We start from the raw sequence: 71,460 nt of genomic DNA, 5'->3' as shown, positions 1-71,460 counted from the left end.
TTTAACCATGAATTCGTCCTCATACATTCCTTTCTCTTTGAGTTGCCCCTGAAATCAGTGCACGAGCGTTACCAATTCTTTAGAAGTTTGATTGATCGACTGCGATATTTCGACGAGGAAGTAGTGGCTTCGCAGCTGTCGTGTGACTTGCTCTCTAGAATGGTTCTGCTGGATCCTGCTGCACAAGAATTCGTGACTCCACATATACTCCGTACAAAAATTACGGATAAAGCACTGGCGTCGTTATTTTCTCCGCAAATCTACGTCAAATATTTAATGCCACACATACTCAAGATGTTCCGCTTGCGTGATGCGCAGATTCGGTTAATACTTCTTGACTATTTTATGGACTATATTCGTCTCTTGAGCGATGAGCAATTAGAGAGCGAGATTCTTCCTCATTTACAGCTTGGTATGACGGATACTAACGAGATCTTGGTAGCCAAAACACTTAGATGCATGGCTGATTTAGTTTCCATATTAGGAGCCGACAAAGTCTTAGGAGGGGATCGATCAAGATGTTTTTCTGATGGCCGTCCGCACGCTGCCGTTTCCACAGACATCGCAAATTCTTTTCCAGAACCGCGGTCCATTAGTCCCTTGATGAATACTAGATCTTTCGATGTGGAAAACCTTATGGTTTCTGGGAGCCCATTGCCACAAGAACGCAACGCCTCCCCCTTATCTATTCGCCTTAGCCCAGACGGCGGAGAAGACGAGAAATTGCGGTTAAATTTAAATGAAAATGCTATAAGTATAAATCATAATAGCGATGCCGAAAAGGACTCAAGAAGAACCCTTACAGAGCATGAAAACAGAGCCAACGATGATGAGGAGGGGATTTGGTTTGATTGGGACAATTCAGACCAGCTTCAGCAGGACTACCGAGAGGATCAGGTTCGAACGGAGTCGGAAACCAAAAGTAATGCATTGACTACAGATATCCAAATAAGCAAATCGTTATTGCCCCCATATCGCACTGCAACATTTAACTTATCCGTTGGAATAAACGAGACAATATCTATGGCAGAACAAAAAGTTAACGATGATCTCAGTGAGCTGGACATAAAGGTGCAACCGGTGATACAAAGTTCTGAGTTAAGCGAATTTGATTTCTTTAAAGATATGGAACCGGTCATCGAAATAAAAACTAGTACCTGTGAGACACCGCAGCAAATAAGCAGCCGTTTTGCTGCTTCTGCGTCAGCCATGAACTGTAATGATCTGTGTGCCGATCAGGGTTGGGGACATGATGAACAAGATAAGGACGATATCCAGTGGGGCGTGAGGAATGCAACGGCGAATTAATATAAAGTCGATATTTTTACTGTTAACTTCACAATAAAGCCTCTAAATTTAATCAAACTGGATTTTAAGTATCTGTGGATACTATTTTTTATTTTTGTCATCCTTGCCTTGGGGAAAACTTGAAAATTTAACTACACATTTAATCGGAAAGCACTGCCAGTCAACTGCCAGCTTTAAATTTTGAAACACAGTGGATTACAAAAAAAATGGGAAACAAAATTAAAAACCCCTGATCATATGTATGACTTGGTTGTTTGATAGTTAGAAAATAGAAACATTACTTTGGATAAGGTTTATAAAGGTCTCACTAGACTTGTTTGTGTAGAAACGGAAAGACGAAAATTGAATGGTAATGGCTTAATTGAATGGTAATGGTATAATACAGGCAGTATATAGTCCAATGTATATAATATCTCTGCGTTGTTACTTCTGACTAAAATTAAAAAAAACCCTTTGTCAGGATATAAAGAATTATACCCTTGATACCACATTAAAATAATTTTAAGAGTTTCAACTATTTAATCGTCTTTATTCTGTGTTCATATATTTAAACGATACTTGCCCTCCGACTTTTAAAAGCTTTGAAAGTTGAACGCAACTAAATGGAACCAAAAATTCAAAATATAGTATGATTAGGTTATACCTCGTTCTTTTAGTTCCAAGTTGAAAGCTTTCTCACAGCAAACTTTTCATAAAAAATGCATCTTTTAATTTCCAAAATAAGTTCACGGGATAATATGAATGCTGAAGCTCCTAGGTTCATATACGCTCAGACATGACCAGGACCAACAACTTGTTATGGCTTTGACCAAGGACCCAAAGAATATAGGTAATATGTGATTGCTTGCTCTTCGCCGACATGTATCTGCTGATGTACGTACTCAGCAATGACGGAAGTAGAACTAATCTATTTGTGACGTAAACAAAAATCACAGTGGTCCTTACAAAATAAACATTTCAAATTATTATTTTCGATGCCAGTTTTTGATACATGTAATTTTGAAGGCCAAGATAATGAAACTAATTGAATTACATATTACTTGAATAAAAAAAACGTAGCGAAATGTGTATAAAACTTAGCATCCTTGCTAATTCTGGGAGAATGTAAAACTAAAGAAAGGAGTAAAGCTAAAACATGCATTCCTACTAAATATCATACTTCATTTTTCTTTTAACTTATGATTACGGTTCTTTTGCTTTTTCCTTTAAATTTCCTTTAGTTGATCTTTCTCGCGCTTTACGATTTTGATTTGTATTATGTTTGTGTGATTTTTTATGAAAGTTGGATTGATTTATTTTATAATTTTAATGGATTGATTTTCTTTTAGACAGACGAAGCAACACACATCGCAACATTTTTAATTCAGCTCCTTGTCCTCTAAGTACTTGTATTCAAAGGTGAATCCCTCCTTCTTTCGCTGACTCCACTTTTCATAATCAAAATAGATGTACGTACCCTGTAAATAGTGTGAACATTTTTTTAACTTGCTCTTTCCCGCAAGGTTTTGTTTCTTACCTGTTCGTAATCATCGTTGATAATCTTGGGCTCCTCGTGCCTTTGAAACCACATCATATACTTTGTGTGGAATCGCCAGCTTTGCTTTTTTAAGGCCTTAGCCGCTAGATATTGGGCCTTAGAGCCCTCCATATAGTAAAACACAAAGAAAAGGGTCTCCGTTGAGAGTCGTTGATAAAACTCAACTGTATCATATATTGGCATCTGTGCCTTAAAATACATTTAAGATAAGGTAATCCGTGCATTAAATTTGTATACTAATATAGCTCACCTGGGGGTAGTGCGCTGGCGTGAGCACTGGGGCGCGATGAAAGTACGTTTGTAGCTTTTCCGTGTCCATAGGCTGTGGCAGGTGATAGTAGGCAGCCTCCATCATTTGAAACTGCATTTGGTGCTCCTTCTGAAGTGGTGTTGGCCCAAGTGGTGTCACACCAAGCAGTGTGGGAATGTGCGCTTCCGTTGTGGCCATCTGCTGTGGCTGGCACGTATGCGTTTTGGCATTGCCGCTAATGGGCTGACCAGTAGCATTTGCTACATTCATGAGACCACTGCCAGTAGAAGGTCCGTTGTTAGATACAGCGACCGCAGAAAGGGAGTTATTTTGAAGCTGTTGCTGCGATGTCAATTGCTGTTGATTCGTATTGGTTTCAGAGTTGAAATGTTGGAGAAGTGATTTCTGCGACTGCTGCTGTCTCAGGTCAATGCTGCTTGTATGCTGCTGAGTGAGTGAATTAGTATCGATCGCGGATCGATTAATAGCATCCTGTGCCATTGTTTTTAGAGAAATCGTATCGACGACATTGCAGCTGGTGTCATTATTGCTGTCCGAGACAGGAAGACCTGAAAAATATTTTTTCAATTAGTAAATGGTTTATAATAAGAAAAAAAAAAAAAAAAGTGCAAGCGCATTTATGCAAAGCTTCACACGGTACTATTTTAACAAATTAAAAAATAAATATTTATACAAACGTAGCATAGATAAGCAAGTGATATTTATTGGATATCCAAATACTACTTCCGGAACGCCTTATACATGTTTATCCAACCTTCTTCGTTGTATATGTATATATGTATGTAGATGACTTTTACATATTGGTGTTTCAATGACGAAATACTGCAAAACGATTGCCATAAATAAACTTGCAAAAATAAAAATGAATCCTCTTAGTGATTTCTTTTTAAGCCAACCAAATGTTTGATATGGTTCATATTCTTCGTTATTAAATAAAGACTAGTATAACGTTATCGACTATTTAAAAAGTCGTTCCGAGAAAAATTCGAGTTGGTTGAGTTACGCGGTCATATCACTGGAGGCATTTGGTATCCCTTTTCATAATTATGCAACATTTAATTAATCTTTTGTAAGTAAAACTAACTAACTAGTTATACAATACAAACAAGAGAGAACTCTGTAGTCGAGTTATTCGACTGCCTGATACCCGTTACTCAGCTAGAGGAAGTGCGAAGAGAAATTGTTTTGTGGGATTGTGGGCGTGGCTAAAAGATTTTTGGCAAATCGAGTAAAAATTTACAAGATTAACAAAAATGTGAAAAAATATCAAAACATTTGTCTGATGTGTGACCGTTGCAGTTTTGGGCGGTTTGTGGGCGTTAGAGAGGACATGCTTAAACTTAACTTTCTAGCCTTTTTAGTTCCTGAGATCTCGACGTTCATACCGAACAGACGGACATGGCCAGATCGACTCGGCTATTGATCCTGATCAAGAATATATACACTTCATATGGCCGGAAACGCTTCCTTTTGCCTGTTACATACTTTTCAACGAATCTAGTATAGACTTTTACTCTACGAGTAAACTAAATCTAAACTATGTGACCCAATCAATAGAGTCCTCAACAAGTAACTGACACCGAGTTAATCTATTTAAAACAAGAATAAAAGAATAGGAAAGCCGATCGATCTGTTGGGCAATAAATCAGCATAAATGAAAATATCATAAGCTATAAAAGGTCTCATTGATTTTACCTGTTTACATTTTACGAAAAGAGGTACATAGGATATAATTAAGATCAAAACTAAATTAAAATGTCCTTATAAAGGTGATAATTTAACTACGCACAAAAATAATTTCTGTATCAAATGTCGTTTGCTTGCCAATTTCTACCGCTATGCAAAAAAACTGTTGAAATTTATTCCTAGATGGGCAATTGGTACCTGATAGTCGCAAAAATTAACTCTAGTGTTCACTCTTGCATTTTGAAGAACTGTAAGACCATTAAATTTTATATGTATTACTTCCGCAAAAATTAACTTTTGAATGTTACCAAGGGAAAGGATAACATTAAAACGAGTTTATTTCCCATAAAAATATCTGATAACATCTTGGAAAATGGTTAACTTAGCAACGGTCGCACTTACAACATACAAAAGTTTAAATTTTGAGACAAAAAATTATTTTAATTTGACTCAATGCACTATTTATATTTTACTCGTTTAGAAATGTGTTTTTTTGATGTCATAGTTAACCGAAAACGTAACCATTTATCATGCAGATATTGACACTGGCAATTCTTGTTTTGGTACGGTTTCTCATACTTCGAATACCTTCTGTCGTATAAAATGTATGCCCTATAACACAAGAAAAAGAAACCTATAACTGCCGAATTATACCTCTAGCCTTACCATTTTGTATGTGAGGGGAATTTGTTTGAAGATTGGATAATGGTGGGACATGTTTCTGCTGTGCCTGTGTTCCAGATCCTACGTTAGCTGCCACAGTAGGTGTTACTGCTAGTTGCTGCTGCAAAACAGGACCATTTTCCAGGAGTGCTAAAAAAAGACAATTATTTAAATAATGGCAGTAAACATGATTAACCGACCCCTTACATGTATTGTGTTTTGCTACTGCAGCGAATGCAATTGTTGGTGTTGGTTGAATCACAGATGGGCCTTGAACATTGGCGCTGCTCACGATCGTCGCCGAAACGGCATTAGATGAAGCTGTTGCAGCGGCAGTGGCTGTGGCGCTTTGGCCAGGCGTTGGAGCGTTTGGCTGAACCGCAGGATTGTTACCACTAGACGTTAATTGCGATGCTCCCGTTCCAACAGTGGAGTTGCAACTTCCGCTCCCACTGCTACTGCTTTGTGACTGCATTACGGAGGCTGCAACGATAGAAGCTGCTGTGGGCAGAGGCTGCTGATTTTTACTAGGAGTTGAACTGACAATCTTATTGACTTGGGCTACATAGGAATCAAAAGTTAGTAAAACTAAAACTCGAAACTTGCTGAAACTTACTATCACTGCTTTGAGGCAGTTTGGCCGTAGCTCGTACAGGGGTTGGTTTTATAAGTTGATGAGGTTGTGGCTGTTAATAACAGTAAACCGTATATTGTTAAATGCATACAACCATTTATTCTTAATACATACTTTTAATTTGAGGGTATTGCTTTCGCTGTTCTTGTTCCGTTTATCGCCTAGCCCTCCAACATAATTTATAGCAACTGTACCGCCTGCAGGATCTGTAGAAGTTGTGGCCGACGAAGAAGCTGCGCTTGTGTCGCTTGCGTAGCCTACATTGCTGCCATTTGATTGTGCCGCTGTCAGCTGTTGCTGAAACAAAGCTGCACTAGCTGCGCTGCTACCACTACTAGCTGCCCCCTGCGACGAAGCGTTTAAAATTTGTTGAACAGTGACAGGGGACTGTGATGGGCTGCCTCCGGAAGTGACGCTGCTCGGAGAACCGCTTGTCTCGTTGCTGTTGTTGCTGTCCGTGGTAGCGGTTCCACTAAGCTCCACTTCATCAAGACCGATTATATCGTCGTATATGAACTCATTTTCCTCAAAGTCTGGCTCTTGCGATGAATCAATGTAATATTCGACATCGTCTTTGATCTTGTTTACCTGCTCTGCTTCGACGCCGTCATTGTCAAGCAGCCTGAGCAAAGTTTCCAGCTTTGTGATGTGAAACTTATGGCGGTCCAACTTTCCTCGTAGGTCATCCATTCGCTCCTGTTTGTCTCGATCTAAACGTTTCTTTTTTCCTGCCAGCAACGATTCGATCTCGCTCTCATACTGGTCAATTTGTATTTGAAGTGAACTTATTGAGCTGGTTAACCAATTGCGTGCGTCATCTTTAATACGCTGGGCAGGATCCATCTTTTGTGCAGCTCCCAAGCCTTCCTTTGAGTAGGCTTTTGTTTTTGTTTCGCGCTCAACCACCTTAAAGCGTTCCATTTGCTGAAAAACATATAATTCTGTGCGCGTAGTCACAACAAATAATATTAAATAAACCCACTGTTTCAATGAGCCGTCGATTCTCAAGAAGGGAGCTCTTATCCTTAATTTCAGCGGATGCGATCCATGATTTAATTTGGTCGCGTAATCGTTGCAATTTTTTGATTTCCTTTTTGAGGTCTGCCTCATACTTCTCCTGCAGATGTTTTTGCTGATAAAGAGGTGTCAGTATAATGTTTATACGTATAGGATTATTTATGTATTTAAAATGTTTTAAGCTCACCTTCTGGTTGGTGTTTGTCGCATTGTGTACTTTTTTCCAGATATCCTCAAACGTTTCAACGCCTTCTGCTACCTTTTTTAAACATCGATCAATTTCGCCTGGGCACGATATTTAGTTTCGTTTGAGATATAAGAAAAAAAATTAGAATCCAGACTTTTTTGCTTACCTTGCAATTTTCTCGTCGCAGCCATAGCTATGTGTTCTCTGGTAAATTTTGGGGACGCAAAAAGTTAGACATAGTCCTCTGTTAGACGCCGGTTGTTTTGGGCTATAACCTGGATTCAAGCCACAAAGTTCGTTAGAATTAAGTGTTCTGAAATCCAGTGGCGTGGCGTTTAAAAATCGGTTTGTGTTTGCAGGTCGCGAGAAAGTCCCAGAGCACTAGGGGTCGTAGAAGTTCCGTGAATGCAAAAGTTCTTCTTCGAGACTGATTTCCTGAAGTGTACTACAACACACCCGCCAGATCCTTTTGGTAGTATTTCTCTTCTTTTCGGCTGGGTGGTGTTACTTTGCCGTCCGTGATTGCAATATTTCGATTCTATGGCAAAGTTTTAAATCTGTGCGTCGAGGTAAGGGCACACAACGTGACGATCAGATATATTGGATATTCATTACATTGCCATTTACTGTGTACAGAGCCTTAGTAAATACATAGATCTACGCATATATACATCAATAAATACACTCATGGATTTTTCGCTTGCTTTTTGTTCTCTTCTTCCTCACACTTTCCGCCATCTTGAAATACATACCAGGAATACCATATATTAATATATCGAATAAGTTGATTACCGTTGTGGCAGCCCTGAATTCAAAATTTTTCAAGTCCTCGCCACACAATCCTAATGGTATCGAGAAAAACAATAATATAATGTATCGTAAAATTATGGGTTTGGGTTGAATATTAGAAAATATTTTTATAAAATTCTATTTAAATTTACAATTTATTTAATTTATAACTTTTATTTAACACTGTTTAAGTTGTAACATTTATATAGAGAACAAAAACTATGTAAATATTAACAAAACAATCATAAACGTTTTCAAAAAAAATTATTTCCACAAAATATGTACTATTCTAAGCATTTGGCTTTAGATTACAAATAAACACATGAAATAACCATTCACTGTGTAAACAGACACTAACGCCTAAAATACATAATACGAGTTATTGTGTTAAATAATTTTTTGTATCTTATGAGTTTTGACTGCATTTATACCAACTGCAGAGACTTTTGGTTCCCCCCTCCTAATACAGGAAAAAATCTAAGAAAATCATATATGATACGTCCCAAGACCTGCGATGCATCTTGATTTGGAAGATATTTAACGGTGAATAATGATTGCTTTATTGTTTCATTAATCTAATGTTTGTAAACATATGTTCGTTAGATAAATGTGTTAAACTGATATGTTATATTTTGTCTGGTCCTTCCTGAGAATCATATATTTCATTAGATACACATAAGTGATATTCCATAATCTTGTAAATATCTCTGTGAAAAATATTGCATAAAATAATTGGAAGTTTAAATTGCGTGTGCATGCGGTTCTAAAGTGTGCAGTTAAAAGTGAAACCTTTGTGGATGATGTGCGAAGTGAGCTTAAGTGTAAATCTGGAATAACAAATGAATTTCACTTAATAGTTTGCCATATAAAATTGTCTCATGAACTATAAAGGTGTTCCAAATCACGTTAAAAAATAAGGCGCTCGATCTCCTCGACGAACTCTGCGAAATGCAGGATAAGCATTGTAAATATTTTAATGCTCTCGGAAAATATTATCACTCCAACTAATACCTGAGCTCCATACAAAACTGCCGGAAACCATATATACAGTAGCTCACAGCTTATTTCGACCAGCGTCTATGTAAAACTTCAAGGGTCTGTAAAAGCTGGACTAAAAATTTAAACGCAAGAAATGTATGTTTCACGATATTATTTATTAACTTATTTTAGTTTTAATTATTTTGGTAGTATTTTTTAAAGAATTAATAATGAAAATGCAACTTAAAACAATGCAACAGCTTATTTCAACCAGTTTGTTAGGTTAGGTTTTACCGGCCGTCGGTTATCCGACGCACTTAGACCATTAGATACCGTTGTGATACCGTGTATGTTTTCCCCTTTTGCCCGTCGAGGCTCGTGTGAAGTTTCCAGTTTTCCCAGCCAGAGGCGCTGGTGAATTTTTGTATCCGATGTGGATTGGTGTCAGACCGGTCGGACGTGTCTATCAGAAATCTGCTTCCTAATAGAGCAAGTCTTTTTGCTTTCAGTGCTGGACAGTGGCATAGTAGATGCTCTACCGTTTCTTCCATTTCTTCGTCCCTACAGCTACGGCAGAAATTATTATACGGGGCATTTAGTCTTCTGGCATTGGTGCCTATCAACCAATGCTCTGTGATGACTCTCATAGCAGTGCTGAGGTTTGCTCTGGTCAATCCTAAAAGTTTTGACGTTCTCTTTCAGCTTATTTTTGGCCATATTTGGCGTGTTAGGCGACAGTGTGTGGTGTTTTCCCATATTGTCTGTTGGTTACGGTTTAGGTTTTCCCTAAGTTGTAGTTTACAAGTGGCTAAAGGCATACTCATGCCCTCCATCTCTTGTATGAGTGGCGCGGTAGTGCCTTCTCGAGCTAGTTCATCTGCGATGCAGTTGCCTTCTATGTCCCTGTGTCCCTTGTACCCATATAAGGCTGATTACGAATTGTTGTGCCATCTCGTGTAAAGATGATCGGCAATACGATACTGTTTTCGAGTGACTTGAGATTGAGCCAATCGATTTGATAGCTGCTTGGCTGTCACTGAAAATGTTTACATGTGAGTTTTCCGGTTTTAGTGATTTAAAGTGTTTTAAGGCCTCTCTTATTGCTACTACTTCAGCTTGGAAAACGCTGCAATGATCGGGGAGTCTGAACGAGATGCGTAGGTCTAGCTGTTCGGAGTAAACTCCTCCTCCTACTCTGTTCTGTAGTTTTGACCCGTCCGTATAGAAGCATATAGCAGTCTGGGGGCCAGGTGTTCGTGAGTTCCAATCGTCCCTCTCTGGGATGATTGTGTTGAAAGGTGTTTGTATGTACTCCGTTGGAGTGCAGTAGTCTGTCCTGGAGAGGACTATTTGAATGTTTTTTAGGATGCATGAGTGACCCGCTTCTTGTGGGTTCCACTGTTTGGTATCTCTAAGCCTGATGGCCGCTACTGTAGCCTGTTCCATGCCAGCTAGTTCTGGACTTGGGAGGTTGAGTATGGCAATTAGGGCTTCGTTTTGGGGTTGTACGTAAAGCACTGCTGATGCAGAGTGCCGCAGCTCTTTGCATTTTTGCTAGCATTTGTGATGGATTTCTTTTTCAGAGGCGGCCACCATACCACGATCCCGTACAGTAGTATTGGTCTGACGATGGCCGTATATATCCAGTATACTGTCATGCCCCATTTGAGCCCTATTGCTTTCTTGCACGTGAAGAGTGCTATTGAAGCTGTTTTATATCTGTCTGTGAGATTCAAGTTCCAGTTTAGTTTCTTGTCAAGTATTACGCACAGGTACCTTGCGCTGCTACTGCTTTGGGGATGAAGACAATACGGGACTCTAGCCACGATCGTGGTAAGTGTCCAAGAAGTAGAGACCTTTTAAAAATGTCAAGAAGCCAGTTTATGGCTATATTTCCCGCATGTTGGATTTGTGCGGGTATGATTTTGTCTGTACCTGCAGATTTGTATGCTTTAAAGCTGTGTATGGCCCAATGGAGGACCTTTGGGTCTATGCACAGTTCGATACTTGCCAGTGTGGCGTTTGTTTGTTGGGGGTGAGATCGTTTTGGCTGTTTCCTGGGAAGTGAGTGTCTAGAAGTATCTCTAGAGATTCCTCACTCGTGCTGGTCCAGGAGCCATCTGCTCTTTTAAGGTAGCCTAGGGTTTTGGCCGATTTGGATACGATTTTTCTAAGTCTGGCTGCTTCAGTTGTATTTTCAATTTCTGAGCAGAAGGAATGCCACGAGGATCGCTTTGCTTTCCTGATGGCTTTTTTGTAGTTTGCAAGGGCTCTCTTGTAAGCTCTCCCGGGTAAGGCTTCTTAGAACAGGGGGTCGCCAGGTACCCAGAGCTCTCCGTTTGAGACTGAGCTATTTTGTGACCCGAGCCCTCAGTCAGGCTGACTTTCGGCACGGGTCGAGTGACGCCTTAGTCCGGGCCGGGACTCCCGACTACCATTTGCCAGCATCCTCTGGCAGGGACATAACCTTGTCAGGGCACCTGTTTCCAGCCGCCCTCGCGTGGAGAGTATAGTCGCATTTCTGGGTGTATGGACAATTACGGCGCGTTTTTCTAGCAAGCTTGAAACTACACGTTATTCTCCTTGTCCATCACCCGACTGACGGCCCTATTGTTTCGGTTAGTATTTTTCTTTTTATACCCGTTTCCGACCATATGAAGTATATATATTCTTGATCAGGATCAATAGCCGAGTCGATCTGGCCATGTCCGTCTGTCCGTCCGTCTGTCCGTCTGTCTGTCCGTATGAACGCCGAGATCTCAGGAACTACAAAAGCTAGAAAGTTGAGATTAAGCATAGAGACTCCAGAGATATAGACGCAGCGCAAGTTTGTCGATCCACGCTGCCACGCCCACTTTAACGCCCACAAACCGCCTAAAACTGCCACGCCCACACTTTTGTAAAATGTTTAGATATTTTTTCATTTTTGTGTTGGTCCTGTACATTTTTATCGATTTGCCAAATACCTTTTTGCCACGCCCATTCTAACGCCCACAAACCGCCCACACTTTTGAAAAATGTTTTGATATTTTTTCATTTTTGTATTAGTCTTGTAAATTTCTATGGATTTGCCGAAAACCTTTTTGCCACGCCCACTCTAACGCCCACAAACCGTCAAAAACTGTCAATGTCGAAGACTCTCCTTCGCACTTCCACAAGCTGAGTAACGGGTATCAGATAGTCTCTCTTGTTTGGTCCTACAATCAAATTTAACATAGATTTGTAAGATAGAAAACGAACATTTTTATATTTCCATTTTTAATTTCGTTCCCACTTTATATTTAATAATAAAAAAGTTCTAAAAGCAGTCAAAATTTCTATAACCCAAAGCTTCGCCATAATTGTCTTCGTTAATTTTTCATCCTGTGTCCTACGTCAGCATTATTATTTTCGTAACTCTGCATTTGCATTTAAAACTACACTCCACACACAATAAGACAATTGCAAATCAACAAAGAAATAAAACATAATTATTTTTAAAACATTCCAGGGCCGGTAGCTCTATACACAAACATAACACTTTCCAATTCGGGGTCGAATGGGGATTTGAACGCCTGGGCTCTGGAAATCTTTGCTAAGCTGGAGTAAGCCATTCTCAACGAGGGCATACATACGTTCAACAGGGCGGGTGCATGGTCAATTGTAAGCAACCCACTGGCACGCCACTCAAGTTGGAGCAGCAAGGCGTTGTACAAGGGTAGCGACGACGATGCGATCCAGGTCGAAATTTGCACCATAGTACTCGTTAGCAGGACGCACCAAGCTAAGGCCTTCCAACAGGACACTCTATAACCTGACCGTCGTCGGCCTGTGCGAACGTAGCAGTGAAAGAAATGGCAGAGAGGGTGGAGGAGGAAGCCAGGTGATTGTCGCAATGCGCGGCACCTGCCTACGTGCTAGGAGCCTTCTCCAGAGAGCTCTACGTCTGGGCGTATAAAACGTGAAATACAAGGAAATAAAAAGGGCACTTAAAAGGCGATAAGGACCGCATTCCTGACCTGGAATGCGATCATTGGGGCGGAGCTTGAAGGATGTGTTCAGTTTGCTGATTGTCCCAATGTGCGGAAGAGCGGCGATCAGCTGATCGCCCGTTTCTGGGCAGGGAAGATGGAGAACGCCGCAGCTGCAGGTCGTGGAACTTTGCGACACTTTCTTCTGTTTCGGCGGCTTTACTTACCGATTTTTTGTCATTACATGAAAATTTGGGGGTTAAGTTTGGTTTCTTACACTTATCAGCATGAAATCTGATTCGGAGGCTCCGACTTTAGGGCAATTAGTTAAATCGACGTTGCAGACTTTTATGAAGAATTCGCAATTGAGAAAAAAGAAAATTTATTTAATGAAGCATCTGGAGCAGGTTAAATTTCTACGGAATGCGTTTCAGGAGACGGATTTCTTGATCGTCAATCTAGAAGGGTTTGCGGGATCGAATTATGTCGCCATCGCGCCATCGCAAAAAGCCTCAGAAATCTTCCACGGTGCTAAGGACGGTCACTGTTTTCCGCGTTTAAGCCTTGGACGGGGAATCACAGGACTGGTTGGCGCATTACGGTCCTAGATTGGGACGACAAGGCTTTTAATGCTCTTGCGGAACGTGACAGTTCGGGAGAGCTTACTTAGGATCGACGATATAAGTATAAAGCGGTGGATTCATTATTCTCCTTGATATATAGATTCAGCTTATCTTCACGCGAGGCTTCCACATTCATGCAGCTACGACTTATCTAAGGCTCGAGCATGATGGCGGAATGTATACACATCGATGTTGGCTGCAAAATCAAAGGTTACTCCTATGAAACTATTAAGCATACCTAGAACATACCAACCTGAGTTGTGCAGTTCTGGCCATCAAGTAAAATCGCTTACTACGGCTTAGTGGCTAAAGAAACTTCCCATCAGACTGGACGGATGCTTAAATTCATCTGCATTGGCTGCATGGGGACGTCAATAGATGGAAGACGTCGCTAACAGGGTCGCCTTCATTTTGGATCACTCTTAACCATCTTCAATTTCTGCCAGGTGGTACTAGTCATAGCATATATAATTCGGTTCGAAACCAATGCTTTCGTCGTTGGCTGCACCCGCTCACGCTCTCACTGGGTCATCGAAAATAAAAGCGCAAGAACCAAATGGTAATGCTGCACTACAAGCAAAACAAAACGATAACAAACAAAAGAGAACGCTATAGTCGAGTTCCCCGACTATCTGATACCCGTTACTCAGCTAGTGAAAGTGCGAAGGAGGTCTTCAACACTGACAGTTTTTGGCTGTTTGTGGGCGTTAGAGTGGGCGTGGCAAAAAGTTGTTTGGCAAATCGATAGATATTTACAACACCAATAAAAAAATGAAAAAATATTAAAACATTTTTCAAAAGTGTGGGCGTGGCAAGAAGTTTTTTGGCAAATCGATAGAAATTTACAACAGTAATACAAAAATGAAAAAAACATTAAAACATTTTTCAAAAGTGTGGGCGTGGCTGTTTTGGGCGGTTTGTGGGCGTTAGAGTGAGCGTGGCAGCATGATTCGACAAACTTGCGCTGCGTCTATCTCCCTGGAGTCTGTATGCTTAATCTCTTCTAGCTTTTGTAGTTCCTAAGATCTCGACGTTCATACGGACAGACGGACGGACAGACGGACATGGCCAAATCAACTCGGCTATTGATCCTGATCAAGAATATATATACGCTTCCTTCTGCCTGTTTTTTTTTTTTTTTTTTTTTAATTAACATCTTTATTTAATATTATTCAGGAACAGGTCAATTAAAGCCTTTAACCTAAATGTTGTCTTAAGTAAATAATCTCTTAATTATAAAATATAATTTGTTTTCATCTTAATATATAGGAATAGGTCAAATTTCGAGTAGTGAGGTTTCAGGTAAATAATATATTCATACTATCATCTTAGAAGCAGCCCAAAATGTCTTCTTTTGAGCCTGCGAATTGGGATAGCCCCCTGTAATCTCCGGGCGAGACGATTACGGTGGGCAGTTAGTCGATCGTTGTATCTGCTTGAGAAGAACGAGATTTGGTCTTCAACAAGGCTCAGGTTTAAATCATTGTGAAGCGTTTGGCCGCTAACGAACCAGTCACAGCCAGTGATTTGTCTTAATGTTTTGTTCTGGACGGTTTGGAATCGTTTTCGGTGGGACGCAGCCGCCACTCCCCAAATTTGGATGCCGTATCTCCAAGTAGGTGCGATAATTTGCTGATAAATCTGACGCTTGCATCTTAAAGGTAGTTTGCTTTTCTTATTTAGCATCCAGAATAGTTGGTTACGCTTTAGGTTGCACATTTTGACAACTCTGGCAATATGATCTCGGAAGGTTAGGCGTTTGTCCAGTGTGAGAAAACTTAGCCATAAAAATTCCGATGCAGGAAACAAGACGAAAAATATGCGCAACAATACCATCTTGGTTAATAATGAAGCGCCCGCAAATACCAACAGATCCGCAACCACTCTTTTAGATTGAGCTTGAGCCCCTCCTGCACCGCAAGATTACAGTAGAAGAGCCGCATAAACGTAAAGCTCCTGCTAAGAATATTGCCACACGAGATCGTATTGCACACTTCGCACCGTGTGCGTAGTCTGTGGAGATCTTCACGATTCCAAACACTGCCAAGGTAACAAACAAAATGCAAGCGAGAAAAAGTGCGGTAACTGTGAGAGTAATCACTGCAGCGCTTGCTTGGGAAAATAAAGATACTTTTTAGCGCCATCTGTGGGTCAGATGAAGTTCGAGAAACTGTTTTGCCGCTAAAGCAAGATAGGGTAAGGAAAAGGCATAGACGAATAGATGCGAGAGAGCAACAGTGGCTAACGTCAACTGTGTCCATTTCACCCACTTTCTCATTGGGGCTTACCGCCACTTTTCCGGCGTCATGGTCTTCCATTTGTTTTTGGCAGCGTTGAGAAAGGTTGGTTGTTGATGAGCCAAACCAACTATTTTATTTAAATCGGAAGTTCTCGCGATTAGTGCTTTGAAGCCGTGCCGAGCTGTGATCTGAAGATGAGCGGATAAGGAGCGAACGCTCAGCTAGATGGGTATATTTGTTGGATCTTATAGGCAGCAACTTTTATCGTTCGGAGGCCCTATAGGAGAGGGGTACAACGCAGCCGATCTTCGAGGAGCAGCCAAAAAAAAATTCCATAATTTAAATATTTAAACAATATCTTATTCTCGATTTTAACAACATTTTTTATTGTAAAATATTTATATTTATATTATGTGCCCATTGCTTAGTATAAGATATTTATTTCCTTTTAGATTTTAATAAAATCGTATAATGCTTTAAAGAAGTTTGAAAGTGGCCGGAGCTAGCCTTGCCTTGTAATGTAGGGTAGCACTTGCAAAAGGGGTCGCTCTGGCTATTAAGCGCTGAGGGTAGGAGCGGGCATTGGTAGGGTGGGCAAGAGACAAGCCTCCATGACATCAGAGGAGGCGACAGAGAGGTTCCGCCAAAGATAAGAATATTTTTCCTGCAATTTTTATTTTATGTGAGTGTGTTTCTCTATCCCGGTTAAAGCTTGTTGTTACAATCAATTATCTTTAGTTAAATTTATGCATAGGCACTCCGAGATCTGAGCAAGACCATCACGTAGTCGACGAGCCGAAGCCGGACCACTATCTTGCGTGCGCTCAGATTTCGAGTCAACATCTTGTCTGTTATATTTTTTGTCATTCTAGCGGTTTGTTACATCACACAGCAAATTACAGAGGTTGTCCAATCTACAAAGAGCTGAAAAGCCGTCTTCACTAAAGAATGAACACGGCGCGGCCACATGAAGGACTAGCTTCGCTTAAACCATCCAAATCAAATCCTGAAGTTCTCTTTTCGAAAGCAACTATTTACGCTCTCTGGCCTATACCAAGTACTAACAAGATAACATTTGCAAACGTTTTAAAATCATGTTTGAACTCAAAATTCTCAACCACCACATGAAGTGCACACAAAACTATAGGCCATCTGAGCAGCAAGAAACAAAAACTGAAGATACGATGCAAGCCAAGCCTTGCAACAGAGCAGGATGGAGTTTATAACATTTATGCGAACCACCATTCCAGAAATAATGCGTAATCAAAAACTTTTAATACAAATGCTACCTTACGCATATCTACGTGGAACGCCAATGGCGACTCACAGCGCAAACTTGAGCTAGCTAAGTTTCTACATGAGAAGCACATCGGAAACTCATCTTACAAGCTAATACAATTTTCAAATGACAGACTACCACTTATATGGAAAAAATCATCCCGATGGTAAAGCACACGGTGTGTGCCAGTCCCTTCCTTACTTATAAGGAACTGTATGAAACACCACTTCTACAAAGAGTTTGCTGAAAATCATCTTTAGGCCACATCTATCAACATACAGCGTGTCATCTGATCACTCGTATGTATTATTTAACCTCTGTCTGTACGTAGAAAACGTAAAACCACCTGACAAAATGACTTCATACAAAACAAACTGGCTCAGGTATAAACAAGAGAGAACGCTATAGTCGAGTTCCCCGACTATCTGATACCCGTTACTCAGCTAGTGGAAGGGAGAATGAGAGTCTTAAACACAGTTTTTGGCGTTTTGTAGGCGTAATAGCGGGCGTGGCAGAAAGTTTTTTGGCAAATCGATAGAAATTTACAAGACCAACACAAAAATGAAAAAATATCAAAACATTTTCCAACAGTGTGGGCGTAGCAGCTTTGGGCGGTTTGTGGGCGTTAGAGTGGGCGTGGCAAAAAGTTTTTTGGTAAATCGATAGAAAATAACAAGACTAATACAAAAATGAAAAAATATGAAAATATTTTTCAAAAGTGTGGGCGTGGCAGTTTTGGGCGGTTTGTGGGCGTTAGAGTGGGCGTGGCAACATGAATCGACAAACTTGCGCTGCGTCTATGTCTCTGGAGTCTGCATGCTTAATCTCAACTTTCTAGCTTTTGTAGTTCCTGAGACCACAGCGTTCATACGGACGGACAGACAGACGGACGGACGGACAGACGGACATGGCCAGATCGACTCGGCTACTGATCCTGATCAAGAATATATATACTTTATATGGTCGGAAGCGCTTCCTTCTGCCTGTTACATACTTTTCAACGAATCTAGTATACCCTTTTACTCTACGAGTAACGGGTATAAAAACATGTCGAAAATTACCCATGAAAAAACGAAAGCCCCGAAAGCTTCCGTGCCCACTCAACACTTGAGCATGGTAGAAGTCTACCTGGCCATGTTTCCAGTTTACCCATGGCTCCACTTTTGGGATTAGCCTGTGGGTGGAGCGTCTCTTGGTGGAGTTATACCAGCTGGTCTGTCAGTTGGCTATGCTTCGTCTTCTGGCGTTTATGTAAGAAGCTTTAGGCTACACTGCAGCAGTAGGGTCAAAACGTGCGAGTACCGTATTACTAGCTGCGTAAAGTGACTTAGAGGGAATTTTGGATGACGACGATCGTGTGACAGCATCCTTACTCGCATAATGCCTTCTACTAAGATGATAAGCTCAAGAGCTTGCTTGTCGGATGTGGAAGACGATGCGCACTATAGCGAATAGAGCATAGTCCAGTTCATGAATGCTTAGAGGACCGGTGCGCTTCTCTCCTTTCACGATAGCATTTTTATACCCGTTACTCGTAGAGTAAAAGGGTATACTATATTCGTTGAAAAGTATGTAACGCCTACTCTAACGCCCACAAACCGCCCAAAACTGCCACGCCTACACTTTTGAAAAATGTTTTAATATTTTTTCATTTTTGTATTGGTCTTGTAAATTTCTATCGATTTGTCAAAAAACTTTTTGCCACGCCCACTCTAACGCCCACAAACCGCCCAAAGCTGCCACGCCCACACTTCGTCACTCCACTTCGTCACCTCGAAGATGCGAACAAGATTGTACTCCAAAAGGTTTTCCCAGATTTCAGAGATAATCCATAGATCAAAAAAGCTCGGGTTGTAAAACAGTGGGTTAAGAATCAAAACACCAAATGGATAAATTGCCTTACTCCCCTGACGATGCCATTATCGAAAACATTTGGTGACTTTTGTTGAGAAGAGTATACGAAGGAGGAAGACAATTACGTGACCCTGAAAGCCTTAAAAATATCACCATATGATATTACAAACAAAAGAGAACGCTATAGTCGAGTTCCCCGACGGAGAGTCTTCAACACTGACAGTTTTTGGCGGTTTGTGGGCGTTGGAGTGGGCGTGGCAAAAAGTTTATTGGCAAATCGATAGAAATTTACAAGACTAATACAAAAATGTAAAAATATCAAAACATTTTTCAAAAGTGTGGGCGTGTCAGCTTGGGGCGGTTTATGGAAAAACGTGTTCCGAAATAATTCCACTTTCAAATGTGTATACGTTATATGTATGTATTCAGGAAAGGATATATATATTTACATATGTAAAGTGTTGCAGGCAACGACAATTGTCAAACATTCATTTGCCAAAATTAGTGTCGTCGCACTGCGATTTTCTAAATTGTGGTTTCCGCTGGCTTCGATGGTTTCCGGACTTCAAAAACAACTGAAAAAATTACAATTTATATTTAATGAGCTTTCTATCTGACAGGAAGGACTTAAAAATTATTATTCAAGGTTGTTTATTTGCATTAGAAATGGTAGGCAATAACTGGGTATGCATGCTTGTTCACATGGTTTCGTCACAACATATTAAGCCATCAGCAATCCAAAACGATTAATGCAAATGTGTCATCTGGAGGAATCCTTTTGTTTATATGTCCGCGCAGCCTTTAAATGTGTATTGAAGCTTGTATAAATTGTTATGTAATAGGACATTGGCTTTAATAACGCTTGCTGGGACTCCTTAATTTTTAGAGTAAAGGTGACATTTGTATCTTAAAGAGAGAATCAGTAGGAAATGTAATTTCCCCGGAATTATCCTGTCGAATCATTTCCGATATTGGTAGTGGCACAGTACTGTCGGACCAAGATTATATATGTATACAATCCAAACAGAACAAAAACATTAATATATAATAAAAGGAAAAAGAGGAGTCAGTATCGGCACAAAGCCATGATCATTTCAAATAGTTGGGAAAACATTTGAGAATCTAAACAAGTTTAAAAGAAAATACAAAGTTTTTAGCCGAATTTTAGTCCGCAAATATGGAAATTGGTAGTCTTTGTGTCGTTGAGGAAAAAGTGTAGACGTGGCAGTTTTTTGCGGTTTGTGGGTATTACAGCTGGTGTGCGTCTATGTCTCTGAAAACTGTTTGCTTAATCTTAACTCTATAGCTTCTAAAGTTCCTGAGCTCTCGACGTTTGTACGGACAGACAGACGAATCCTGATGAAGAATATATATACCTTATATGGTCGGAAACGCTTCATTCTGCCTTTTACATACTTTTTAACGAATCTAGTATATCCTTTTACTCTAGGAGTAACGAAGGAGTAATGAAGGCATACGAAAGAGAGAAATACCAAGTCCATCAGACTCCCGCACTCCCGAACTCTCAGGGCTTCAATTTAAACATTATTACGATTGCACAACTATTCAGTGATTTTCGGCGGGTATTAATTGGGCTGTAAAGCAGAATTTCATCTTTTTCGACGCAGATCTTTTACCATGCGTACAATATTCCTTGGAAAAACGTTTTAGAATGTTTTGGGAGGTGGAAAATATAGAAATCCAGTTGGTAAAAGATGGCAGTTTCATGTGCAACAAGATTTTCAACAAATTTTCTGCAAACATGGAAGTATTGCAACAAATATATCTTCACATTGCCTTATTGCGACCCAGGCTGGGGCAATGAACTCCTGGCTAGCGGGGATAATAGTAAAACTGCAGTAGTTTTATTGGTAAGCATTTGTAAATTTGTAAATTTGTATTAGTGCAGCAATGTAAAAAAATTATCGCGGTGTAACGCTCGGTTTTCGTAAGTTCTGGTCACCACGTGCTGTAGCGGGTAGCTCATCTCAACAAATTTATGTTTGTGTGATTACCAAAACCAAGGAATAAACAAAATTTCAGATTCATGCAGCTTCAAGGACTCTCCAATCCCTTTCGCAACCTTGCAGGGCCCTATTCTATTTTAGCACACTCACATTCTAACACATTGCAACACCCAGTTGCAGTCTCAATCTTGTTTATTATAAATAAAAGTTCGGTTCCAATGTCCGACGGTTTCCTGTTAATCTTTGTGCTCGTACAAAGTTCGCACATCTATAAATAATGTAAACAAAAAAGGAGTTCATGTAAGATTTTTGTCAAAAGAGTTTAGTCTCAAAAAAATAAAGACGTGAAAACTATTTCTACAAATTTTATTTTATTCTTAGCGTTGTCCTCAGTCATCTGATGGGACATTTGAGATCCAAGAAATAAAGACGTGAAAACTATTTCCCCAAATTTTATTTTATTATTAGCGTTGTCCCTAGTCATCTGATAGGACATTTGTTTGACTCAATAAAACATAAAAATTACGTCCGAAAAACTTCGTTCGAACATCGTCCAGAGCGCGTTTGAGATCGAGTACGGAAAACAGTTTATTGTTTCCGAGTTGCGAGAGTATCTTATTGATTTTAGGTATGGGATATTTATCCGCAATAGTTACTTTATTCAACTTGCGGTAGTCTTTAACCATCCTATATTTTTTTTCTCCAGATGCATCAGTTTTTTTGGGGACAATCCAGACTGGTGAATTGTAAGGTGACCTTGAGGGTCGAATGATGCCATCATTGAAGAGTGCCTTTACTTGTCTGTCTACCTCCTCTTTGAGAGACATAGGGTATTGATAAAATTTTGAATTGACAGGTCCGTCCGATTTTGTCCGTATGTCCGCTTTGACGTTACTTACGAACGTTAACTTTTCGTTCGGCCTGGCAAAGAGTTGTGGGTATTTATTGGACAGTTCATTTAGTTCTTTGATTTGTGGTGGAGTCATAAGGTCGGTAGGGGGGCAAATGCTGTTCACTGCCTCCAGTTTCTTTTCCTTAATATGTAATTGTACACGGTTTTTTATAATCATTAGATTCTTATTGGTGTAAATAGTAGTTTGCAATTCTTTCAGACTATCGTTTCCTAGAATAGCATTAAATGTTTTTAGTGTGGGAAGTAAGAAAAGTGTAATGGTAACGTCGGAAATGTTAAACAAATCAGCTGTTATATGGTGGGAAATTTTAATGCTACCTCCTACTGAGATTGCTTCGAATGGTTTTTCATTGGGTATTGGGTTAGACCCCCAACGAAGCTGCATAGAATTTGTATTTGATCCCGTGTCAATTAGAATTTTCAATGTCTTCCCGCCCCCTACATTTGCTTCGAACTATGGCAAGGAGGAGCGGGTAATTCTAAAAAATGTAAATCTGTAGGTTCTTCTTCCGTATGGTCTGGTACTAATACGTCTTCCGTATCTGTGTATTCTTGTAGGGTCTCATAGAATACTCCTACTCCGGTTTCCTGTTCCAGGATTTGATAGTAGTCTTTTTCGGTCATGTTAATTTGTTCGTTTTGGTAATGGTTTAAGTGCCAATGGTCGAGGTGGTGGGGTTGGAAACCCGTTATTGACAGCTATGTTTCTTGGGAATGACTGTGGTCTAAATTGTTTGTACAGTGGTATTGTTGTGGTGGACCTTGACGAAATAATTGTTGGTATAGATGTGGTTGTTGTCGCACCACTGGAACATCATTATAATTGATCTCGTTTCTGGTTAAGGGTACCGATAAACCTTTTGCTTGTCTAAAAACCTGAATCCTATAGCTGGCATGAGCTGTCCTGAAATTTTGGTTCTCAAGCTTCTGGCACAAGTGTAGTGCTTGGGGCAAATTTCGTGGTTCTTTAATACCCAGAAGTTTAGGTACACTCACTCGCATATCTCTGCGTACACATTTTTGTATAGTATTAAGTTTAAAATTAAAAATAAAATGTAATATATTGTTCAATAATTCTAAAAAAAATGTCATATTATAAACAATAAATTAAAGTTAAGTTTAAAAAAATAATGGAATAATTATATGCATAAGTGGCCAAACCATTGCTGTTCAAAGTTTAATTTTAAAATTGTGGTGTACGCAGAGATATGCGAGTGAGTGTAAGTCTCCTCTCAAACCCCTAACAAAAGTATCTAGGGCCCTGTCCCTATAGAACTGAGTCATGATATGGTCGGAAACGTTTCCTTCTGTCTGTTACATAGTTTTCAACGAATCTCTACGAGAAACGGGTACAAATCTATATGTATATTCGAAACCTAAGAACTTGTAAAAAGATCATATTTTGTCAAATTTACAATGCATGAGCATACATGTGCACACATGCAGTGTTCGGCTGTCTCTGTATGCGTACGAGAGAGCTGCTCGCTCTGGAGCTTACCGCTCTCTGACTATTAAACAAAATTTCGAGAGAGCCTGGAGCCAACTCTAGAGCCAGCACAAAAAAATCCTGTTCAAAAAAATCGTATGGCGTTACGCATATTGTTATTCTAATCTCTTTGGTAAAACGATCCTTGGGACTTCCGAACATCGAAGATTGGCCTACCCTCAAATCGAGACTAGCCGCAGAATTCAAACCACAAACACCGAACTATAAACTGCTGAAGCTGAGAACATTCTGCGAAAAGCGGAAAGACGACGTCAAATGTTGATTTAAAAACAAGAGAGAACGCTATAGTCGAGTTCCCCGACTATCTGATACCCGTTACTCAGCTAGTGTAAGTGCGAAGGACAGTTTTTGGAGGTTTGTGGGCGTTAGAGTGGGCGTGGCCAAAAGTTTTTTGGCAAATAGATAGAAATGTACAAGACTAATACAAAAATGAAAAAATATCAAAACATTTTTCAAAAGTGTGGGCGTGGCAGCTTTGGACGGTTTGTGGGCGTTAGAGTGGGCGTGGCAAAAAGTGGTAACCTGAATTGACAAACTTGCGCTACGTCTATGTCCCTGGAGTCTGTATACTTAATCTCAACTTTCTAGCTTTTGTAGTTCCTGAGATCTCGACGTTCATACGGACAGACGGACAGACAGACGGACGGACAGACGGACATGGCCAGATCGACTCGGCTACTGATCCTGATCAAGAATATATATACTTTATATGGTCGGAAACGCTTCCTTCTGCCTGTTACATACTTTTCAACGAATCTAGTATACCCTTTTACTCTACGAGTAACGGGTATAAAAACACCTGAAAGGTAATGAAACAAATTTTCTACTTACTTATGTTCAGTAAATTAAAGATTCCAACAAAATACTGATCAAAAATATACCAACCCATTTCTTCACAACTAATCATGATATTACAAACTTTAGATGGTATCGAGCTATTGCACAAAACAAGGGAATTTAGGAAAAACATAATAATTTGGAATTAAATAAAAATCCGGAAAACCGTAATAAACCTTAAATCCTATTCAGAATTCTGAATCACAAAATTTCAATACAAATACCAAATCTCAATATCAACCCACTTACCCACAATATTTATGTATGTATTTAATATTTATACCCGTTACTCGTAGAGTAAAAGGGTATACTAGATTCGTTGAAAAGTATGTAACAGGCAGAAGGAAGCGTTTCCGACCATATAAAGTATATATATTTTTGATCAGGATCAATAGCCGGTGTCGATCTGGCCATGTCCGTCTGTCCGTCCGTATGAACGTCGAGATCTCAAGAACTACAAAAGCTAGAAAGTTGAGATTAAGCATACAGACTTCAGAGACGTAGAAGCAGCGCAAGTTTGTCGATTCATGTTGCCACGCCCACAAACCGCCCAAAGCTGCTACGCCCACACTTTTGAAAAATGTTTTGATATTTTTTCATTTTTATATTGGTCTTGTAAATTTCTATCGATTTGGCAAAAAAACTTTCTGCCACGCCCACTATAACGCCTACAAACCGCCAAAAATTGTGTTTAAGACTCTCCTTCTCCCACTAGCTGAGTAACGGGTATCAGATAGTCGGGGAACTCGACTATAGCGTTCTCTCTTGTTTTATTATGTATTTAAAATGTATTTAATCAATACATGCCTCCAGCAGATGCCTAACAACCAACCTACGTGGCGCACACAGAACCAATTATTTACAAAAGTCCTTTCCCACAACTTTTCATGTAACCCAAAATCCTGAAACAGCACATTTTAGGGGAAATACATACCCTCAAGTGCTATAATTCTCAACATGTAATAATACTAACTTCCCGATTACCAAACGACGAAGACCACCGGACAGTGAAAAAACAAAGATGTCTATTGACGAACAAAATTAAAATAACTCAGAACCAAACGAAAATTTTCAGTTAACAGCCCCGGACATCACGATTACATAGAAATAACACGCAAAGGTACAAATTTCTTATAGACATAGGATCCACAATAAATATGGGATCCAAATAAAAATATATTTTGTCTTCCTATAAAAAATGTTAGATTTGATGTTTTATCATCAAATGGCCCTATTACTTTGAACAACTCGATAATGTTACCCCGCAATAGTATTTTTCACTGTCTCGACTAGATCATCTTAGTCGGGAGGAAACTTTAAGGTTGAAAGGGTTATAAAATAATTTTAAAAATTTCCAATATAAGGAAAGATACAAACTAACATTTACAAATACAGAAAGTTTGTCGATTCATGTTGCCACGCCCACTCTAACGCCCACAAACCGCCCAAAACTGCCACGCCCACACTTTTGAAAAATGTTTGATATTTTTTCATTTTTGTATTAGTCTTGTAAATTTTTATCGATTTGCCAAAAAACTGTAACGCCCACAAACCGCCCAAAGCTGCCACTCCCACACTTTTGAAAAATGTTTCTATCGATTTGCAAAAAAACTTTTTGCCACGCCCACCCTAACGCCCACAAATAGCCAAAAACTCTCAGTGTTTCTCTCCTTCGCACTTCCACCAGCTGAGTAACGGGTATCAGATAGTCGGGGAACTCGACTATAGCGTTCTCTCTTGTTATACCCGTATACTAGATTCGTTGAAAAGTATGTAACAGGCAGAAGGAAGCGTTTCCTACCATATCAAGTATATATATTCTTGATCAGGATCAATAGCCGAGTCGATTTGGCCATGTCCGTCTGTCCGTCCGTCTGTCCGTCCGTCTGTCCGTCAGTATGAACGCTGTGATCTCAGGAACTACAAAAGCTAGAAAGTTGAGATTAAGCATACAGACTCCAGAAACATAGACGCAGCGCAAGTTTGTCGATTCATGTTGCCACGCCCACTCTAACGCCCATAAAACGCCCAAAACTGCCACGCCCACACTTTTGAAAAATGTTTTGATATTTTTTAATTTTTATATTGGTCTTGTAAATTTCTATCGATTTGCCAAAAAACTTTCTGCCACGCCCACTATAACGCCAACAAACTGCCCAAAGCTCCTTCGCACTTCCACCAGCTGAGTAACGGGTATCAGATAGTCGGGGAACTCGACTATAGCGTCTGTCCGTCCGTCTGTCCATCTGTCCGTCCGTCTGTCCTTCCGTTTGTCCGTCCGTCGAGATCTCAGAACTTATAAAAATTAGAAAATTGAGGTACAGCATACAGACTCCAGAGACATAGACGCAGCGCAAGTTTGTTGACCCATGTTGCCACGCCCACTCTAACGCCCACAAACCACCCAAAACTGACACGCCCACACTTTTGGAAAATAATTTAATATTTTTTCATTCATTAGTCTTGTAAATTTCTATTGATTTGCTCGCGGAAGTCATATAATGGTGTACAAATTTAAACACAGCCCTGATCAAAAAGAAATGAAAAGTTAATGCGCATGACAAGCCCATGGAAATCCCATGCGTCAAGAAGCAGCAACCCCAATAATTTACTTCCCTGAATGCACCCAGTTACTGTCGCAAGGAATTTTAGATGAATCACATCGCCAGCAAAAGCCAGTCAAACGATGATGACTGTTCTGTGTCACAAATCAAAGGGCTGAAGCAGATAGCTTAAAAACAAATTGAAATTAACAGCCAACGCACGCACTCGAATTTTGACACAACGTGAAGTTTACAAAATCGATATAGGTTGTACCAACCGTACCCTAAAAGTAGTCTTTGCGTAACCCGACCGACCGAAAAATAATTACTTTTCCCATAGAACTATTAGTATGTCAATATGTCGATATCGCCTTCGCACTCGTGCGGGTTAAAAGCTGACGGCACAGCCACCCAGTATAAAGAAACGCCGGCCACCACACAAACCTCTGGGCTTCAGTCATCACCTAGGTCCTTTCCACCAGAGCCCGAGGATACGTTAGAGTACTTCATTAAGTTTCCAAAGACTTCATCTAAAAATGAGTTTGTACTAGCTAAGGACCATGACAGCGAGGATAGCCACGTGCCCATTGTTATGCTGTTGGGATGGGCGGGCTGCCAGGATCGATACCTGATGAAATACTCTAAAATTTATGAGGATCGGGGGTAAGTGTAAAGGCTGACACACCAACACAATCATTAATTAAGGAATTTCGCTATTTCCAGCCTTATTACTGTGCGATACACGGCTCCGGTAGACAGCCTATTTTGGAAGAGATCCGAAATGATTCCTATCGGCGAGAAAATCCTCAAACTCATCCAGGATATGAATTTTGACGCCCATCCACTAATATTTCACATATTTTCCAATGGCGGGGCATACCTGTACCAACATATTAATTTAGCTGTGATGAAGCACAAGTCTCCGCTGCAGGTTCGTGGCGTGATTTTTGACTCTGCTCCTGGAGAGCGAAGGATATTAAGCCTGTATCGTGCCATTACAGCCATCTATGGCAGGGAGAAGCGCTGCAACTGCTTGGCTGCACTGGTTATAACCATCACACTTAGTATCATGTGGTTTGTGGAGGTTAGTGCCGTTGAATTTAATAGGTATAGATTATCAGCATTTACTGCTGACTTCGTTTCAGGAATCAGTTTCTGCCTTAAAAAGCTTATTCGTGCCGTCTTCGCCAATACGCTCCAGTCCGTTTTGCGATCTCAAAAACGAAGCCAATAGATACCCACAGCTTTTTTTGTATTCAAAAGCTGACATTGTTATTCCCTATCGAGATGTGGAAAAATTTATTCGACTTCGACGCGATCAGGGTATTCAGGTATCGTCAGTATGTTTCGAGGATGCCGAGCACGTTAAGATTTACATCAAATATCCTAAACAGTACGTTAAGTGTGTGTGTAATTTTATTAGAAATTGCATGGCAGTTTCTCCCATTAAGGTGGCTGCTAATTATAAGCCATCCGAAAATTTGTATCGGGTTAACCTAAAATACGATTAGGCAGCACAGGAGAAAGAAACAAGAGAGAACTAAACTCATCGTAATTATTAAAGGTTTAAAGCGCTTTATGTAGAATCAAATTTAAAAGTGATTAAAATAAAAGCATTTCCAAATATTTAAAAAACATTTATCTAAAAAAGTGGTTTATGTACGGAAAACTTACCTGCAAAGTGGTAAGCCTTTGATTAAATCTACATATATGTAATTCCGTGTGCTGGCGTACCTCGTAGTGTAAATAAAACAAATATATTTTTTCAGCGACATATCAAATTAAGAGTATTTCTTTTTTGGCTTGGGTGACTTTTAGTACTGAGATGCAGATATATTTAATTAATAGACCTTTTCAGCGTGCCACAGATCCACCGGGACCTGGTGAACTTCACCATGTTTTTCTTTTTTTGGCCTTTTACTTTTTTTGGTCTTGAAAGAACAGAAAAACGAAATCTGCAATTAATCTATTCAATTTATTTCTTACAACACTCTGCCGGTTTGGCCATGGTTTTAAAAATTTCTAAAGCAATGGAGCGATACGGATAATACTTGAGGTTTTGCTAGGAGTTGACTGGAACATGTGCCAATAAGTTTTGGTATAAAGTAAAAACTGGCAAAACTAAAAATATAAATAAATTAAAAATGTGTCTAAGTGTCTTAAAACAAACTTCCACATGTATGCATAAACCCAATACCCTAAAGTTTATAGTTTACCGACAGGCGGATCGACGGGAGTAGTTATCATGGCCAAGAATTTGTATGCTTTAAAAAGTATATAAAATGTTCCTTCCGGTTAATCCGTCGCAAAAGAATTAACCCAGACGGGCATTTTCTTTTGTAGTTTGCTTTGGTTTCAACTAAACTCAATTTGAAATAATCGACAAAGAGGCTTACTTATTTATTCATTTTCTTTACTTATTCGCCATGCGTATTGAACCAGTATATCAGTTTAATATATACAAATTACTTTTCGTTACGTGTGTGCGATAGTTATACCCGTTACTCGTAGAGTAAAAGGGTATACTAGATTCGTTGAAAAGAATGTAACAGGCATAAGGAAGCGTTTCCGACCATATAAAGTATATATATTCTTGATCAGGACCAATAGCCGAGTCGATATGACCATGTCCGTCTGTCCGTCCGTCCGTCTGTCCGTCTGTCCGTCTGTCTGTCCGTCCGTATGAACGCTGTGATCTCAGGAACTACAAAAGCTAGAAAGTTGAGATCAAGCATACAGACTTCAGAGACATAGACGCAGTGCAAGTTTGTCGATTCATGTTGCCACGCCTACTCTAACGCCCACAAACCGCCAAAAACTTCCACGCCCACACTTTTGAAAAATGTTTTCATATTTTTTCATTGTTGTATTAGTTTTATAAATTTCTATCGATTTGCCAAAAAACTTTCTGCCACGCCCACTATAACGCCTACAAACCGCCAAACACTGTGTTTAAGGCTCTCACTCTCCCGTCCACTAGCTGAGTAACGGGTATCAGATAGTCGGGGAACTCGACTATAGCGTTCTCTCTTGTTTGGTAATGTAATCGTTTAAATATTTTATATCAGAAATAATTGTCGACACATGAGCATAGAGATTTTGAGAATTATGAATGTAAAAAGCTTGCATGCTGATTCCACAGACGTCAACGCAGCGAAAGTTGAACGATGCTCACTAAAGCGCTCAAAACGGTAATGCTAATATATATAGTAAAGTAAAATAATGGCGGAAATTGTATTTAGTTTAGCTTATTCACCAAAAGTAGTTAAAATCATATTTTATTTATTAATTTTTTATTTATTTTAATATTAATTACTATACATAAACAAAAATTTATAATATAATAACCAATTTAAAGTGCGGAAATTGTTAACTTTTTTGTCAGGGTTGAATTGTTTGTACCAGTGCAGTGGTTAAAAGATGACCATTCTTCTAACTCGTCGAGCAATATCTTTTTAATGTTTTTCCAGATGTCCTGTTGTACTCCAGGTATAATTGAATGGCACGGAGCCCGACTGGCTAGCTTAGCGACTTTGTCGGCTAACTCATTTCCATTAATTCCTATATGAACTGGGACCCATAATAGCTTAATTTTGCAACTGCTTTTTATGATCAGGTGACGAATTTTGCATAAAAGGTTGTTGTTGTTGTAGACGTTTTGGACTCCCTACAGGGTGGACAGACTATCACTGCAGATAATATGTCTTCCCTGGACTTCGAGGGCAAATTTAATTGCCTTCATGATCGCTAAGGCTTCAGCGGTAAAAACCGGGAAGTGGTGGGGTAGCACACCCCAAGAAACAATTGATCCGCATTCATCTACTACTCCAAATGTGGTTGTTGCGTCGGACTTTGAGCCGTCTGTGTACAGCCATTTCCGATCTGCGTATTTATGGGTAGCTTCTTCAAATAGCTGTTTAAGCACTGTAGGAGTACACTGTAGTGTCGATGGCCGTGATACGTAATTTCCAAGGGGGCGACGGGATGACCTTATTTCAACGACGGGGTGTTTCACAAATTGTATGTATCTTCGTATCGGAGATTGAATTTTGAATTTCCGCCGATGTTTGAAGGCAATTTGAAAGTCTTTGTGAAGGATAGAGATCGTTCAGCACATGAGTTTTGGTATTAGTTTGAAGGTTGTTTGGGCGACTCTGTCTTTAATGTTTGGTGGTCCTGCTTCATCCAATAAGTATTTAGTTGGGGTCGTTGGGAATGCACCAATTCAGCGGCTAACGGCAGGTGATAGGGAGGCAGGATTTTTAAGGGAAGGAACGCGTTCTATATCTATGTTATTAAAAGCTAATGGTGGGTATGTACAGCGTTGTTTCTCACAGATATGGAAAATTTTAATTGATTTGAATTTCGTTCAGCATTTATTTAAACTTATTATTTAGTGTAGTAGTGTTCTTACACTTGCTAAAAATTATGGCATTATTAATGTTATTAAAGGGCTGAAAGGCAATCATGAACAATACGACTGAGAGAGGCGATTCTTAGGGGATGCCATTGTGGAGGGAATAGAATTTGGAAAGAGTGTTTTTTACTCTGACTCGGTATGAGCGATTGATCATGAAAGCCTTCGTCAAGTTAAAGGTCTTTTGACCTATCCCCCACAGGGAAAGTTGATCCAATACTGTATGCGGCCCTACGCGATCGAACGCCCTTTCAAAATCAGTTGCCAGTATGGTAACATGATTTTGGGCGTCAGATGCATAATGGTGGAGCTGCAAAAGCGAATCAAAAGTGCTATGCTGTTGTTTAAATGCAGTGTGGTGGATGCTGATAAGTTTATGTTTAGAAATAAACCACATAAGCCTTTTGGATAACATTTTTTCAAGTGTTTTGCTTAAACAAGGAAGAAGGAAAATAGGTTTAAAAGATGTAATTTCGTGTGTTGGCTGTGAAGCTAGGATTTTATAGCTAGTGTTGAGCAGTGTTATCCCTCTCCAGTTGTTGCAGTCGCCTTTCTTGGGGAGCTTCACGATGATTCCGCTTTTCCAGCTCTGCACAGTTCGCGATATTCATCACGATTCTGTGTAAGCTGGTCCGCCAGAGGCTTCAGATTGTTCCTCCTTCTAATCAGGTCCCAGGTCCCTTTAGATATCCACTCTGCTCTTTCGCGTTTTATGCAGCCTAATTATTTGCTTAGCTGCGGTCCTTAGCTGCCTGCAGGTGCGTTGTTGTTGTTGTTCCCGCAATGTGGACGTCATTCTCGTCCTCAGAGTGGAGTCGCTAAGGAGGTGCAGGTTCAGGGGGGCGCTCGTCGGTGTTGGCTGTTATCAGTGTTCCTTGAGTAGTTGCGGTTCAACTTTATTTCAAGTTCTCCAGTGACCAACTCATGATCACTGTCTATAGATGCTCTTCTTTTGTTCCGAACGTCCAGTAGTGAGTGTCTCCATTTCCTGCTAATGCAAATGTGGTCGATCTGGATGCGCGTGTTACCACTAGGAGATGTCCAGGAGTATTTGTGGACATCTTTGTGTGGGAATATTGTTCCACCGATGACCAGTTGGCTGCCACTTAAATACCTTTTATTATTTTGGCGACGAAAAGATTAAAGTCGTTGGTTGTAGGAAAATTAAGCTATCTTTACAAAGGATGCGGTACAGATCCCAATCAGCTTTATCCATCTTAAATTTTGGTGGTAGGCGTAGTGTTTTACTATTTATTCTGTAATTATGGGATAGTGATCACTTCCATACAGAGTGTCTTTAACGGACCACGTACAGAAAGAAAGCAGTGATGCGGAGGCAAATGTAAGATCAATAGACGTGAAAGAGTTGTGAGTGTGGGTGGCGGAACCGTCATTGAGGACAGTTAAGATTGAATTGTTTATAACTTCTTCAATTTGAGGCCCTATAGAGCTATATGAAGGGGCCCCCACATTAGACTCCAGGCATTGAAATCACCAACATATACGATTGGTCCACTACATTAAGAATTTCGTTGGCTGCTACGAATTGAGATGGAGGTATGTATGTATTAAAAATACAGATATTGGATAGAGCTAGGATTTCAATACCTAAAGAGCATGTACTACCATTTATTGTTATAGGTCTGTGTGGAATGTCTTTACGGACGAGTATGCTGACACCTTGCTTGGGTTAGGTATTAAAAATAACGTTATAGAAATATGCAGCAAATTGCTTGGGGGAAGCTATATTTGTTACAGAAGCATTAAGATGAGTTTCCTGCAGACAAATAACATCCGGGTTGGTATCGTTAAATAAGAGTTGTAGCTCGTCGTAATTGTTAAAGTAACCATTCATATTCCCTTGAACTAGTGTAATGGACATAATCGGGAAGATAAGGCGGATATTAGTTTGTTAGACTTGAGGTAATTTGGGGATTATGAAATTATGAATCGCTCATAGATTCGTCGGAAGGTTCATTGTTCGGTTTTCTGGCATTTAAAATATTTTTATGCAATGTTGATTTATTTTGAATAGAAGATGTTGATGGGCTTTCGGTATCATGTTCTGCATGAATTTTTTGATCAGATGATGCAGGGGATAGGTTATATTTGTTTAGATTCGATTGTTTAGATTGGTAGGGGGTACTGGGAATAGGGGACTGGGGAATGGTGAAAAGGGAATGAAGCGGGAGTTATTCGGGGCTACGTCGATGGACGCGTTAATAATTTTGTCATTTTTGTTTTCGTTTGCGTTATAGCTGCCTGATAAGCGGTGATAACCGGAGTGTGTGGTGTTGTCAAGAATATTGTTTTCGCTTCACGCATAGTGCATTATTTAACAGTTTTAATTCTTAGAATTTCCTTTTATTCTTGGTACTTTGGTCATTGTCGAAAGGAGGCCGAATGCTCATCAGAACAATTGGCACAGTTGATTTTTGTGCATTTAGTTGGAGTGTGTGGTGGAAGGGAGCAATCAGGGCAGCGGGAAGAATTTTTGAAATGCTTGGCCGTGTGGCCGAGCAATTGGCAAGACTTGCAACGCATAAAGTTTGGTGTATACTCGCGAACTTTAACGGAGTGCAAAGAGATTTCGATTTTCGATGGCAGATTATATAGTTCGAAGGTCAATAGGATAACTCCACTCGGCTTAGACACACCATCGTCACATTTTGTGACTTAAGTTCATTGAAAATTTCATTTTCGTGGATGTCTTAGAGATATAGGGCATAAACAGTCCCTTTTACAAAATTATGGTCCTCATGAAGCTTGCATTTTATTTTGCATATACAAGTTACGTCGGTGGTGTTAATGAATTTATCGGCATCGGATTGGGCTTTAACTAGCATTAACTAGTATTTTTTTACGCAGTGTTTTGAAAAATCAATGCAAAAACTTTAAAAAGCAGAGGTAAGAAAATTAAGAACCATGCGGGTCAGACAAAAACAGAGACCGATCGCTAACCGCTGTTGGGAGAGAGGAGACGTCCGTATATTTGTTCAAAATGTTATGTAATATGAATAACTCTTAAACTTAACTTAAAAATTTTCTATCTATTGTTATACCCGTTACTCGTAGACTTGAAGGATATATGTATTTCATTCATTAATAAGTATTCCAAGCATATACTCGTATATAAAGAATATACTTATTTGTCTGATCCTATCGGTCTAATCTAATTCTAATAGTCGAGTACCCTGACTACAGAGTTCTTCCCTTTGTTCTTAAAAAAATAACGTGGCTAAAATATAGAGAAAAAAAACGAAACTTTTCAAAAATGCGGACATGGCAGTTTTGGGCGTTAGAGTGGGTGTGGCAAAACATTTATTGGTAAAACGATAAAAGTTTAGAAGACTAATAATAAAATGAACATGAATCAAAACGGTTTCAAAACTGTGGTCTTGGCAATTTTGGGCTGTTTGTGGGCGTGGCAGCATCAGGAAACAAACTTACGCCGCATTTACATATGTCTCTGGAATCTGCTCTGGATCTGCCCGTCCATCTGTCCATCTGTCTTTCCGTCCGTATGAACGTCGAGATCTCGGGAACTATAAAAGCTTGAAGGTTGAGATTAAGCATACAGATTCTAGATTCTGTTGCCATCAGCTTAGTAACGAGTATATGTTAGTCTTAGAACTCGACTATAGCATTGTTTTGTTTTTTTTTTACATTATTCAATATTTAAATCTAGGTGGCAGGATCGGCCTACAGTGTTGGTGTTTTCAGTCCGCAGAAATTCTGTCGGTGTTTCTTACTTTTCATATTTTTTTTTATTTTAAAAGACCTTTCTGGCAACATAAAAATTTAAGTATATTTTGTTTATCTATACTTTACTGTACTGATTTTATAAAGATATCGGATTTTATGTCCTACTACAATTTTGTATGACTTCCCTTACGTCAGCGAGTTGTGGTTTTGCTATGGAATTGTGTTGTGGTTGTTTCGATTCACTTATTCCACAGATCTGTTTACCATCATCATACACTTCACATATCAAATGGTCTGTCGGACCGAGCGTCCTTAACATTTTTTTAGTTATATCATACGATTAAATTACTTTTTGAGAGGGTTTATGAATAAAAAATAATAGGAAATATACAAGTAGATAGGTTTTACCGATTTGAGGTATCACATTTTTAAAATGGTGCCGACGCGCGGGAAATTTCACATCTGCTTATATACCAACCGTTCCATATAGAAGTGCTATATTAAACAAGGTTTTTTTTCAAAAATACTATTTTAGTGCAACGGTCACACTTTAGGGCGTGTTGTTTTCCGAGTTGATTAGTTACAAATATTTTAATAGAAGGAATCAATGGGTGCGTCCAACCGCATTTTGCAAGTTGCCGTCTGTGCGTCCGTGTTTTCCTTAATATGTTTTATTATCGCGTTTTCCACGCCCTATTGGCTGGTTACAGACGGTAGTTTACAAAACCCGCGATTCACAAACCTAGGCCTATGGGAAGTTTGCTTCAACAACTTCCAGGATATACACCGATTTTTTGACAATCCCTTTAACGGATGCCTATGGGTTTTCGAAGAGGAATATTACATCATACACGACTTTCTCCTGCCTGGTTTCTACATATCCGTTCAACTTTTTGCTACGCTATGCTTTGTAATGTGCCTTGTTGTTATACCACTCACTGCAGCATTTCTCCGTACATCTCGCGATGATGACAGGTATATGGTGCTCCTGCTGGCGATTGGATCATGCCAGGTTGTAGGCTCTGTTTTCGGATTTATTGCTGTGGTCACTTTTGGCGCAAAGGGAGATTCTCGGGATTGGATGCCTGGATGGCAGAACAACGATATGGGTTGGTCATTTGCCCTGGGCGTTGTTGGCGCTGTGCTGCTACTGCCGGCTGGGGTACTCTACCTGGTAGAAGCGCGTCGGGAAAGGTACAAGCGCCTAAACGAAATCAGCAATCGGGAGATCAGTGAATACGGAGATGAGTATTACCAGAACCAGGTATCCGCTGCAGCGCTTCCGACTGCTCCGTCGCCATATCAATCCTCTTTTGCATCTGAGCCAAGTCGTCCACGGAGACCTCAACAAAATATTTCCGCTGTACAAGGAGGAATTCAAACAGATATATGAAATAAAAAAAGGGAAATATTGTGTATTCGAAGAAATTATCCGTCCATTTACACAATATTTTTTATAATATTTACAAATATAAATATATTTACGATGTAAGGTAGATTTATCGTTTCACAAATTGACTACTAATTTTTTAAAAATGTATCGAATTCAAAGTTAATAAAAATTTGTCAAATAATTTATGTTTTTCTTAAATTATTTCGTACTTTTTTAAATTTAAATGTAAAAGACAACACATTTAATTTTTTAGCGAACATACAGCTGGCTACACGTACATATGTCTCAAAATGTTTCAAAAGTTGGTTGTACATGTATTTTGTTTGCAGTTTTATTAAATTCGTATCGTATTGGAATATCCCAATAAGGTTTGTTTATACGTCTGCCACTTTTATCTATATATCAAAGAATTTAATTTATCTTTTATAATAATAGCCATTGTAATTTTGGATAAACTTACCGATCCGACAAAATCTTCATTGAATTCATAAATTTAATATTTTTTTGGACTCCGCTGGTAAACAACAATATATTCAGCTGCGAAAAATCAAATAGAACAGCTTGCCCAGTAAAACTTTGAATAAGTCTCCTACCTACAACTTAGGGTTTTTAGAAAGGTTAAACAATTCACTTTTTAGGAAATAAAAAAGAACTACAATAGTTCTTTTTATGCTTATCTTAAATAAGAAATTTTCTTAGGAACGACAAAATTAACCGAAAAATAAAATAGCATCACTTTATGAAAAATTCTTAATTGTTCAATATTAAACTTGATAGTAACAAATTCACTAATAACAAATGTTTGCGTATTGAAACTACACCCATCCCACTAATTTAATATTTCGTAAAGTATCCCTTATTACCAATAACAGGAGCGCAACGATTTGGCATGCAATCAACTAGGTCCTGGAACCGTTTTAGGAATATTTTGCTCCAGGACTTCTTTATTATAGCCCAAAGTTATTTGTTGTTAGTAGGCTTTGAAGCTAAAACTGCTCAAGGATTTTTGATGGGATTACGGCGTGGGGACATTGCAGGCCACTCCAAAACAGGAACATATTTATTTTGGAACTAAGCCTCGGCTTTCCTGCTGGTGTACTTGGGGTCACAGTCTTGTTGATAGTATTCGGCAAAGGGTAGCATCACCGTCACCAAAATATCCACAAACACATGTTGATCCATGATGGTTTTTATCCAATGAATTGCCCCAACTACATAGTACGGGAAACAAGCCCATACCATTCTCCGTGTTTAATTGTTTCTGTGTAATTTGGCTTATATTCGGTGTTCCTATGGCGCCTTAAATACGATCAAGATCCATTGCCACCAAAAATAACAACCCTGTTCTCACCTGACCATAGAAAGTTCCTCCTTTTTTCGGCCATTTTAAATGTTTCTTGGCAAACTTAATGCGCTTGGGTTTGTGTCTCCCATTTAAAAGAGGGACTTTCCTTCGACTACAGCCTTTTAAACCATGTTCCCTTAGACATGTGTGAACTGTTTGCACTGTTGCGGATGTGTTGAGATCCTTTTTCAGTTCGGTAGCATCTTTTAATGGATCCTTCTTGCTCTCGCGCACTTGCCGTTAACGATTGTTTTCTCCCACGTGTTTCGGGCTTCTCGTTGTACGTGATTGCATTTCGTATCAATATGTTCGAGCATTGAAGGATTCGAGCAATATTTTTGGTTTTTTGATCATGTCACATGTCACATACTATATAGGTTTGGAAACTTTTCTTTCTAATTGTCCCATTGTTTTCAAGGAGTCTATTACAGTACAAAACACGAAAGAGTGCATATTCGAGTTCCGCGTTTTACAGGTACCGCTTACTCAGCTAGTGTATGTGGGCGTGGCAAAAGAAATTTGTGGCATTCCCAAAGAAAAAAGAAAGACAAATAATAAAAATAACAAAAATGCATACATTGTTTAAAAGAATGGGCGTATCACCATTAAGAAAAATAACCTGCTTTGCGCCTATGTCTTCCGACCATATAAAGTATATATATTCTTGATCAGGATCAATAGTCGAGTCGATTTGGCCATGTCCGTCTGTCTGTCTGTCCGTCCGTATGAACGCTAAGACCTCAGGAACTACAAAAGCTAGAAAGTTGAGATTAGGCATACAGACTCCAGGGTCATAGACGCAGCGCAAGTTTGTCAATTCATATTGCCACGCCCACTCTAACGCCCACAAACCGCCTAAAACTGCCACGCCCACACTTTTGAGAAATGTTTTGATATCTTCGAAGACATGGCCATGGAGCAGCATGGAGACGCCTACGCTGTGCAAGCTTACAGAACTTTGTCAAGACCACTCCTACGTCCACAAACCACCCAAAACTGTCACGCCCACTCTTTTTAGGAATGTTGTTTTATATCATTTGTCTCTAAAATTTCTATTGATATGCCCGAAATATTTGTTTTTTATTAGATTTTTTGACAACGCTGCAAACGAATTTTTTTTAAATCTACTTCGCACTCCCACCAGCTAAGTAACTCGACTATAGCATTGTTTTAAATCAACTGTGTAAAGTACTTATTGTTCAGATGCAAGTGATCAATGTATTGTATACGAGGTGGCTTCAAAAAGTAAGGTGATTTTTCGAATCTCGGCGGCAATGTACTTTCGATTATAGATTTCTTTCTTTTGTTACACTCTTCCCGAACATGAAGTGAATGGCATTTTTTGTTTGGTTGTGAGAGGCGTGTCCTTTTGCAGGCCATGAAATGTTTAATTTTAAACATTACCTATCTTAAGTAGAATTAGCTTAGTACTTTAGGCTTTGATTCAATTTTCACGTTTTAATTTCGAACTTAATCTTTTCACATAAAACTGTTTTATATGTTGTTCAAACAATACATTTTACATTATATAACTAGATATTTAATGTTACATAAAAGCTGATAGCATAAATGGGCTCTGGTTACATTGATCGATTAGTACCCTCTCAAAAATAGGCATTGCCTTTTCAAAAAAAACGGAATGGTAAAATGGTGTTTAATGTTTCGGCCGTGCAAGTAGCGATAAGTTTGTAAGCAGAGAGTCAGCGCAAGTTTGTTGATTCATGTTGCCATGCCCACTCTAACGCCCACAAACCGTCCAAAACTGCCGCGCCCACACATTTGAAAAATGTTTTGATATTTTTTCATTTTTGTATTAGTCTTGTAAATTTCTATCGATATGCCAAAAAAATTTTTGCCGTGCCCACTCTAACGCCAACAAACCGCCCAAAGCTGCCACGCCCAAACTTTTGATAAATGTTTTAATATTTTATTTTGTATGTCTTCTAAATTTCTATCGATTCGCCACGCCCACTCTAACGCCCCCAAAACGCCAACAACTGTCAGTGTGGAAGACTCTTCGCACTTCCAATAGCTGAGTAACGGGTATCAGATAGTCGGGAAACTCGACTATAGCGTTCTTTCTTGTTTTTATTGGTTTCACTATTTTACATTTTCAACTTTTCTTGTACCTACACCTGTTAGTGTCCGGTTTTTTTTCTTTATAATTTATAATCGGCTGTCCTGCAGACTTAGGTTAGATCACTCGTAGTAAAATTAAAGATATTTTATATTATGAGTTAAATAAAACAATTTTGTTTAGCAAATGTTGATTTGCGAATGTTCACGAAATGACAACGCACAACAAAAGAGTGCTCAAACGCGACTAGGTATACCCTGCATTTCCATTCACTACTTTTTTAACGACTAATTACCAAAATATAAAAATTTCAAACCTTTAATCACCGCTAAAGTTTGTATGAAAGCAATTGATGATTTTAACGTTGGCATGACCTACAATATCATCGCTATGAAAAATATCACATAAACTCCGCTAAAAGAGCGCCAATCATCACCAATAAGCGCATTTTAACGGGTAAATCATAAAATTATTTCTTAAATTTTCACCAAATTTTCTAGAAAAATGTTTATATCGTCAATTCTTTAAAAATTTTTCTTGTCCTATTTACATAAACTTTTCATCAATGAAACTTAAATCTTGTTCATCAATGTTTTATTAATAAAATTATAATAATAGTAATAATAATTATTTAAATTATGCATAGGATTTATGTATAAGCAATTATACATACATATAAATAAATTGTTAAAAGTACGCGTCGTATGAAACCTTGTTTGTTAACAAATGTTCCCAAAATTTTTGTGAATTTTTTAAAACTAAATTTTGTTTCTTTGTCTGTCTGCACAAAACGGTATTTGAAAATCTGAATATAGATAGATACATATTTATTCTTCTGTAAAGCAGTTTGATCAAAAATACTCAATTTTTACCACTTTCGGTGGTGTAGCTGAAAAACACCTATAAAAAGCTGAATGCACCACATTTAAAAATATGTCGCTGAAAATATATATATGTTATAAATTATATATATTTTATTCCAGATGAAATCTAGCTTTTTAATCCAATTTTGTCTAAATAAACCAAATAAAAACAAATAAATTCCACAATAAATCTTTTATTTCGTTCTTTTTGACGGATATTTTAAATAAGAGTAACGATGGTTTGTAGGTTCAAAGCTGTATAGCCATTGACATTACCTAACTTGAGCATTTGCAACATATTTCCATAAAAATCCATGTTTCAAGTTATTAAACAAAAAAAGCAGCACCCTTAACCAATTCAGAACAATTAAACTTTTGATATAATTAATTTTTTATGAGCGTATCCAAACGATAGAAGAAACATTGTTTCTACCACTTAGTGTAATGGTAATGGGTAATGGGAAAACAGCCTTAAAAAGCTAAATAGCTTTCTATACTTTTTAAACGAAGGTCAGAGGTCAAAATCATGTGCATTAGTTGTTTAATAACTGAGTTATTGGTATTTCACTTATACAAAAACTAACATTTATTTCTTTCAAAAATTTTGGCAATCGAACCTTACAGCGAGGTAAAAACTTTTGGCGATTGCCCCTTCAAGTTACAAAAGTATTAATATCTACTTTTGTAACAAAGATCCATTTTAACTAAGAAATTTTAAATTTTTTATTTGTCACATTAGAAGAGAATGCATGAGAGTGCTAATAACTGTTTTAATAAAGCGTGTCAAAAATCTAAATTTTAAATTTTTTATTTTCTTAGTTGAAAAAAATCCGTTTTCGTTTTGATATAAGATTGTATGTAGGTCGCAGGAGAAATCGTTACGTCGTTTAAATGTGATTTATTATAAAAAAAATACATTTGGCAAAAATGTGGGTATAAAAGTTATTAGCGATTTTTAGGCGTGGCCAAAATGTTTTTGATTATAGAAATAGTCAAATTCAAAATGTTGTGCGTGGCAGCTTCTTTAAGCTTATCGGCTCAGTTGTGTAGTACACAATGTGTACTCTTATCAAGCATATATATTTTTTATTTGTTCCCAAATATTTGCAAATTTACTGCTGTACAAATTTCTGACTGAAGTCAATATATCCTCTACAAGGTTATACAAATGTAAATCCATTTTCTATTGAGTACATATAGAAAAAAGGAAAATATGTTGTACATCTTAGTTTTTATTTATTTAAAAAATAAACTATAAGCTAGATTTAGAATTATTAATCATAATAACATACATATTCAATCTACGATATAGGGAAAATTTTAAGTGTCAACGAATTTACTGGTGCAGCGAAGATTCCGTTATGCGGTTTACGTGTGTCGGTCTAGGGCCTTCGCTTAGAAAGTGGAAATCTTAAAAATTATATAATCTCTATTTATTGTGGTTGGTTGGCGGTGAGTTGATTTCTTCAAAGTTATTATAATTACATAAGTATTTTACATTCCCCCATAGCTGGAATCTTTAACATACAAACTCAATCTATGTACTCTACAATGACTCTACATTGTTGGGCTTAGTCACTGAGGCAAATATTATTTTAGACTTTACGTACATAGAACATAGAAGCAACATATACAAATATTCGAGCAAACTCCGATAGGTCAATGAGAAAAATTGTATCTAGATAGTAAAATATAGCTTATTCATTAGAGCTGCAGTTAAAATGTGGCCAGGTAAGAATACGAATTTTTGCGAGCTTGTAAACAAAAACATTTAATTTGGTATATCAACGATTTCTCGTTTCCATCTAACGTTTCTAATTATAATTCACGACAAAGTTCTAGAAAAAATAACCACTTACATAAGTGATTTGTGTACCCCCAAGCCAGTTTTTAAAATTTCAAATCACGAAACAACAACACTTTCCAAGAAACAATTTCAAGCAACGTTATAAGCAAGGCTTGCATCAAATTATTTTAAAAAAATACAAAACATTGATAATATAGAATGCCCTCTTATTTTCATGGCCCTTTTCAAGCTCCAACGAAATCGCAATGGCAAGTTCATAACCCCTAATCGTGTTTGGGTTATGTACTCTGTTTACAATTTCTCGTTTCTTGGTTGTAATCCGAATCAAAATAAATCTCAAAATCGCTTCAATAGGAGCGGCTTGTTCTTTTCGGCAAACGCCGTGTTAATCCACTTAATGTCCGGCTTGGCAAAACGCACTATCTGCCCCTCTCCGCAGGAGTTCTCACCGGCAAAGATTCCCTTGAGGCGGACGTTCGAGCCGCTGCCGCAGGCAAGTGCGCTTCCTACGTCAAATTGGCAAGAGTCGAACTTGGTAGCACTACACACACTGCTGGAGTCGGCACCACACTCGCTGCGCGCTTGCGTCAAAGTGTCGGTCACGTGCATTAGAGCGCCCTCTTCATGGACTGTGGAACGATAAATAAAGTTGAGTATCGAATCGAGAAAGTAATTTAAGTAGAATTTTTGATAAAATAAAATATGACGTTGTGTGAGTGCAGCTCAAAGATAAAACCAAGAGAGAACGTTATAATCGAGTTCCCCGACTATCTGATACCCGTTACTCAGCTGGTTGAATTGCAAAGGAGAAATTTACACACTGACAGTTTTTGGCGGTTTGTGGGCTTTAGAGTGGGCGTGGCAAAAAGATTTTTAATTTTTTACGCGACACGAAAAGCTTTTAATATTTACTTTACTTACTAGACAACGCTTGCTTTCCCCAGCCAGAGGTGATGCATTGCTCGGAATCCTTTGGGTCCTCGTCGCTTATGCAGATGGGCTGGATGTGCGATGCGAACTCCAAGCGTCGCTCGAGTCGGATAATGGCTAAGTCGTGGGCGTTTGTCGAAGGATCGTAATCGGGGTGGACATCGATGGTTTTGACACCAGTCAGCTGGAACGGCAGAGGCTCGTTCGTGCTGCCCAGCTCCCATTCACCAGCCTTGACACGAATGTCGACCACCGGAAGGCTAGGGGGTTACAATTATAGTGCGTTGAAGAAACTAAAGACGGGTTTCACATACCCATTTACGCAGCTGGCGGAGCTTAAAACAAATTGGTCTCCGATAATGGCTCCTCCGCAAATAAGCGTCTTGCTTGACTCGCGCAAGATCATTGCTTGCCAGGGGATTTCGGCAAAGTTTGCATCCAGATCCTTAACTCCCGTGGGCTTTGTACTGGAAAAGAAAGATATTAGACGTTGCTAGGTGTAAGGAGTTTGCCTGGCTACCGCTTGTTCCTTGTCGCGCACACTCCGGCTAAGTTAACGGGCCAGGGGTCTACGTAGTTAGGGTCACGACAGCACTTGCCGGGGGAACCGTTCTCGGCCTGCAAACAGTCGGTAAGGGGCACTCGAAAAGCCGCCTCCATGGGGGACAGCTCTACGGCAGTATCAGAAAGCACTCCGATGGAATTGCAGAAGTTCTCAGAGGTACACACTAAGGCTGAGGCGCACTTGGCAAAGTGTTTTGGGATATTAGCTGGCTGGGTTGAGGGGAAGATCTGAGGCGACAGTAGGTCCTCTCCGCGGTAGATTGGCTTTTCGTTTGATGGCTGCGGATAGTGGTCAGGCTCGAACCGAGGAATCTCGTTAGCGACTGCAGGCGGCAGATACTCGTTCGAAGGCTGCCGCGTCGGTTGGGGGCGTGGCTCCGTTTTAGGCCTGATTTGTGGGATGAGACTGCTGGCCGACTCGGGGGCCGGGGATGGTGGCAAGTAGACTGGTCGTCGGCTCGTCTGGACGTTCTCGTAACTGGGATGCTGTGTGGTGGAGGGCGGCAGATACTCAATGGTGGGTCGATTAGCTGTCACCGCAGCCGTTGCTTCTGGGCGAAACGGCGCCTGGGTGGAGTGCACGGCGGGCACTGTTGGTTTCGTCGGGAGTGGAAAGATTTTTTTCGGTAGGTTGAAAATATACCCATCCTCCGTCAGCGTTGTCGAGGGTATGCGACAGCAAATATCAGGCGCAGGGCAGTGATTGGTCTGCAAGTGAAAGTGAGTGAGTGAGGTTAAGAAAAGAGCCTCAATAAACTATTACGGTTGCCAATGACACACAATCGCGAGAACTTACTATAGCTGATTGGCCGTTAGCCACTATGTACCTATGTGCCTACTCAAATGTTGGAAGGTCAAGTGCGCCATGGGACGGAGTTACTCGACTGGCCTGTCAATGGTCTTTGAGCTTTGGCTTAAAGGCATCCGAGAAAATATTGCAGAATCATGGTGGAATACAACCCGCCATTGGCGGACACCGTCTCCCTTCCAGCCCCCTTACTTCAGTACGGACTGCATACAATGGCATTGTCAAGTTTGTCGGTCTGCTGAATGTTTTGAAACATTCAACAATTGAGGGTTATGCAATGGCCATACTATGTCTATCCGATGCTTTCTCAATCAAATTGTATACATATGTATGTACATTGTACATATACTTAAAGAAAATAGGTACAGCTGCCCAAAGACGAGTTTAACAACTATCAACACTTTTAAAATGAATTTAAGAAAAATTGTTGGTAGTGGTCAAATAATTACTTGTATGAAAGCAGAAACGTATGGATTTGATCTAGACAAAAGCACTTACGATTGCCAAGTTCCAGCTCCATTCATAAATGGAAATTACCATTATCCCTGGCCTGTGGAACTTGTTGTTGTGATTCATTTGTGAAGATCATAATTAGGCACAGCGGCAGAGGCTCTCTGCCTCAATTTTGTATCATTTCAGAGTTAATCAAATGTTATCTTAATGTAGACATAATGTACAGCCTGGTATTTTGTGGAGCTCAGCCTACCGCGCACATTAAACTTATGTAATACATATTATTAAAAAGGACGGCTCTGCGAGAAAGCAGGACGGAGAAGCGCATTTAATTTTGATCAATGACAACAAGATTTCCCGAGAGGCGAAATGCCGTACAACACCAATTTTGCCCCTGAGCGGCGATTACCTGCCAGTGGTCAGTGGCCATTGCATAGCTTATGATCAATCATGTTACGCGAAGATAACAACTTCGACAACAAAAACCTCGAGCTACTACTTGTGTACCAGCGACAGCTAAAATATGTAGTCACCAACGACAAGCGCGCAGGGAGACCCCAAAATGCTTTTTATTAATGTTGTTGCTGGCCATACCAGACAAGTTGTCCATTAAGGTTGTTGTTAATGTCCCATAGATTGTCTGTCGCAATTTGTTAATAATGTTGCAATTACTCGAAGCATACATATATATACATATATTATAAAAATGTATAATTTAAAGCCATTACCAAGTTCAATGGATTCAGCTGAAATGCAGAAGCGGATACTTTGGTGATAGGACGTTGCTGCCTTAATGGCTTGGGGAAAGGTCAAGCCGTGACGACATCTCCAGCGGCGAAATTTATGACACAAATGCTTCACTGCACACACGAAACTATTTTTATGACTGCATTAAGGCGTCTCTAGCACAACACTAAATTGCCTAGTCTTACTCCTCACCTCTCTACGGCACACTATTTATAAACCTATAAAGTGGACGCTTGAAAATTTCCGTTTTACGAGTGGTTATCTTGGTACGGGCCAAGTTTAATCGAGCCGAGCCGCAAAGTGGAAGAAGCTTCTAAATACCACGCTCGGCCCTGAAGTACAAGTGCTGGCAGGTCGCCAGCCAGTTGTGTTACAAGTTCGGTGTTAAAGCCTTTTGTTTATGCGTCATGCGGTGCAGTTTATGCATAATCATCATTAACGTGGGCGTATGCTCGGTAATTTATGACCAAACCAGATACCAAATCTGCAAAGCGTTCGGTTGTTCTATAAAAAAACTAATTAATAAAAACCCAAATCAATCGGACAAGATTTCATTGTAAACTGTGTATTATTGTACATCACGGATTTATGTTAATTTAAACAAAGTCGCAGCCATTGTATCGGAACGTAGCAATCGATGTCGATTAGCAGCATACAAAGCTAATAAAACCATAACAATTATAATGACCATAAAACACGCATTAGCCAAAGGAAACCAAAAACCCAGCAACAAAGTCAAGCTGCACGACTCGAATAAACGTTAAGAGCTGTTAACGACTTTTCGACAACCGTATGAGCAAGCCAGCCAGCAACCTCGAAGAGAACTCGAGCGCGACCTAGACCTTGAGTTAGCCGTTTGAGTTTTTCGTCTGCATGCTAAGCGCTCGACATTCCCGGCTTTGTGAGCCTACGTACTTTTGGTTTTCGCCCTGTTATAGCTCTTGGCATAGACTCGGAATCTATCTATGTATACCGCCGCTCTGTCCTTATATTCTGAAGAACTCTGTGGCAGCTGTAGGCTTTTTTGAAAAAAATAAATAGCTTAGTAACGAAGGAAAGTACCAAACAAATACTTTACCCATGTATTTTACAGGCACACTTCTATAACAATTGTATTCTATAGTTCTAGAAATAGCGTTTAGGACAAACAGTTATATTTCTAGCAATAATTCTGTCAGCAGCTAACATTTGTATAACTTTTTATAACTGATCTACAAAAAGGAAATAAATTAAAATAGAAAAAAAGACTATCACGGAACTTCTATTGTTTTATATACGCAGTATGACTTATATTTTCAAATGAACTAAGTTGCTCACAGCAAGCCACATTTTGGATAAAACTTCAAGATATAAAATGGGCCAACATTGTCCACATTTACAAGAAATATTGTTTTGTATTGCTAGTAACTACGTTATGTGTATCTGAATGCTACAAATTATGTTTCATCAATTATATAAAATTCCTATTTCCAGAGGTTCTGCAGAATAAGCTCTAAATCATAATAATTATACCAAGCCCATGCTATACCTGCGATTCCATTCGTTATTTGCCAGAATTAAGTGACCTTGCCTGCATTCCTAACGTTTTTATTGCTACACTATACAGTAAATACCACTTTGCAGCCATTTGATTTAAATTTATAAACTATACTATACACTGAGGTTGCTCTCTGCCAAACAAAGGTTCACTAAAGTGTGGGCTATGAGGCATGCCCGCAGATGACGTTGATGTGCGTATAACTAAGCAAATCGAGCAATTATGGCCCGTACTGGGGATCGTGCAGGGGGAAATCATGGGGTCCTACAAGGGCTTCTTGATCGCAGCCAAAGAATGCAATTCAGCGATTCAACAATTTTATTACGTTTTCAGAGCCACAAGCAATGATATTGCCGAACTTGCAGCTGTTGCTTTGCCGTCTGCACTGCCAAATTTTGTTGTGCTCATTTTTTCAAGGCGTTGCATGCAGCAGCACAGCGCGGTACGCAACTGACCCGTTTTTCCGGCATGTTGTAAGCAAATTATGCAACTGCACTGGCCTGGTGAAAACCTGAGATCTCTCAGTCGAATTTCTTATCGCCTCTCTGAGTATTGTCCTCTCCTATCGCGCCGTGCTGAGGTCGGCCGTGCTGAGCCGATGAACCGACCTGCCTTCTGGTTATGTATACTTATAAATACATACAGCAGTACATGGTCTGAATATACAGCTGGGCTGTAATTGAACACTTTTTACTTGGATGCACGCATGTAGTGCAATACTTGTACTTTAACGGCATTCCAGTTTGATTGCTGCTTGGTGGTGTTAAGTTTGTTACCATTGCCACAGTTATTTTAATTGCGTATTCGCGCTTTAAAGCACTGTCAAAGCCAGGGCGCTGGCACCAGAATCACTTTAAAAGGGTCCATATCAGCAGCCAGCGCAAACATACCTGACCATCGGCATTCAAGTACTCTTGTGCCTAAAGGATATATGCCGATAAAAGGATATCAGCACTTTGCGTGCCAATAAGCTGTCGGTGCCGTTTCTTTATGATGTTCCCGTGTTTACCAATGGGCTTGTGAAATGGTTGCGGTCGATTTAGGTTCCGGCGTAGCCAGTTGTAGCTGAAGTAGCATTGTTTGTTTTGGCATTGGGACACCATTAAAGCAGCACAGCTACTTTGCAATTGAAGTGAAGCTAAAAAAGCTGAATGATGGGAAAAAGCCGAACACCAGTTGAAATAACTATGGATTGCTCAACTCTTTTGATGGAAACGTATTCTGACCGCGTGTGGTCGTGAATAAACACTTACTCCTTGTTTCTTTACGTAGTTTACAGCGCTAATTTCGCCGTTCCGACAGTTCTCCGGAGTCACACAGTCGGAGTCGTGGTCACAGACTGCCACTGGCACGGGAGTAGTGGTTGTTGTCGTGGTGGCAGGAGCCCTATAGGTACAGCATACAGTGGTTTCCGGATCACAGTTCTGGGAATAAACAGTTCGATTATGGTAAGTTCTTAAGTTATTTACCAATTTATTTTATGATAAATTCAAAGTTTTGTGAGCATAGCATACTAAAGTTTCTAAAGCAGTTTTTGAATGTGATCTTGAACAGCAATTCTCATAAAATATTCATAGCTTCAGTAAAAGAACTACTGAAAGACGCCAAGCACCTTGTTTCCACCGTAAAGGGGTTGCGAAAAGGTTGGACATTTTTGAGGGCAACATGAACTTTTGTACATATGCACAGTATAATAGACCATGTAAGGAAATAATTGGAAGGCATTTATGGAAAAACAAAATTTCATGTCTTGAGCTGGCCAAATGGTTACTCTACCAACAACAAGAATGCAAATAAAAAATGCATAGTTATATGAGGTATATATAACTTAGCGCATAGATCTCATTAGAAAATCAAGAAAGAACGCTTTAGTCATAGACACTACTGGCTGAGGCGTGAGGCGTAATTGTATATAGAGTGCACTGCATTTTTCATAAGTTGAGAAACAAATTTTAGATTTTTAAGAAAGGGTTGGTAGGGGTGAGTATATAGCACGGCCATTTTTGCGTAAGTTTGTTTCCAAATGTTTCCGCGCCAACGCCCACACTTTTGAATTTACTGTTGATTTTTTACAGTTTATTATTTTTTTTTGCCAATTTCAACCGATAAGCCAAAATGAATGTTAAACATTCTCGTTCGCCCTGCCACTATGTAAGTATCGGGTGTCTGATAATCGAAGAAGTCGACTACAGCGTTCTCTCTCTTTTTTTTGAAAATATACAAATCACATGATATATCTGTAGACCTACTTGATTAACAACTCTAAAATAACATCAATGTTGCATCACATCCCAACTGATTAAGATTATTTGGCCAAAAGGTCACAAAAGTTTGCCAGTTGGATAAATGATGTGCTAATAGGTGGACAGCCAGATTCTAAAGTCAGTGACCGACGGTTAGATGAATTAAGCCTTTGCATTTGCATTGAACTTTGCCGCGGGTATACATATGGTACATTTAGTTTTATCAAATCTCAATGGTCAACTGGCATTTAGCAACTGAACAATTGCAAATAAATAACTCTGAGAGTGTCTGGTCAGAGATCAGAAGCCACATCAGTAGCTTAAGGCGGGGTCCCCGTGAGGAATTTGCAGCCCAACAATTTACTGAGCAGTTTCCCATCAGGTGTAGATAGCAGACAAAAAACGCCTGTCCAATAAAGAAGAGTTTAAAAACCAGTTCAGATCGTAGATTCGCTAGAACTGGCACTCCATATATCAATCAGTCTCTAAATATTACAAATGAATCTGTCTAAATCCTCTTATTTATTTCGTTTTGAATATCTCCCCAAGCGAGAAAATCTAAAATCGGAAACCCATTTGAATGTTCTGAGTTTGGTTTTGAGGCACGACCTTGACTAATGAAGATCTTTGGCCTGAGCGTGAGTTGAGCTAAATGGGCTTTAAATAGCATGGATATATTTACGAAGCAATAACTTCGGGCTTTGATCGCAGAAGACCAGCTTTAGTGGTTTTGGAAAGCAGTCAAATCTTGTTTGGGTATTTTGAAATGGTTTCTTAATTAAATATCTGCGATCGAGCCCATGCGTGAATTTTTGTTTAAAGTGCCAGCATATATTGCCCGTACGGTTGAACTGTTTGGGGCAAGTGCACTTAAGTGCTTCAATCGAAACAGTAGATTGGCATATCCGTTTCCACAGTCCCGGAACTAATAGTTTGTTTGTTATAAATACATATATGTGAATTTGAGAGCGTTTTTAATTGTCGGTTCTAACATCATCAGTTTGTTTAGATTGCTGATATAGCGCGTATTCATAGTTTGTCTTCCGACTGTATTGCTAATTATTCCGAAATGCAATTTACCAGTACGTCGCGTATTTTCATTATTATAATTTTTTTCCCTTACACATTTTGCAATTACACAGATGTTCCGACGAAATGGCATCTAAAGGGTGTTTTGCTAAATTTTAAAAAAGATTTTGGTAATCTGGCGCTTTTTTTCTGTTTTATTTAATGTAAATTTTACTTGTTGACTCGATAGCGAAATGATTTTGGATAGTTAACTTTCTCCCTTAATATACCCTAGGGCTTCAAAACTGTACTTCTTCTATTGGTTGGAGAATTTCTTATAGTATTTCCCGAAAACTTTTAGAAAGATTAATATACCGGTACAGGAAATATGTTGACGAACTGCCAAATTTGGGTTATTTACCCACTTTAGTGTCGCTGACTTCTTGTTTTTTGTACATTTGCGTGCATTGGCCAGGCAATAAACACGAACATCGCTTTTTATTCGTTTTGGGCGATTACGAAACTCCCCGTCCCTACGGATTTCGGTCTACGGACTGGACAGCATGTTAATATGTATATGGTCATGTATTTCGAACCTTGGTAATGACAAACCGGAAAATAGCGGTAAATGTGCCATACAACTAAACCCACCGGCCAGCAGCCATTAAGCCAGCAACGTCAGTAGCAAAGCAAGAAAATGCAGATCAGGCAGGCTAATCAAGCCACAGCAACGGACGAACGGATTTATTTTATTGTTATTTTCTGTACCGGGAAAACCCGAAATCAATATTCCAAGTGATCCAAAAAGCAAATGGGAAAATAAATGTTTACCGGAGTCTAAAAAGCGTTTCACTTACTTGAATCTTAGGTAATTGCTGGCCGAAAAATCCGTTCAGGCACTGACCATTGCGGACGCACTGCTGACCGGGGGCGCATTTCAGGAATTCCTTGGGAGGGAGATAGGTTGGGCCCTGGAACGGCGACGCTTGCCTGCTGATGATGGCGTGGTTAAGGAACACGTTCGTCGAGGGATTTACTGAAAGGTGGTTCGCCTTTTGATCCTTGATACCGTTTTGGTACTGCCCGTTTAGAAACATGTTAGCCTGGTAGTCACCACTGGCAGAGGCGACCACTGCCAGTGTAATAAATAAGGCGAGCCGCTCCCTAAACTTTGAAACAGTCATGGCTTTCCGACACTGGATTTGAGGCTGAAGAAATCTAGGGAAAAATAAAAGTGAAAACCAATTCAAACAGTGATAATCAAGCATATTTAATGACTTCAAAGAATTCTAAGACTTCCGATCCGAGTCGACATTTCATCAACACCTTAATGCAAAAATGTTATCATGAAATATGTTCTGAACGAGATTACGAGTCCCAAACAAGTCCGTGTGCTGCTTCAGACTGGAACCCCAAATGTAAAGGTGGTCAATCAGAAGGTGCTGCCGAAGACTATAGAGGAATTTCAAAGATTAAGTGTTTGGTGCCTTGTTGCTCCTAGGGAAACCTGTTTCGGGGAGATCCCCCAATCTCTGCGACTGTGGTGACTAAAAGCTAAAAATAGTAAAAACCGCACAGTCCCAAGCAAAAACAACAATTTGAGCATTTGCTGGTTTTTACCAAGCCAAAATTAGCATAAAATATTTTCTGGCTTTTTGGGCAACATTTAATGATTGTTTGTTTATTTTAGTTCAGATTTAGAAATTTCTGCAAAATTTTCTACTTTCTATTTTAAGCTCTTAGAATTTATGGACTAAAAATATTTGTATAATTGGGGCGCAGCATACTTTATTAAGTATGAGAAGTCTCGCGAACGAGAGATAAAGACTAAAAACTAACACTACGAACTTTCTTTTAGCAGCAATTATAACGGTTGAGAAATTATATTTAAAAGCCGTTGAAAATCAGGTGGATCATTGAGGTTCAACGTTTTGCAGCTTTCCCCACTTACAAATCTATGTTGAAACGAGAACGATACCCATTTGTGACAATTCAAAGCCTTGTTTCTCATTGAAATCTGCTATAAATATAAAGGACTTGTCTTCGATTCAGACCACTTCATACCAGACCACTTCATAGCTTACGAGCCCCTTGAAACATTCCGTTGTAGGCTTACATCTACATCTATCTATTACCAAGCCAGCCAACTAATCGAAGTCATATTCAGGCATCAAATGAGCAATGGTTTTTTGTAATTTTTAGAAATGATTTTATGTGCGAGTGGGGAGAATAAGGCATTACGCTGTTAGTCAACGCCAATGCAGGTACTTATTACTTTATGTGTAATCAGTATTTAGAAAAAATATTTAGCAATTAATGTTTTTGTATACACATGTAGCTGCACACAGCATAAGGCAATATCTTTCAAGTTGGACTTTATTCGCAACTGGCTTTTCTGTCCTCAAAAATATGATCAGAATTATAATATCAAACAAGCTTTGACACCTTAGAAAATTGTCAAACGAAGGGTGTTTGCCAACTCAGCAATTTCGTAGCAAACTATATGACGTAATTTGAGAATACACCAATTCTTGTATTTCAACTGCTTAAAAAATTTGTACATCACTTATGAGCCGCTGCGGGAATGCGGGAAACTAGTACCAAATAAAATATGCAATACTCCGGCAAAAAAAATCACTGTGGGCGGCAGTACATAGAGCTAGGGGAATGTGCGGTGAGCTAAAAATCACAGTTTCTAGTCTGTTTGCGGGGTTGTATCGAAAATAAATTTGCGTCACGTCATTTGTTAAATTTAGATGGATGTTTTTTTTTTTTTAAATAATATACACAACATATATATGTATTAAGAATGTGCATTCTTCTTCTTCTTCATAAAAGATTAAATACCGAAGGGTTTTACAGGTAAAAGTTATACAACTTACAAAAATCAAAGGCCAAATGTCGAAGTAGGTCTGGAATTAAAGCCTACTTATCCACCAACCCACTTTTAAAATTGATCTGATTTTAATTGAGAACTCCTATCGACATTTTGAACTTTTCAAAACAATAAATTTAATACCTATTACTTGTGGAGAAAATTCGATTTCTTGAATATAATGAAGATTTAGAAGCATTCCCGACGCTATAAAGTATAATCTTGATCAGTCTCACTATCTGAGATCTGGCAATATAAATGTTAATATTATTCTTGGAGATTATAGGAACGTTTTTAAAAGATTTTTATATATATGCATTAACTCTAAAAAAAAAACGGGTATAACCGGCGAATATTTAAACAAAAAATTGTATATACATATATGGCCCGTTTAATTAAAATTGTAATTGAAATGTTCTATGTACTGTCCTTTAAGCTTTTAGATCATGTTGTACTTTTAATGTTGTACTTTTATTTAGTAACTCCTCTGCCTAATGGCCCATACAACAAGAATTTTGATGTTATTTCAGGGCTGGGGGTTCTAATGGTGATGTGTTGTCCGCTTGCTGCAGTTTCTGCTGCATTTCCGTGGGCGCTTTCCACATAAATTAAAACTGCAAATTTTTGTGTTGGCGCATTTGGCAACAATTCAACAAAACAGAACAAAACAACAAACAGCAAAGTTCAGATCGCATCGCCAACAAATAAATTTCCACCGAGCTAAACACAATGGACGGTGGCAACCAAATCCGAAGTCGAAATGGCTGCACAAACTGACAAACGGGCGGTCGGAGGTAGCGGCTCGGCAACCTCGGAGCAGAGACAACTGAAACTGAATCAATGGAACTATCCATCAATCAATCAACCGCAAATGAATTTAATTTCCAACCACAAAAGGCTGGGGCTGCACAAGTAATAGCCAAACAGCCCAATTGACCTGGATGCATTGCGACATTTCCAAATGGAGCTCGCCTGGCAGTTCACTATTGCGAGGAGTAATTACGATGTCCTTTAACTTTTCACTGGTCCACCGCCGGTCGGGCACTTGGGTATAAGGAAATGAACAAAGTCCGGTCCAAATCCCTTCCCGGATGTGAGCCGCAGCTAACGATTACACTGTATCACTGTCGCCTGTCTGTTTTTGTTTTCTTACACTTATGGAAACCCAAATCTTCTCGGACAGGAACTCGAACGCGCGAACGAACAACTTGAATATGATTGTGAATATTTCTCCGAGATCGTTTGTTTTATATGTGCCCAGCAAAGCCAACCGCAGCGCGTCGCAGAAGCTCCGCTGCCGACGCCTGCATCAGAAGCCACAGCCTCGGCTGCCAAAGATGCGAACGCGAACAAGTGAATCACTGAGGCTCACCGCAGCGCTGCCTGTCTCAGCATATGAGTCAACGTCTACGTTGGCACCGTTGAAGCGTCGACGTCGGCGCGACGCTCGTGCTCTCCGCATATTCACTTTCGTTTGGTGCGGATGTTGATCTTGGGGCTCTGCAGTCTCACCACAAAGTCTTCTGAAGAAGCGTCAAAGCTTCAGGCGGGTCACTGCGCAGCTCAGTGCTCCGTCGACTCAGAAGAAGTCTTCCGCTCTTATGGTGGCGCGGCTTAATTGTCTTAGGCATTCTAGGGGCTTTACATTTTAAGTCGGGCTATTTTGGGCTCTAGTGGGCGCTATTACTAATTAATTGTGGTTTCAGAGTCTGGGTTCGGGCCTTAAAGTGTGATTTGGCTCTCGCATACAAAATGCTGGCTTAAAGTTCGCGAGTGTCAAACCATACATATGTATATGTACACGATTAAAATAAAATGTAGAAGCGCAGTATTTAATTTAAATTTAAACATAAGTAGCTTAAGGGATTTTTACACATGTACATACCACAAAAAAGTTCGAGTTTTTGTCAAGATTGTTTTAAAATATATTTGTTTGTGTAAATTAAAAAAAAAATAATAAAAAAAGGGAATAAGTTTCTAAGCTTTAGTCAAGTTATTACGGAAAATAAAAAACAAACAAAACAAGAGAGAACGCTATAGTCGAGTTCCCCGACTATCTGATACTCAGCTGGTGGAAGTGCGAAGGAGAATCTTAAACACTGACAGTTTTTGGCAATTTGTGGGCGTTAGGGTGGGCGTGGAAAAAAGTTTTATTGCAAATCGATAGAAATTTACAATACTAATACAAAAATGAAAAAATATCAAAACATTTTTCAAAAGTGTGGGCGTGGCAGCTTTGGGCGGTTTGTGGGCGTTAGAGCAGGCGTGGCAAAAAGGTTTTTGGCAAATCGATAGAAAATTAAAAGACCAATATAAAAATGAAAAAATATCAAAACATTTTTCAAAAGTGTGGGCGTGGCAGTTTTGGGCGGTTTGTGGGCGTTAGAGTGGGCGTGGCAACATGAATCGACAAACTTGCGCTGCTTCTATGTCTTGGGAGTCTGTATGCTTAATCTCAACTTTCTAGCTTTTGTAGTTCCTGCGATTTCGACGTTCATACGGACGGACAGACGGACAGACGGACATGGCCAGATCGACTCGGCTATTGATCCTGATCAAGAATATATATACTTTATATGGTCGGAAACGCTTCCTTCTGCCTGTTACATACTTTTCAACGAATCTAGTATACCCTTTTACTCTACGAGTAACGGGTATAATAAACAGTATCCAGATACAAACTGTCTATAATTTGATTTTAAAAACTGTTTAAGTCAATGGTAACATGTTATAGAGAGTAAATTATATTTTTAAATCAATTATATATTCATATTCTTATAATATATAAATACAACAATCTGTTCGTTAAAATTGCATTCAGAGTAATAAATGGAAATGGATCTATACAAAGATTATAAGTCACACTAAAAAAGGTTGCACTATTTGAGGGTCACTACACTATACATTGCTTAGGCATTGTGGATCTTTTTTTCTGACATATTATGAGTTTATAAAAAGCTGTATTAAATAAAAAACGGTTGCATATTCGATTTAATTACTAGTCAATTCAAGTTTCAAAGTCCTAAAAATGATATAACCAGAGAAGATAATATCAAGGTCAAAGCCAAAATAATTACAGACATTAATTGGTATTTTTTTAATTCTTGTAAACAAATGTTTTATATTTTGCTTAAGTTTTCTGTACAGCGTACTTGCTGACCTACATATAACGGTTTTGTTTTTTTGGTACAGTACTCCGAATGTAGACAATTATTATATGTCACCACAACAATAGTAGTCTGTTAATATTTTATATATGTATATTGAAATTTTGAATGAAATTAGGAAGAAAAACGATAGGGAACGCTATACTGAAGTTTCTGGACTATCAGATACCAGCTAGTAAAAATATAAATTTTAAACATGTTTTGGCATATCGATGGACATAGACAAGATTACTAAATACATCAAAACATCTTAAAAACTTTTGGGCGTGACTGACCCAAATACTTTTATACTTTTTTCGATAGAAATTGGCAAGACAATAAAATAAAATGAAAAAAAAAAACGAAACATTTATCAGAAGTTACAACCTTGGGCGTTAGAGTAGTATTGACAACGTTCTGAAACAAACTTGCGCGGCATAGGTATCCCTTTAATCTGCATGCTTAATCTGAAATTTCCAAAGATCTAGACGTCCATCCGTACGGGCAGATGTATATGGCTAGATCGCATCCGATAGGGTTCAAGAATATATACATACATACTTCATAGGATCGAAAAAGATTCCTCCTTTGAAACAATAAATAATAATTATCAATTAAATCTATTATAACGGGTGTTTTTTTTAGAGGTATAGAACTTTAAGTTGGCATTACTGTTCAAGATGGCGACCGATTTAACAGCTGTCAAGTGATTTATTCTCAGTTTGGTTTGGCAATTCGTCATGCGTGCTTACAAAATCCAACTCGTGCAAGAATTGAAACCAAACGATCATCAAGCAAGGCGTAGATTCGTCGAATGGGCCCAAAACGAGATTGCTGTTGTTCCCGATTTTTCATAAGCCTCCAAGATCTTGTGATTTAACACCGCTAGACTACTTTTTGTGGGGCTATGTAAAGTCATTGGTCTATGCGGATAAGCCACAAACGCTAAACCATTTGGAAGACAACATTCGCCGTGTTATTGCCGATATACGGCCAAATGTTGGAAAAAGTCATTGCAAATTGGACGTCCAGATTGGACTACATCCGAGCCAGCCGTGGCGGTCATATGCCAGAAATCATATTTAAAATGTAATGCCACAAGATTATCTTTCATGTCAATAAAATTCATGTCAATCGAATAATCCATCGTTGTTTTATTGCAATTTAAAGTTCTATACCTCTAAAAAAAACACCCTATACATAATCAGTTTTTCGGCATAGGAGTTTACTTACATTAGTGCACATAACATTGAATGTAATCGGAATTTAGCTTCCAAACTTAAGCACGATAATCGTAATAATAAAAAATGTAATGATTTATACAATAAACGAAAATTGAAAGGCAAAATATTAAAAAAATACCTGTCAAAAATATGCAAGGATCGGTAGTTCATATGCTAAAACCTGTTCAAAAAATACTACCAAAACAAAATTTTGGGTAAAATTCAAAATAAAAATGTCTGTTTGTCTGCAACAAGCTTTATATTAGTGTCCTGAAAAAATGGGTTTCTGTTTATTACTTTGATTTGATAAACGTTAGTTTAAGGGATGGAATCTTTCAAACGTTAACAGTGCTGTAGCAGACGTTCAATTGGTATTCAAACGAAAAGTGGTTATTAATCGCAGTTATTAATGATGAAATCAATAAATAAATACTTCGCATGCTGCTTTCCAAAGGAGTGGTCAACGACAACTGTCAAGGAAAGGACCCACAGTCCTTACTTTATTACTAAAGTAAGTTTTACATGATATTATACCCGTTACTCATAGAGTGAAATGGTATACCAGATCAGATGAAAAGTAAGTATCAGGTAGAAGAAAGTGCTTCCGACCCATTAAAGTACATATTTTCCTGCACACGATCACTAGCCAAATCAATCGGGCCATTCCCGTCGGTGACTGAACGTCTAAACGTATGAACATCGAGATCCTGGGAACGTAAAACATCTAGAATTTTTTTATTTAGCATGCTAATAACGCACACCCAGTCCATGTTTCTTGCAAGTCAACAATTTTCTCAGATATTATTTTCTATTTATTTGTGTGGCCAATTTTTAAGGAATTTTGTAAAAGCACTCAAAAAAATTTATAAGCATTTGTTAAAATCCGATAAACCGCTCAAAATATATTACCGAAACAAGAAGTAATTGTGGAGTCGTGAAATAATTTTTTTTTGTGGTAAAGAGCTTATGAAATGAAACTTAAGATACTGTATTTTTGGAATAACTTAATTTCCTACTTCTATAATTTTAAAACAAATGACAGTTGAGAAATGTGATTTTGAATTGCAAACTGTTTGAATTTCCTAACTTTTCAGATTCCCCAATGAATATTAATAAAAAGTTTATGCGAACTTTGTACACATAGCATTGCAATAAGTTCATAACGATCTCGGTTTCAGTATTTTCGGTCTTAAAATCTAGCCAAGATCGAGTCATGGTCGAGATCGAACCATTCATAGGTAGCAAATGATTATCGATCATTTTTATCGATGTTGAAAAAATATCATCTTGCTATCGAGACGAACCGATCTAGCTATCGAGATGAACAGATCTCAGTATCAATAACCGATATCGATCCTAATGTCCAATTAAAAAATAAAATGCATTTTATTTTATATAAATGTTACAACAATTTTATAACATTACACGTTAAGCTTATGTATTTACAAAAGTCTTAAAGATAATTAGTCAATAATTTCGCGAATAATTAATACTCTGCAAAGAAAAATGGCAGCATTAACAGCATTACCGTTAAAATTTTGTTAATTTCAATACATTAAAAACAAACCTTACTAAGTACATACCCGGTGATGTTGTTGTACCTTCTGATGGAGATTGATCATAAAACCTCGAGAAATCACAGAAATGTATTTAATTTATTTTTTTTATCGTTAATAATCTTACCTACACATATATTTTTATGTATTGATGTTTATTCTCGCTTGACACGTCCGCCTTGGTTGAGTATATAAATATGGAATGATCTTTATTTGATACTTTTTTTGTTATATTATATTTTTATGTTATATTTATATTTTAATACGAACTTTCTTAGTAAGCTCACAATGTTTCTGTTTCTGAAGGTTTAGTTGAAAGATACCAAACAATAATTTGCCCTTTCTTAACGATAACACTTACAAAGTGATACCTGATATCAATACGTATCGACCTTGAATAATACAGGATTCACTGCCAACTGCTAAGCAGTCAATTTCCAATATAAGTCGTCTTTATAAAATCGCTTCCTTGCATGCGGATGATAACGCCATGTACTGCTGAGAGGTACGCTGCGTTGTTTTTAAGATTTCCACGAAATCGGACCTCCAGAATATGTATCCTGTGTATGACTTTCAGGTTTGTCACCTCCCCAGTCAGCATACACTTAACCAGTTAGAGGTTTATTGCTAACTTCCAAGAAACATGTGCAACGGTCTGTGATCTACACATTTGAAAGATTGAGCGACTTTGCCTCTCGTGCTGATGAGATCATTATACCCGTTACTCGTAGAGTAAAAGGGTATACTAGATTCGTTGAAAAGTATGTAACAGGCAGAAGGAAGCGTTTCCGACCATATAAAGTATATATATTCTTGATCAGGATCAATAGCCGAGTCGATCTGGCCATGTCCGTCTATCCGTCCGTCTGTCTGTCCGTCCGTATGACCGCTGAGATCTCAGGAACTACAAAAGCTAGATAGTTGAGATTCGGCATACAGACTCCAGAGACATAGACGCAGCGCAAGTTTGTCGATTCATGTTGCCACGCCCACTCTAACGCCCACAAACCGCCCAAAACTGCCACGCCCACACTTTTAAAAAATGTTTTGATATTTTTTCATTTTTGTATTAGGCTTGTTAATTTCTATCGATTTGCAAAAAAAAAAATTTTGCCACGCCCACTTTAACGCCCACAAACCGCCCAAAGCTGCCACGCCCACACTTTTGCAAAATGTTTTGATATTTTTTCATTTTTGTATTAGTCTTGTAAATTTCTATCGATTTGCCAAAAAACTTTTTGCCACGCCCACTCTAACGCCCACAAACCGCCAAAAACTGTCAGTATTGAAGACTCTCCTTTGCACTTCCACTAGCTGAGTAACGGGTATCAGATAGTCGGGGAACTCAACTATAGCGTTCTCTCTTGTTTTTCTATCAAATTAACATAATAATATTTCGATCTTTACCTAGTACGACTGTGGAATAGATTTTTAATTAATCAATATAAGCATTTTGCAAAGGGTCATTTAACTTCTTTATATTGCTGATAATCTTTAATCAGTTTAATTTTTCAACTTACTTCGAAAGCGTATCGCACAAGTCATCCTACAAATATCTTGGAGTGATCTTAGATAGAAAATTATTATTTGGAAGACATATTACGGCGATACAGCACGCTTTCAAGACCAAGGTCTCTAAAATGTCGTGGCTAATTGCTGCCAGCAACAAACTTTCCCTTGCCAACAAGGTCAGAATATACAAGAGCATATTAGCTCCTGGCCTATTCTATGCAATACAGGTGTACGGGATCGCTGCCAAAACGCACCTGAATAAAATACGGGTTCTCCAGGCAAAAACGCTCAGGAAGATCACGGGCGCTCCTTGGTACATGAGGACCAGAGATATTGAACGCGATCTGAAGGTGCCAAAAATTGGAGACAGGATCCAGGAGCTAGCGCAGAAATATAATGATAGGCTAGAATCTCATCCCAATAGCCTAGCGAGGCGACTAAGTATCGCAGCCCAAAGTCATCGGACAAGAATGAGAAGAAGACTAAAACGCCACCACCCTCAAGACCTGATTAACCGGGAATTGACATAAACGTGCTACATGTGAATCCGCTCAATTCTTTATTATTATTCTATATTACAATTCCAATTTCTATAAAAACTACCCAATGTAATCTTTGTAAATTAACTTAGAAATTAAAAAATTTGTTTAATGTAAATACTCAGATTAGATTAAGTTGTCCAATAAGGGTAATAGTACGCTAGTCCAAATAAACAATTTCGTTAAAGCAACAAAAAAAAAAAAAAAAAAAAAACGGGTATCAGATAGTCGGGGAACTCGACTATAGCGTTCTCTCTTGTTTTTATCTTGATAAGCTATGACCAGATCGTCCACTCAATACTACGCAAAACTCCCTCCATTTTACAATTCCACTTTCTGCCAGACTGTTTAAGGCCGTAAATTGCCTTCTTTAGCAAAAACACGCTGTCCGCATGATCTTTAATCTCGAAATTCAAGTGGCTGTTGCATGACTATGTAACGGGTGTTTTTTTTAGAGGTATAGAACTTTAAGTTGGCATTACTGTTCAAGATGGCGACCGATTTAACAGCTGTCAAGTGATTTATTCTCAGTTTGGTTTGGCAATTCGTCATGAATAGACTCACGCCTGAACAACGCTTGCAAATAGTGCAATTTTATTTCGAAAATAATGGTTCTGTGCGGAATACGTATCGTTACAGTCAATGGTGATCGGTATAGAGCCATGATTACTAACTTTTTCATTCCTGAATTGAACGACCATAATGTCCAGGAGCTGTGGTTCCAACAAGACGGCGCAACGTGTCACACAGCTCGTGCCACAATCGATTTATTGAAAGACACGTTTGGTGACCGATATACGGCCAAATATGTTGGAAAAAGTCATTGCAAATTGGACGTCCAGATTGGACTACATCCGAGCCAGCCGTGGCGGTCATATGCCAATTGAATAATCCATCGTTTTTTTATTGCAATTTAAAGTTCTATACCTCTAAAAAAAACACCCTATACATGTCTGTAAAACCTCTATTTAAATAAGCCGTACAGACATCCATTTAGTGCAAATTTAATTTTGATTGTGCAGCCAAGCAATTATAAAACTTTCCATCCGACAAACAGGTGAAAAAGTCTCTGCATAATTAATTCCACACTGCTGTGAACAGCCCTCAACAACTAGGCGTGCCTTGTATCGCTCCTTGTATCGCTTGCCCGTTGGCAGACCTTTTCACAGTTAATGGTTATTTGCAGCCCTTGCTCGTTCTGTTCTCGAGACATTGTGCTCTCGATTCGTTGCTTCACGTCCGACGAATTTTAGGTCTGCCAGGACCCACTTCTTTTCTATTGTGCGAGTGGTCCTCATCCTCTGCGTGGTCATCTTCGCAGTCACCGTCTTCTGCGCTTATAAGCTCGTCAATGCTGTGATCAGTTTTTATGGCGACCTTGTCTTGGTCCTATGAGATTTCGTCGTCCGAAATGGCATATTTGGGCGATCCAGGGTTGACTTTGCCACCTGAGCTTACGTCGTTGCTGCAGGTATCCCTCTGTTCACACTATAAACTAATGCGTACACTTAATGAGTTCAATTCGGGTGTTTGAATCTAACTGACTCGCTACTGCGAGGGCATCGCCTTTTATTCATTCTTACATAGGTTCTTATCATCTAATTATATAATGCAGCGCTTGTAAGGCGCTGCAGTCTGCGTTGGTCAATGCAGTTGAGATTTATCTTAAATCTATATTTGTGACCTATGACTGCGCTAATCACCTCCCGCGTGATCATATCTCTTAACACTTCGGCAATAGACCACTTCGTACTTATCTGTGGTTGCCACTTATGTTGTCCCCTGCCATGTTTATTGCAGCCCATAAATAGAACATATTTATAGTTTGTCTACTTATCATGTCTAAACACATCTTTAGACATTCTCCGGGGGGGAAAAGTGTACGGCCAGTAGTTGTCTCTCATTTATGCGTTGCCTCCGGATATAAATGACCATTATAATTATGATAATCGTTGTCAACGCTAGAGCCGAGTGTCCGCTTGCCGTGTGGAAAATCAAGTCATCAATGTGTACTTTGTTATTTTTCAGAGTCTTGATGCGCATTTGAAGATTTTGTAGTTCATTAGTGTTGTTGACAATCAAGTGCTTCAGCGGGACCACGTTCCATGTCTCCTTGTCATCTATAATTCGTAAACTGGGAAAGATAGACATTTCAGACGCTGTCGAAATTACTTTTTGAGGAGTAATTATTGTTGTATCCCCTAATATTGCTGTGCATCCTGCAGGTAGTTGTATAATGCCTGGATTGGGCAGTCTTATAACTTGATGCTGTTCGTTGCATCTTATATTAGCTGTTGTATTCCGAAACAGTCTAAATAGCCAACGGTTGGATCCACTTATCTCTTTGATGAACGAATTGCCTTGGAATTCCATCATTTCGCATGAGTGTGCCTTGCTTGGTTTCAATGGAGATATTTCGCAAGAGTGATCATCCGCGTTTTTCCATGCCCAATTATTTTCGCAAAGCCATGTTGTCGAATCCTCTTGTCTGCATTGGTTAATTTCCATTTCAGACATTAGGTGATAAGCGTTAATGTCTGTATTGAACGCAAAATATTTAGAATTCAATTTCGGAATAAGCTTTGTTCCGTTTGTCCACAGTGTTATTGGGATTACTTCAAAGAGATCCGTTTCCTGATTGTTGTATATCGGCAATTTTGCTTCAATGAATAGGACATTATCCTTCAACATAGCTTGTGCCTTCATCAGTTTATAGATCAGTGGTAATTGTATAACTGAATTTCCACCCGGTAGCATTTGTTTTCGTCCTAATTTTTGCTTAACTTTTTCGAGCTCCTCCAGCATTTTGTTAGGCGCAATTAGTGTAGGATGAATTCTTCCTTCACTAATGTCCGTTACCATTGAGATCGCTGTTGCTTGTAGGCTTTCTGCCTCTTCAATCCAGTTTCGCACTTGATTTGATAACATAAGGAATTTAATTGACTCCTTATATACCATAAAGTACTCCTTCATGGTTTCTGCAATAATATTGACTTGTTGGGTCAGTTTTCCCAAATTCCGGTTTGCTTCTATCGTAGTTGCTCTTACTAATTCTTCCGTGGCATTGATGACCGAGGTCTGATTGTCAACATATTCCATTAGATGTTTTTCGTTTTTTATGATCGTTTGCATATTTTCCTGTATTCTATTTGCATTTCCGATATCAAAGAACAGTATAAACCTTTTCTTTCGGTTGGTACGGTGCCGTAGTATTTTGTCTTTTTCTTTTATGTTGTCAATTTTTGTCCTTATTGTCGTGCCGAAGAAATCGCAGTAGTCCTTGAAGTCTCCCATTTTTTCGCAAACCAGGCGGGATTTTTCCAGGAAGTCCTCTGATTGTTTTATGACATCAAAATAGGCTTGCAGCTCCAGCTGGTTTTGCTTCGCTAACAGGAAGTTGACAGATCTTGTTTAGCGATCTTTTTACTTCCCCATCGCTTGTTTTAACCGTGACTACCCGGACTTTATCATCTTGTCCTTTAGTCGTACTAATGATTCTTCCCATTGGCCATCTTGCAGGGTGAGTGCTCTCATGTTTTATAAGAACCAACTGTCCCTCCTTCAGATTTGGTTTTACCTGGCGCCATTTGGTTCGCTGTTGCAATGACACCAGATACTCCTCTTTCCATTTCTTCCAAAAATCACCTCTGATGCGTTGAATAAGCTTCCATCTATCCAAAGAGCTGATTGTCTTACTTTCGTCAAAATGTTCAGGAGCTCCAATTAGAGGTCTTCCCACCAGAAAATGACCCGGCGTTAATATTTCCTCACCATCGTTTTCGCTCCTTACAGTGACTAATGGGCGCGAGTTTAGCACTGCTTCGATTTGACATAGCAGCGATGCAAATTCTTCATATGTAAAGCTGTTTTCACCAATAACTCGTTTAAGGTGATGCTTCACTGATTTTACACCGGCTTCCCATAAACCTCCCATGTGGGGGCTTCCCGGGGGGATAAAGTGCCACTTGATGCCTTCTTTTTCTAGTGAAGGTGCTAACTCATTATTGTTTTTAATGGCAGCTACAAATTCTTTGTCCAATACTCTTGAAGCTCCTACGAAGTTTGTTCCATTATCTGAGTATATGTTCTCACTCTTGCCTCGTCTTGCAAAGAACCGTCGAAGAGCCTCCAGGAATTTGTCTGAGGAAAGGTCGCTAACAGCTTCCAGATGTATCGCTTTTGTTGCCATACAGACAAATACACAAATGTATCCTTTATACGTTTTTTGACCTCTTCCCTTTGAGCAGCGAATCTGGAACGGTCCGGCGTAGTCGATTCCAGTAGTTTGAAACGAGTAATCAGCCGTTACTCGATAAACTGGTAAATTTCCCATCAGTTGACTGGACATCTCTTGCTTGTATCGTATGCATACAAAACATTCCCTTAAATATTTCTTTACGGAATTTTGTATGCCAAATATCCAGAACTCCCTCTGAATATAACTTCTCATAATGTTAATTCCGCCATGCAGAGTTTCTTTATGAGAATCCTTTACAATTAACCAAGTCAAATGTGACTTATCCAGTATAATTGGATGTTTTACATTATACGGTATCATTGCGTTTTGTAGTCGTCCACCAACTCGAAGTACGCCATCACTATCCAAAAACGGATTTAGCGCCTGCAACTTACTCTTTGGGTCTAAAGGTCTTTTGTTTTTGAGTAGTCTGACTTCGTGTCCAAAATCTAGCTGTTGTTGTATCTTTACCACAGCAATCTTCGCTAGCTTTAATTCCTCCACCGTAAGATGTGACTGCTGTTGCGATTTTCCTCTCAGCTTTGTTATGAAGCGTAATACATACGCCATTACTCTAAGAAGTTTGTCGATCGATGAATACTTTGATAAAAGATGGTTTTGCAGATATTCGGATTTTATCAATGTGGATACCACAACCATTTCCGATTCCTTTTGAGTGGGCCAGTGTTGTGCATCTATAGATAGCCAATTCGGCCCTCTCCACCAAATTTCACAGATTTTAAGAGCTTGCGGATATCATCCCTCTTGAAGCCACGTCTGCTGGATTTTCTTCCGATTTAACGTAATTCCATTTGACATTGGGAATTAGTTTATTGATATCTTCCACTCTAGTTCTGACGAACTTATCTTTGCTGCGCTTGTTCTGTATCCAGGCAATAGTAATTTGCGACTCACTCCATGCATGCGTTGTAATCTTGTTGCTCCATATAGCCTGCACTTTCGCTAATAACTTTGCTAGTAAATGCGCAGCACATAATTCCAACTTTGGAATTGTTTTCCTGTTTTTTATAGGATTTACTTTGCTTTTTGCTGCTAGCAAGGTAACTCTGCCGCCTACTTTTGTATACACAGCCGCTGCATATGCTTTCTCTGATGCATCGCAGAATCCATGTAGCTCCGTAATACCTTTGGAGCATCCAGTCCAGCGTGAAATGCTAATTTCTTCTAAATCTGATAGACCTTTAGCATATTCCATCCACCAGTTTGCTAAGTTGGTTTCCAATTCAACGTCCCAAGTCATCGGTAACTTCCACAGTTCCTGAATGAAACATTTGCCTTGAATCGTTACCGGTGCCAACCATCCTAGTGGGTCGAAAATTCTGGACAACTGTGATAACACTAACCGCTTTGTTATGCGTGTTAGCATTGGGTTTTCTGCCGAAAACGTAAATGTATCCTTCTTCGGATCCCATTGAAGTCCTAAGGTTTTGATCGATTCATTCTCCTCAATGCAGATTTTCTCCGTAGCACCGTCGTCCTGAATGTCGGCTAAAATGCGTTCGTCATTTGCAACCCATTTTCGCAGATGCATGCCGGCCTTCTCCATCACTTGTCTCAATTTCCTTTGAAGTTCATAGCACTCGTTGACTGTGTCTCCACCAGTTATGAGGTCATCCATATAAAAGTCGTCTCTTATTGTTTCTGCTAAGACGCTATCCTCTTGGCAAAACCGGTCTGCCAGCTCTCGTAGACATCGGACTGCAAAGAAAGGTGCTGCCGAGGTGCCATAAGTTACGGTTGTTAACTTAAACTCACTGATCGGCAATTTTGGATCATCTCTCCATAGGATATATTGGTATTCTTGGTCTTTCTCAGCAACCTTTATTTGGCGATACATTTTTTCAATGTCAGCTACCATAACATATTGCCACTTGCGCCATTTAATTAGAATATCGAATATATCCTTTTGAATCTTAGGACCAGCAATAATAACGTCATTTAGGCTTAGTCCATTTGTCGTTTTTGCGGATGCGTCAAAAACTACTCGTAGCTTCGTAGTTAAGCTTCCAGGCCTGATGATTGCTTGATGGGGTAAATAGTATTTACCTTGACCCGTTGCCTTTACAGATTCCATATGTCCCATCTTAAGGTATTGGTTCATGAATTCGTTGTATGCAGCCCAGTTTTTTGGGTTTCTTTGAAACTTCTTTTCCATTTGCATGAGCTTTGCCTCTTGGCGGAATGGAATTGACACCACAAATCTGCCTTCCTCGTTGATGACAGTTGTTTCTTGGAATTTTCTTTCGCATTCTGCATTGTCTGTAATTGTCTCATCGGCTTCATCTTCCAATTCCCAAAAGCGATCCAGGTCCTTTAGATTTATTGTTGTAGTGGCACTTATAATTTTTTTCTTTGCTGCTCGAGTTATATTTCCGGACACAATCCATCCAAATTTGGTTTTTTGTCCCAAGATTCCATTCACGGTTTTTATTTTTTCCATCATAATCAGGGGAAATAGATCCACACCTATCACCATGTCAATTCTGCTTGGCTCGTTGAATCGTGGATCTGCTAGCCTGTAGCCCTTCCACTCTTTGTTGATATCAATATCAAACTTTTTGCTGGGAAGGGCTCTATGGAGTGTTGGTAAAACCAATGCTTCCGTTGATGCTTTGAAGCTGCTTGGAATTTTTGGTTTAATCGTCAGGTGGACACTATTTTTTGATAATTGAGTAGTCTGGGAGATACCTTCGACCTCTATAGTACTTCTTACTCTGGGAATCCTTAATATTTGTGCTGCTTCCTCTGAAATCAGCGTCTTCTGGGATCCACCGTCAATAAGCGCCCTCAACTCGTTGTAACCCCCAGCTTTGTTTTTCACTAAAACAACAGCTGTAGCCAATAGTGTGTCTTGCCCTTGCTTAAGGCTATTGCTGTTGATACTGCGTTTTGTGTCTTCATGAAGAAGGCTGTTGTGTCTTTTGGAGCATCGATTGCATGTAATTTCCTTTCTGCAATCGATAGCATTATGCTTTCCAAAGCATCTAAAGCACATGCTGTTCTTTTGAACGAATTCTTTTCTTTTTTCGATTGATTGTGCTCTGAATTTGAGACACTTTATCATATCGTGGCCATCCTTAGAGCAAAAGGCACACGATCTACTTTGCACTTTTCTTGTAGCAAGCTGAGCGGTATTCTTGGTAATGGCATTTACTGAGTTGTATTGTTGCTCAACAAACTCTAGTACATCTTGTAAGGACTGTATAGCTCTTGCCTTTTTTACATGCTGTTCATACAGCTGCAAGGCTTCTGGCGAAAATTTCAGCTAAAATTACGTCAGCAGAGCTTCCTATTTTTCCTTTTTGCTTTATGATGAATATGCTCTCGGTCGCAGTATCCAAAAACTTCCCTAAATTTTTCTCATCGTGGGGCAGCAAGCACTCCAGTTCCATTAATTTGTTGAAGTGTTGGGAGAATATTTTTCTGCTATTCTCATAGCGTTTGCAGATAAGCTCCCACGCTGCTGCATAGCTAGCCGCTGATCCCGTTATCAAATGGCTAACCACCATTTGAGCTTCTCCTTTTAAGCAGGCTCTTAAATATCCCAGCTTCCTTGTGTTGCTGAGATCCTTCCTGCTGTCTATTAGTTCAGAGAACAGCTCGTAAAATGTTGGCCATTCCTTCGCATTTCCATTGAACGTTGGAAGGTCTACTTTTGGGAGTTCTGGCACGTCGTAGTTGGAACTTTTGAACTGTTCCAACTTCCTCTGAAGTACCATCTCTAGTGCGGCAACATCAGATTGCAGAATGTCTGCCTCATCTTGATCAAAGGCAGTTCTGTCATACTTGTTTTCAAGCAGTTTCAGTGTGTCCGTCACGTTGGACCAATGACTTTTCATCATTGCCAGCTGCTTGACTAGTTCAATCTCACTTGAACTATCCAGGGTTTCGTATATTAGGCTTATCTGTTGCCTCACCCTGTCCGCTCTTCTGTCCACCAGTTGAACCAGATTAACAACTGGACTGGAGCTCCGAGCTGATGCGGAATCTGATAATTTTGATCCACTTGGTATATTTACTTCTTCAAGTGTTTCTACCTTTAATTGCGACTCCTTGTAGGCCTTGACAGCATCCATAGTTTTAATAAATATTTTATCATTAAAATATTAATGATCGCCAACTCCCAATTTTACCAGTGCATTGTTGTTAGTAGTAAATTGGTCTACCAATGCTTCTATTGCTGGTATAGATGCCTTGTCCTTGATGGCTTGCAGTATTTTCTTCTGCAGCACTCCTTGGTCTTGAATCAATTTCACAGATCTTTCCGACAACATCTTGGGAAAACAATTACAGTGACTTGTACTTTCTGCTTGTATTCTTTGGCGTGATCCGTTGGAGGATTTTTTGATTGGTCGCCCAGTTGACCTAGCTGTGCCTCGACTCACAGCTGATTGATCAGCCAAAGAAAAGCAAGAACACAATGTTTCACCTTATAGTCCTAGTACTTTAAGGCGTGGTCTTTTATTCTGTGTTTCTTACCACTGGTGGGGGAAACAACAGAATCACTCGAATAACCTTGCTCTTTTTACTTTTAAGGCGCTGGTTTCTTCTTCTGTGTTTCTTACCACTGGTGGGGGAAAACAACAGAATTTCTCGAAGGACCAAAATGTTCACACTATAAACTAATGCGTACACTTAATGAGTTCAATTCGGGTGTTTGAATCTAACTGACTCGCTACTGCGAGGGCATCGCCTTTTATTTATTCTTACATAGGTTCTTATCATCTAATTATATAATGCAGCGCTTGTAAGACGCTGCAGTCTGCGTTGGTCAATGCAGTTGAGATTTATCTTAAATCTATATTTGTGACCTATGACTGCGCTAATCACCTCCCGCGTGATCATACCTCTTAACACTTCGGCAATAGACCACTGCAATCGTACTTATCTGTGGTTGCCACTTATGTTGTCCCCTGCCATGTTTATTGCAGCCCATAAATAGAACATATTTATAGTTTGTCTACTTATCATGTCTAAACACATCTTTAGACACCCTCTCATCCTGTAGTTAGCCTTGTGGTAGGTCAAACTATACGAATCCAGCATCCTTTGCCAGGTTATCAGCTCACTTGTCGAAAAGTACGTCCATCTTTTAGATATATATTTTAATAATCTTTACAAATTCCTTTCCGTTGTCGCTGCGTTTGCACTTTAGAAGCTTTTCAGTTTGCCTCTCCACAAGTTTCTAAAATTTCACGAACTTTGAGAATGCCTCGTCTTTGCCTTTTAAACAGCCAAAATATGCTACGAGATTTGTAATCGATAAACGTGACAAAATATCGATCGCCCCCCAGTGATTTTGTACTAAAGGGTACATGTACATCTATATAAACATGTTCCAATATTTCACTAGCTCGAAATTCCGTTTTATGTGGAAAAGGCTGTTCATATATTTTGCTCAAAATACATGTTTTACATGATGTATTTTTCGGTAAATTACAACCTTCAACTCGACAAACCATTTTCTTTTTCACGATATCGGACAGACAGCGATAGTGGATAAGACCATATCGGATATGCCATAACATGCCATCGGCGCTGGAAGCCGCAAAACACTGATTGGACTTTCCATCGAATGTATGTATTTCGATTTCTTGTTTTCTTAACTTGGAATACACGCTCAGCCTTCTGAATAATCCTTGCGGTTCTCGCTAAAGTGCACCAAAGTGCA

General features: G+C 39.2%; 5 protein-coding genes across 6 annotated transcripts in view; 3 read left to right on the top strand and 2 right to left on the bottom strand.

The window, feature by feature from the left end:
• Nucleotides 1-1,365, top strand: part of LOC120458072 (protein-associating with the carboxyl-terminal domain of ezrin) — a 2,186-nt gene extending 821 nt beyond the window's left edge. Inside the window, exon 2 of the mRNA XM_039645584.2 lies at nt 1-1,365. This exon is cut by the window's left edge and continues 531 nt beyond it. Within this exon, the coding sequence (XP_039501518.1) occupies nt 1-1,308 (1,308 nt within the window). The 3' untranslated portion in view covers nt 1,309-1,365.
• Nucleotides 1,366-2,143: 778 nt separating this feature from the next.
• LOC120449722 (CCR4-NOT transcription complex subunit 3) lies at nt 2,144-8,042 on the bottom strand. Of its 2 annotated transcripts, XM_039632363.2 has the most exons (11): nt 7,987-8,022; nt 7,470-7,929; nt 7,304-7,401; nt 7,082-7,231; nt 6,214-7,023; nt 6,082-6,151; nt 5,673-6,026; nt 5,469-5,615; nt 3,096-3,664; nt 2,825-3,034; nt 2,144-2,765 (listed from the first exon to the last, which is right to left on the bottom strand). In XM_039632363.2, exons 2-11 carry the CDS (start codon nt 7,492-7,494, stop codon nt 2,667-2,669), a joined length of 2,532 nt encoding a protein of 843 aa, XP_039488297.1. In that variant the 5' UTR covers nt 7,495-7,929; nt 7,987-8,022; the 3' UTR covers nt 2,144-2,666. The 2 variants fall into 2 exon arrangements, with proteins under 2 accessions (XP_039488297.1, XP_039488305.1); XM_039632371.1 differs by having other exon boundaries at nt 2,825-3,028; nt 7,470-8,042.
• Nucleotides 8,043-26,851: 18,809 nt separating this feature from the next.
• Nucleotides 26,852-28,420, top strand: LOC120458839 (transmembrane protein 53). Its single transcript, XM_039646664.2, has 3 exons — nt 26,852-27,446; nt 27,507-27,867; nt 27,929-28,420. Exons 1-3 carry the CDS (start codon nt 27,142-27,144, stop codon nt 28,292-28,294), a joined length of 1,032 nt encoding a protein of 343 aa, XP_039502598.1. The 5' UTR covers nt 26,852-27,141; the 3' UTR covers nt 28,295-28,420.
• A 7,028-nt stretch (nt 28,421-35,448) lies between these two features.
• On the top strand, nt 35,449-36,479 carry LOC120458647. The gene has a single exon (XM_039646376.1). It carries the CDS (start codon nt 35,513-35,515, stop codon nt 36,296-36,298), a length of 786 nt encoding a protein of 261 aa, XP_039502310.1. The 5' UTR covers nt 35,449-35,512; the 3' UTR covers nt 36,299-36,479.
• A 5,316-nt stretch (nt 36,480-41,795) lies between these two features.
• On the bottom strand, nt 41,796-54,814 carry LOC120454075 (inactive serine protease scarface). Its single transcript, XM_039639088.2, has 7 exons — nt 54,709-54,814; nt 51,538-51,898; nt 48,683-48,853; nt 43,841-44,592; nt 43,635-43,787; nt 43,312-43,580; nt 41,796-43,019 (listed from the first exon to the last, which is right to left on the bottom strand). Exons 2-7 carry the CDS (start codon nt 51,862-51,864, stop codon nt 42,727-42,729), a joined length of 1,965 nt encoding a protein of 654 aa, XP_039495022.1. The 5' UTR covers nt 51,865-51,898; nt 54,709-54,814; the 3' UTR covers nt 41,796-42,726.
• Between the last annotated feature and the right edge of the window lie 16,646 nt (nt 54,815-71,460).

This window comes from Drosophila santomea, chromosome 2L (genome assembly GCF_016746245.2).
Source record: "Drosophila santomea strain STO CAGO 1482 chromosome 2L, Prin_Dsan_1.1, whole genome shotgun sequence".
Lineage (NCBI taxonomy): Eukaryota > Metazoa > Arthropoda > Insecta > Diptera > Drosophilidae > Drosophila > Drosophila santomea.
This window is presented reverse-complemented; position numbering and strand designations above follow the sequence as displayed.

What these genes read in the sequence shown, in the direction of transcription:
- LOC120449722 (XM_039632363.2), bottom strand. Translation starts at nt 7,494, where the DNA reads ATGGCTGCGACGAGAAAATTGCAAG. An exon ending in TTCCCCTCACATACAAAATG is followed by an intron (nt 3,665 to 5,468) that starts GTAAGGCTAGAG and finishes AATATTTTTCAG; the next exon opens with GTCTTCCTGTCTCGGACAGC. An exon ending in CGCCAGCGCACTACCCCCAG is followed by an intron (nt 3,035 to 3,095) that starts GTGAGCTATATT and finishes ATGTATTTTAAG; the next exon opens with GCACAGATGCCAATATATGA.
- LOC120458839 (XM_039646664.2), top strand. Translation starts at nt 27,142, where the DNA reads ATGTCGATATCGCCTTCGCACTCGTGCGGGTTAAAAGCTGACGGCACA. An exon ending in AAAATTTATGAGGATCGGGG is followed by an intron (nt 27,447 to 27,506) that starts GTAAGTGTAAAG and finishes CGCTATTTCCAG; the next exon opens with CCTTATTACTGTGCGATACA. An exon ending in GTATCATGTGGTTTGTGGAG is followed by an intron (nt 27,868 to 27,928) that starts GTTAGTGCCGTT and finishes ACTTCGTTTCAG; the next exon opens with GAATCAGTTTCTGCCTTAAA.
- LOC120458647 (XM_039646376.1), top strand. Translation starts at nt 35,513, where the DNA reads ATGGGTGCGTCCAACCGCATTTTGCAAGTTGCCGTCTGTGCGTCCGTG.
- LOC120454075 (XM_039639088.2), bottom strand. Translation starts at nt 51,864, where the DNA reads ATGACTGTTTCAAAGTTTAGGGAGCGGCTCGCCTTATTTATTACACTG. An exon ending in ACTACGTAAAGAAACAAGGA is followed by an intron (nt 44,593 to 48,682) that starts GTAAGTGTTTAT and finishes TTTCACTTGCAG; the next exon opens with ACCAATCACTGCCCTGCGCC. An exon ending in TGCGCGACAAGGAACAAGCG is followed by an intron (nt 43,788 to 43,840) that starts GTAGCCAGGCAA and finishes TTTCTTTTCCAG; the next exon opens with TACAAAGCCCACGGGAGTTA.